This window comes from Castanea sativa, chromosome 1 (assembly GCF_040712315.1).
Source record: "Castanea sativa cultivar Marrone di Chiusa Pesio chromosome 1, ASM4071231v1".
In the NCBI taxonomy this organism is placed as follows: Eukaryota; Viridiplantae; Streptophyta; class Magnoliopsida; order Fagales; family Fagaceae; genus Castanea; species Castanea sativa.
In genome coordinates, this window is record NC_134013.1 from 53,070,412 (window position 1) to 53,125,026 (window position 54,615).

General features: G+C 35.7%; 2 protein-coding genes across 2 annotated transcripts; both read right to left on the reverse strand.

Moving 5' to 3' along the window:
- Positions 1-20,750: 20,750 nt before the first annotated feature.
- On the reverse strand, positions 20,751-22,363 carry LOC142622289 (phenolic glucoside malonyltransferase 1-like). Its single transcript, XM_075795736.1, has one exon. It carries the CDS (start codon positions 22,282-22,284, stop codon positions 20,902-20,904), a length of 1,383 nt encoding a protein of 460 aa, XP_075651851.1. The 5' UTR covers positions 22,285-22,363; the 3' UTR covers positions 20,751-20,901.
- Positions 22,364-29,649: 7,286 nt separating this feature from the next.
- Positions 29,650-32,894, reverse strand: LOC142608317 (nudix hydrolase 17, mitochondrial-like). The gene is made up of 5 exons (XM_075780103.1): positions 32,579-32,894; positions 31,077-31,188; positions 30,886-30,969; positions 30,283-30,411; positions 29,650-30,109 (listed from the first exon to the last, which is right to left on the reverse strand). Exons 1-5 carry the CDS (start codon positions 32,674-32,676, stop codon positions 29,978-29,980), a joined length of 555 nt encoding a protein of 184 aa, XP_075636218.1. The 5' UTR covers positions 32,677-32,894; the 3' UTR covers positions 29,650-29,977.
- Positions 32,895-54,615: the final 21,721 nt, after the last annotated feature.

Sequence of the window (54,615 nt, forward strand, 5' to 3'; positions counted from 1 at the left end):
ATAAATAGAGCCCTAAACCTGGAGGTCCTAAATAATTCTTAAACCTAAGAGTTTCACATCAATTTTTAAGATAAAATAAACATGTTCAAAGCCGAAAATAAAAAGATCATTTTTTCTTTAGTCTTTTCTCCTTTGGTTGTTCATTGATTCCATCTGTGCTAGGTACTTTGTCATCTTGGTCCCTCATTTTAAACTTATAGTTGTCAGCCTCGTGTCTTTCACGGTTGTCTCTGAGGAATTGTTTTCTCATAGCAACCATGTCAGCCTCCTTGTCTAAAATCTTGTTCACCAGCCAGTTAGAATATTATGTAGTCATCCTTTGGAAGTGAACCTTAACAAAGGATTGATCCACTCGGTCAGCCATCTCTAAGCCCAACAACATGTTCCTCATAGAAGTAGGATTTGTCTCCACAGAAGTGAAAGGTTTTCTTCCTTTTCCACCAAGCATTCCTTGCTCATATTAGAATTGCATTAAGAGTCTATCTGCCTTATAGAAAGTTATCCTCCTTAATCCAACTATGAAGATGTGATTCGATCCTAGGGACCGCTGTTAGGATGTGTGCCCTTAAATCCTATTGTATGATGCTATGTATGTTATTATGCATGACATTATGTATGACTTAATGTTGTGTTTAATAAAGTTATTTTGCTATTATCTAAAATAATGGTAACATGAATATTGGGACATTATTATATAGTCCATGAGATGCATAGTATGTGATTTATGTGAAAAGTCACAGAAGATATAAATCACAAGTTCTTTGTAAACTCAGAATTGTAGTTCGTAGTCGGTGATGAAATTGGGCATTTCATCTGCGAAGACTATAACATATCAACTAAGATGATTTGTCTTGATCATGAAAATGGAGATTTCTAGTTGATATGTTGATATGTTTTAAGAGTTAAAACATATTGAACTGGACCGGTGTGAGATTTATTATTCTCCTAACGACTGTCAAATGAATAATAAACTCACAACTTATATTTACATGAACTCTTAATCCTGAGAGAATAATGGACCTGATCATGAGGTGTAGGTTGCTTTGATATATCAGGAGTGAGGTCTAAAGATACAATCAAAACCTCAGTATGTTGGGCAACCACATTTAGTGTTGATGGAACATATATTCTCAAGATGGAATTCATAGTCTCTTAACGGAGATACAAAATATTCCCTTGAGATAAGTTTAATGGATTTGTTATTCAGAATGTTAGGCCTAACTACTTTAGTAAATAGTTACTAGAGTATATATTTATGAAATTGGATTTCATAAATATATGATGAATAACTTAAAGGATTAAACCGGGTACTTAAGGATAAGATGTAGTAATCTTCAAAGTGGCAGTCTTCATCCATGACTTTGTGTTACTATGAATATTTTATGAAGGGGTTGCATGTACAATAAAGTCTTGGGATATAATTTATAAATAAGGCCTAGAGTGCAACTATATTTTTATAGTGGTATTAAATATAGTTAATGGTAACTTTGGACTTGTCAAAAGTTGACAGAAAAGCCCAAGGCCCATTAGAGCTAATGTCTTATTGGTCCCTTTTGGTCCCACTCCAAGCCACACACTTAAGCCCAATTGGAAAGGCCCAATAGGCCAGCCCAATTAGATAATCGATTAGACACAAAGGGAGAAACATACATAATTTTCTGTAGAGAATTGTAAGAACACTATTGTGAAGTGGTGTATGTAAGTGTTAGATACTTTGACATTCTCTCTTTGGAACTAATTGAGAGACCACACATCTTGGGCACTAGTGGAATTGGAGTGAATATTGAAAGTGTTCCCAAGTGCTTCTGACCTTCGATTTTGAAATTCACCGCTCTAAGGTACACTCTCTTGTTCTCAAATTCTGAAACTTACATAATACATGTTAACATTTATGAATGAAGTAGATCCGTTATTTTTCCGCTACGCACATGAATTTTTCTTTCAATTGGTATCAAAGCAGTTTTCATTTCGTATCTGTTTAACATGTTTTGAGTTTTGGAATAAGTGACAATAGTTTCATGTTGTTAGAAATTAGTTTTCTGCATAGATGTTGAAATTATTGTTTTTGATAAAAACTGATTTTAATGTTATGATGTTGTTTAATTTTTTAGTTTAAATATGTTAAACTGAACTTTAAGGCTATAGCATCAATGAAATTTAGTTTTGATATCAATTTATGTTCATTATGATCATATAATGGTTGTTTTGTTCATGAAAACGTTGAAAAACCATTTTTTGGAAATTCTGGAAAATTCGAAATTCGCGACGTTCAATCGATCAAGCATCTGTCAAGCATCGATCGAGCTTCATGCAATTAATTCTCGATTGATCGAGAATCTATCGAGGAGCGATCGAGCTGACAGAAGATTTCTCGATCAATTGAGGATCTATCGAGAATCGATCGAGCTTCGTAGAACTTTTTCTCGATCAATCGAGAATCCGTCGAGGATCGATTGAGCAACCAGAACATTTCTCGATCGATCGAGGTACATCCTCGATCAATAAAGGACGTGGATTCAAAAATTTTCCAAAGTGTTTTTACATATATAAAGAGCAAGGCAATGTGTAATTAGTTTATGCATGTTTTAAATTTAAAAACTTTTATCTTAAAACATCTAATTGGAGAGAGATACAGGGGTTGGATCTCACGGCCTCCATTGTTGGTTCATAGTAGTGTGAAATATATATTTTGTCTTTGCCTCGAGCTTAGCATTCCATGCGGAGAGTATTTATTTCATGGTCCTACAAGATTGGATTTCTTGGTTTATAGTGGTTTGATCAAACGCCTTATCTTAGCTTCGAGCTTTGCATTCCATGCGGAGGGTGTTTTATCGTGGTACTACAAAATAAGCCTGTTAAAGGGATGAAATGTGGCTACACATGATTCTAGACAATGGTATACACTAGACTAAGTATTATAGTATCCTCTATGCTGAATTCTTACTATTATTACTTAAAAACGGCATATTATTAGTGTTTGATAAGAGTTATCATGATAGCACTAATAGTGAGAATAGTTCTAAATCAATCATAATATTTAATGTTCACTCTATGCTGAGGAATATTGAATATGGGATTGGGTTATCGTTGCATATATTATGTTATGGTTTTATTAAGGTTCCATACTATAAGTTTATATGCTAAATTGATAATGTCCAGTTTACTTATTATATTCATGTTTATTTTTTTCAGATTTGAAAATAGCATCATTTAGCCCACTTGTTTCTATTCTTAATCAAAACAAACTGACTGGATCCAACTATGTTGACTAAAAAAGAAATTTGGACATAGTTTTAACAGCTGAAGAGCACAAATATGTGCTTACTCAACCATGTCCTAACTTTCCTTCATTAGATGCTCTTCTTGAGGAAAAACAGCGATATGATCGTTGGCAGAAATCTAATGAAATGGCCAAGTGCTATATCCTAGCATCCATCTCAAATATTCTACAGCATCAAATGCAGGATGTAGAACTAGCTTCGGATATTATGCATAGTCTGAAGGAGATGTTTGGTGAGCAAGGCCGTTCAGCAAGGCAAGAAACCATGAGGCAAATTTATAATACCAAAATGACTGAAGGTACTTCAGTGAGAGAGCATTGTCTTACAATGATCTCTAATCTGAATACATTAGAGGTTTTAGGTGCCGACATTGATAGAGAATCCCAAGTGGATATGATACTCCAGTCACTATTCTAATCATTCAAGGAATTCATACTGAATTATAATATGAAATAAAAGGTTTATTCTTTGTCTGAATTAATGAATGAATTGGTAGCGGCGGAAGGCATCCTTGGTACTTCTAGTGTTGAAGCCAATGTTAGTGAAGCTTCTACTTCTCAACCTAAGTCAAAAGGCAAGGGTAAGAAAAAGAAGGTCTTCACTAAGCAAGAAAGTAAAAAAATTGCCTTGGGAGTTGCCGACAAAGGAAAGAAGCTCAAAGGAGAGTGTTTCCATTGTGGTGAGAAAGGACATTAGAAGAGAAATTGTCCAAAGTTTAAGGCTGCCAAGAACAAGGGTATGAAAACTTCCTTTCTATTGAAATATGTTTGGTACAGAATCCCACGGATTCCTGGTGTGTGGATTCAAGTTGTACTAATCATATCTACAATTCTTTGCAGGGGTTTCAGGAGACCAGAAAGCTGAATGAAGGAGAATTGTTTCTTACCATAGCAGATGGGAGTAGAGTTCCAGTTGTAGCTGTTGGTGTTGTTAATTTGTGCTTTGAGTCTAGAGTTTTAATATTGAAAGACTGTCTTTATGTACCTAATGTTCGTAGGAATTTAATTTCTGCAACTTCTTTAGGTAAAGATGCATATTGTGTTATCCTTAAAGACAATGTTGTAATAAAGAAGGGTAAAGTGTTTATCTGTTCTGGCAATATTGTGAATGGTCTTTATATTTTAACTCCTGATAAGCATGAATTATACAATTCTGAATTAGATAATAATTCACATGTGAAATCATTAAAGAGAAAGTTTCCTTCTACTAGTGAAGCATATCTTTGGCACTTGCGTTTGGGTCATATCAATTCAAACAAAATTCAAAGACTTATCAAAGATGGACTCTTGGGTCCCATGGACTTTGATGAATTTTCAGTTTGTGAATCTTATTTGGAAGGTAAGATGACCAAACGACCTTTTAATGCAACAGGTAGAAGAGCTCAAGATTTGCTAGAACTAGTACATTCAGATGTATGTGGTCCTATGTCAATCCAAGCAAGAGGTGATTATGAGTATTTCATTACTTTCACTGATGATTACTCTAGATTTGGTTAGGTGTACCTAATGAAATGGAAGTCCGAAGCTTTTGACAAGTTCAAAGAGTTTAGGGTTGAAGTTGAGAATCAATTGGGTAAACACATAAAAGCCATTCGATCTGATCAAGGTGGCGAATATCTTCTTGGAAACTTCAAGGATTACTTGACTAGAAATGGGATTATATCCCAATTGACTGCACCTGGAACTCCACAACAAAATGGTGTAGCAAAAAGAAGGAATAAGACTCTTTTAGATATGGTTAGATCCATGATGAGTTATTCAACTCTACCAATTTCCTTTTGGGGATATGCTTTAAGTACTACAATGTATCTTCTAAATTTAGTACCTTCGAAGTCTGTTCCTAAAACACCTGTGGAGTTGTGGAATTGGCGTAAGCCTAGTATGAGACATCTCCATATTTAGGGTTGTCCAGCACATGTGTTAAAAGGAAAGTCGGACAAGTTACAGTCTAAAACAGAAGTGGTTTCACTTGTAGGGTATCCAAAAGGAACAGTTGGAGGTTTATTCTATAGTCATAAGGATAATAAAGTGTTTGTTAGCACAAATGCCAAATTCTTAGAAAATGACTATATGAATAATTTTACTCCTAGAAGTAGAGTTGTCTTAGTTGAAATGAATGAACCTATAGTTAAACAACCAATAAATGAAAATAGGGATGATGTAGTTGTATTAGATACACCACAAGATATTACTCATGAGATGTCTAGTACACAGGTGCCTCATCGTAATGGGAGAATTGTTCGGCCTCCTGTGAGATTTATAGGTTTGGGAGAAACTATCTCAGAAGAAACTGAATCGGATCCCTACACTTATGATGAAGCAATAAATGATATAGATGCACATCATTGGGTCTAAGCTATGAAGTCTAAATTAGATTCGATGTATTCCATTCAAGTTTGGGATCTTGTAGAGGCGCCTAATGGCATTAAACCTGTTGGTTGCAAATGGGTTTACAAGAGGAAGAGAGGGATAGATGGAAAGGTTGAAACCTTTAAAGCAAGACTAGTGACGAAAGGGTATACACAAAAAGAAGGCATTGACTATGATGAAACTTTTTCGCCAGTAGCCATGCTTAAATCTATCAGAATACTCTTATCCATTGCTGCTCATTACGATTATGAGATTTGACAAATGGATGTCAAGACTGCATTTCTTTCTTAATGGCAATCTTGAAGAAAAAATCTATATGTTGCAACCGGAAGGTTTCATAGCAAAGAACCAAGAGCATATGGTATGCAAGTTGAAAAAGGTCCATTTATGGACTTAAGCAAGCATCTAGGTCATGGAACATCAGATTTGATCAAGCAATCAAATCATTTGGTTTTGAACAAAATCTTGATGAACCATGTGTGTATAAAAGACATCAAAATAAAGTAGTAATATTCCTAGTGCTTTATGTCGATGACATTCTACTCATTGGAAATGATATAGGAGTAATGTCATCTGTAATAGTTTGGTTGTCAAGCCAATTTGATATGAAGGACTTGGGCAAAGCTAACTATATTCTAGGGATCAAGCTTTGTTGAGATCGAAAGAATAGAATGTTAGGTTTGTCACAAGCTGGATATATAGATAAGGTTCTAGAATGGTTTAGCATGCAAAACTCCAAGAAATGATTACTTCCTTTTAGACATGGAGTTCCTCTATTTGATGGCTAAAGGCCTAAGACTCAAGAGGAAGAAAATATGCTGAGACAAGTTCCCTATGCTTCTGCTGTGGGAAGTCTCATATATGCCATGCTTTGTACTAGACCGGATATTTGTTATTCAGTTGACATGGTCAGCCGATATCAATCAAATCCAGAACCTAAACATTGGCAAGCTGTAAAGCATATTCTCAAATATCTATGGAGAACGAGAGATTATATGCTTGTTTACCGTTGTAAGGATTTGATTCCTATTGGCTACAGAGATTCAGATTTTTAGTCGGATCTAGATTTCAGAATATCCACGTCGGGATGTGTTTTCACCTTGGGGGGTGGAGCCATAAGTTGGAGGAGTGTTAAGCAATCTTGTATTGCCGACTCCACCATGGAAGCCGAATATGTTGCTGCTTGTGAGGCAGCAAAAGGAGGCTGTTTGGCTCAAGAAATTCCTTTCTGATCTTGGTGTTATGAGAATTGAGCAAGTTTCTATTACATTGTTCTGCGATAATAGTAGAGCGGTTGCACAATCCAAAGATCCAAGGAATCACAAAAAAAGGAAAGCACATTGAGAGAAAGTATCAGATCATTCGAGACATTATTGCTCGTGGAGATGTGATAGTAGCAAAGATTGATGGTGCAAAGAATCTAACGGATCCCTTTACCAAAGCCTTGCCCCAAAGGACATTCGAGTCACATTTGGATGAGATGGGAGTTAGATTAGTGCACAATAATCTTTAGTGCAAGTGGGAGATTGTTAGGATGTGTGCCCTTAAATCCTATTGTATGATGATATGTATGTTATTATGTATGACTTAATGTTGTGTTTAATAAAGTTGTTTTGCTATTATCTAAAATAATGGTAACATGAATATTGGGACATTATTATATAGTCCATGAGATGCATAGTATGTGATTTATGTGAAAAGTCACAAAAGATATAAATCACAAGTTCTTTATAAACTCAAAATTGTAGTTCATAGTCAGTGATGAAATTGGGCATTTCATCTACAAAGACTATATCATATCAACTAAGATGGTTTGTCTTGATCATAGAAATGGAGATTTCTAGTTGATATGTTTTAAGAGTTAAAATATATTGAACTGGACCAGTGTGAGATTTATTATTCTCCTAACGACTGTCAAATAAATAATAAACTCACAACTTATATTTACATGAACTCTTAATCCTGAGAGAATAATGGACCTAATTATGAGGTGTAGGTTACTTTGATATATCAAGATTGAGGTATAAAAATACAATCAAAACCTCAGTATGTTGGGCAACCACATTTAGTGTTAATGGAACATATATTCTCAAGATGGAATTCATAATCTCTTAACGGAGATACAAAATATTCCCTTGAGATAAGTTTAATGGGTTTGTTATTCAAAATGTAAGGCTTAACTACTTTAGTAAATAGTTACTAGAGTATATATTTATGAAATTGGATTTCATAATTATATGATGAATAACTTAAAGGATTAAACCGGATACTCAATGATAAAATGTAGTAATCTACAAAGTAGCAATCTACATCCATGACTTTGTGTTACTACGAATATTTTATAAAGGAGTTGTATGTACAATAAAATTTTGGGATATAATTTATAAATAAGGCCTAGAGTGCAACTATATTTATATAGTGGTATTAAATATAGTTAATGGTAGCTTGGGACTTGTCAAAAGTTGACAGAAAAGCCTAAGACCCATTGGAGCTAGTGTCTTATAGGTCCCTTTTGGTCCCACTCCAAGCTACACACTTAAGCCCAATTGGAAAGGCCCAAAAGGCCAGCCCAATTAAATAATCAATTAATTGGGCTTGTCAATAAAGTCTTGGGATATAATTTATAAAGAATGCCTAGAGTGCAACTATATTTATATAGCGGTATTAAATATAGTTAATAGTAACTTTGGACTTGTCAAAAGTTGACAGAAAAGCCCAAGGCCCATTGGAGCTAGTGTCTTATTGGTCCCTTTTGGTCCCACTCCAAGCCACACACTTAAGCCCAATTGGAAATGCCCAAAAGGCCAGCCCAATTAGATAATCGATTAAACACAAAGAGAGAAACATACAGAATTTTCTGTAGAGAATTGTAAGAACACTATTGTGAAGTGGTGTATGTAAGTGTTAAATACTTTGACATTCTCTCTTTGGAACTGATTGAGAGACCACACATCTTGGACGTCAGTGGAATTGGAGAGAAGATTGAAAGTGTTCCCAAGTGCTTCTGATCTTCGGTTTTGAAATTCACCGCTCCAAGGTACACTCTCTTGTTCTCAAATTCTGAAACTTACATAGTACATGTTAACATTTATGAATGAAGTAGATCCGTTATTTTTCCGCTGTGCACATGCATTTTTCCTTCAACCGCAACAAAGGAGGTGAGTATTTCTACCAATAACAATTCCATTGAATTGAGACATTGGATTTCTTGTTCAGGAATTTCACCCAGTCGCTCTCATTTTGACACTTGGTTTTAAGGACAGTCCTACTGAGGAAATTTCCAGGACCATAATTAGTAATAGTAGGCGTGGCGATCATGTTCAGTCTTTCCATCAACCATATCTGCAAAGTCAAGGGACTCCCAAGAAAGTTTTGTGACTCTCCACCATGAAATACAGAGTCCAATCTTAAAAGGGTTTTTGCTAAGATCAAAGAAACAGGGTTATCACCATCTTTAACTTGACTCACAATGCCTATGGCTCGAGCATCCACAAAACCGAGCCTTCCATAACAAAGCAAAAATTTTCCCATGAAGCAAAGAGCTAAGCCAAAATTCTTCTGCATGTTGTCAATCACTCCATAAATACGTTTATTAATCAAACTTAAAAGAACTGCACGAATATTCACCATATGCCCTTCAATCATACTACTAGTAATTGAAGTAGGAAGTCCTAGAGCATCAAATAAAATCTCCCTATGTCTAGGATCACAAGAAACTACTATGGATTTCTTGATGGAAATATGCATGAACGCAGGGGAAAAATAACAGATCTACTTCATTCGCAATTGATAACTTGTGCTATGTAAATTTCAGAATTCTAGAACAAGAGAGCATACCTTGGTGCGGTGAAATTCAAAACCAAAGATTGAAGTACTCGGGAACACTTTTAATCTTCACTCCAATTCCACTTTACACGCAAGATGTGTGGTCTCTCAATCAATTCCAAAAGGAGAATGTCAAAGTGTCTAACACTTCTTACACACCTTTTCACAATAGTGTTCTATTGTTCTCTCTACAGAAAATTTTGTATGTTTCTCCCTTTGTATCTAACTGATTATCTAATTATGCTGACCTTTTGGGCCTTTCCAATTGGGTTTTAGTGTGTGGCTTGGAGTTGGACCAAAATGGACTAATAAGACACTAGCTCTAATGGGCCTTGGGCTTTTCTGTCAACTCTTGACAAGTCCATAGTTACTATTAATTATATTTAACACCACTATATAAATATAATTGCACTCTAGGCCTTATTTATAAATTATATCCCAAGACTTTATTATACATGTAACTCCTTCATAAAATATTTGTAGTAATACAAAGTCATGAAAGAAGACTGCCACTTTGTAGATTACTACATCTTAATTTCTTGAATACCCGGTTTAATCCTTTAAAGTTATTCAACATATAACGAAATCTAATTTCATAAATATATACTTTAGTAACTTCTTACCAAAGTGGTTAGGCCTAACTCTCTGAATAACTTATCCATTAAACTTATCTCAGGGGAATATTTTATATCTCCGTTAAGAGACTACAAATTCCATCTTGAGAATATATGTTCCATCAACATTAAATGTGGCTGCCCAACATACTGAAATTTTGACCGTTACATTAGATCTCACTCCTGATATATCAAAGCAACCTACACTTCATGATCAGGTCCATTATCCTCTCAGGATTAAGAGTTCATGTAAATAGAAATCGTGAGATTTATTATTCATTTGACAATCGTTAGGAGAAAAATAAATCTCACAACTATCCTGTTCAATATGTTTTAACTCTTAAAACATATCAACATACAAACTAGAAATCCCCATTTCCATGATCAAGACAAATCATCTTAGTTGACATGTTATAGTCTTCGCAGATGAAACGCACAATTTCATCACCGACTACGAACTAAAATTTTGAGTTTACAAAGAACTTGTGACTTATATCTTCTGTGACTAAATCACATACTATGCATCTCATGGACTATATGATAATGTCCCATATTCATGTTACCATTATTTTAGATAATAATAAAACAACTTTATTAAACATAATATTAAGTCATACATAATGTCATACTTAATATCATACATAGCATCATACAATAGGATTTAAAGGCACAAATTCTAACATTTCTTGCCAAGATCATAACCTATAATAGTTGAAAATTCTTCAATTGTGGGACAAAGTTCAGCAGTTTTAAACCGGAATACATGATCTTCAATATCCCAGAACTTCATAGCAGTACGGAGGAAATCCCACTTGATCTTGACATTCCTTAAAGCCTTGATTCCCTCTAGTTTGTAGGTTGTAAAATTGGTCTTGGTACTAAAATCAAAGCTATGAATCCATTTGTTGATATCATGAATGGTTGAACAAGGAAAATTTTGATTGTTAGCCATGGATAACTCTTGCTTGTGATTATTGTTTCTTGATAACTTTGATGCAGAGATTTGTTTGCAGGATAGATTCTAAAATAAGCTACCTCAGTATTTAATCAGGTTTAAATAAGTTTCAAGAGTTTGTAGCAGACTACAAAAGTGTTTCATGGTCTTAAACGGAGAAAATATTTTAAAAAAAAAACTCAAAAACACAAAAACAAAAACGCGTTGGAAAAGCACAAGGAATTGGCCCAAAATTGGGTGTGCCCATCGGCACCTTAAAGTGCTAGTCAGCACTCATCGGCACTCCAAGAGTGCCGATTGGCACCCAGCTCAACCAAGTCCCAACTCACCCTTTTTAGTGTTTTCGGGCGCTTCTTGGGTCTGTTTTGACCCCATTTTCAAAAAAATTGATTGTACAATAAAATCTCTCAAAAATTTGCATGGATTGTCAAATTGGGGCATTTAGACATGCATTGTCCATTTGTTTTTTTAAAAAAAATCACCTTCATCACCGCTTTCAAAAAAAAAGGTGGAAGAAAATTAATCAAATCAAGATTTTTCAAGTCATGCATTCATCTCTCAAACTAGGGGCATTCGGCTATGCCTTATCCCCTCTTTCTGGAACAAGTAAAAATCACTCATTCCTTTTCAAAAAAAAAAAAAAAGAGAGGAAAATTTATTTTCAAAAATGAAGGGTTATCATGCATAAAGTTTTCAAACTATGGGCATTCGGTTGTGCCTCATTCAAGTAAGTGCAAATCCCATCAAAAGTGGTCAGATAGGTTCAAATTTTTTGCTACAAGACTTTATCAGGTGAACTCTAAACTTGTCTCATCTAAGTTTCAACGAGATCAAAAGTAATCCAAAGATAAAGAGCTAAAAGCTGAAATTAATACACATTGTTTAAGGAGTACTTTCTTGTCTTTGCAAGAAAATTAAAACACAAGTCAAGCATCATTTGGACTCCAGGTCCGCCTGTAGGAAGATCTCCTAGACCCACCTCTAGAGGAGCCACCCTTAGTGTCTCCTTCCTGACTTGCTTAAAACCGAGATTCTTGTTGTTGATTCTGAAGTTCAAGATTTCTGATCCTCTCTTCTAAAGATCTTGTGTTGGCATCATCCAATGCCATCCAAGTATTCTGAAAAATTAAAAAGACAAGTGTTAGATCCATTATCATGGAAGTTCAAGCAAAAACACTCGGAAAGCATCATCTTATACCCAGTTCACTTCATTGAGCACATATTGAGAAGATTGAGTGTGTGCTACCAATTGCAAATCTCCAATCATCCGCATGCTTTCTTCCACAAGATCAATGCCGACCTGAAGCACAAATTCACCAATTCACAAATAACTCAACAATTCAAAAATGCCCTAAGGCCAAGATTACAACATGATCACAAGAATTTCCAACCTAACCATGCAATATACAAAATCTCAACAAGGGAAAACAACAACAAAATGACAATGTCTCAACACCAAGCTCTCAACAAAACATGAAATCAACAAATTTCCCAACAAAGAAATCAAAAAATGAGCTCACCTTGAAGTCCATTTTGGAGTGTGGAGCGTGGGTCATGGGGTCTTGGAGGAGCCCTTCTTCCTCATTCCATTCATGGGATGGGTGATTTTTTTCCCATTAAAAGTAAGAAAGGATGGCCCATTGGAAGATGCCATTGTCAATGCAAAAAATGGAGGTTTGGAGATGGGTTTCAAAAAATGGGTTTGCAGCAAAGATGGCCAAGAGCACAAAGATCTGAAAAGATATTGTGGGAGATGAAAGAAAGCAAGTTTAGAAGTTTAGGGAAGTGATTTTCTAGAGAAGAAATGGTGTGATGAGGGAGAAAATGCAAGTGGAGGAAGTAAGTGTGACAATGGAGGAAGAGAGCAAAGTGAGGAGGGAAGAAAAAAGATGAAGACAAAGAAAAAGGGAGGGCCAAAAATTCCCCCCCCCCCCCCTTACTAATCTGAGTCGTTGAGTCAACTCAAGTTTGACTGAGTTGACTCAGTCAACTCTCCAAAAAAAAATTTGAGAAAATTTTTTGTTTTGTTTTTTTCTTTAAGAAAAGAGATAAATAAAAAAATAAAAATAAAAACTGGTCAAAGATTTTCAAAAACAAATGACATCAATTTCAAACAAAAAAGTTCAATTTTGAAGGAAAAATAAATTTTCAAAGATGATCAAGAACAAATGGTATCGTTTTTCAAAACGAAAGTTTCAAATTCTAAATTCCAAATTTTAAATTTCAAATTACAAGTTTCAAATTTCAAAAGAAAAAAAAATATTTTTCAAAGGACCACAAAAATCAATCAAGGTTTTCCTTTTAAAGGGGAAATTCAAATCAAGAAAAAACAAAGGAAGATCATACATCTCAAAACAATGGAACGACAAAGTACTCATCATCTAAAGTCTAATCCTAAATTTTGGTCTTTTGCAGGTGAAACTCCAGGTTCTGAGGTAGAGAAGCCCCTTGGCTACCATCCATTCAAATTGAGGTAGAGAAGCCCCTTGGTCGCCCACAATTCAAAATTGAGATAGAAAAGTCTCTCAATCGCCCCAGGTCCGAGGTAGAGAAGCCCCTTGGTTACCTTCCATTCAGATCGAGGTAAAGAAACCCCTCGGTTGCCCCACATATGGATTAAGATAGAGAAGCCTCTCAATCCACTCCAAATTCAAATTAAGATAGAGAAGCCTCTCAGTCACCTTAGATTCAAGATTCATTTTAGGTTTATCAGTTATCAAGTAGATCAAGGATTCACAATTTTCATTTTTCAAAACAGCAAAACACTAACTAGTTCTATGTCCCAAGGTTTTAGGTTCTAGGGGCTAGGTAATCTTTGAAAAGTCAACTTCAATTAAATCATGGCTGCTAAAATCAGTGTCTTTGTTTTACATTGACATTTGCTTTGCAAGCTCTGTCATTGAAGGGCATTCTGTAGACACTTAATTTTGCACCCATAATTTAATCGTGGAAGATGACTAGATTGACCATTCATATACCCAAAATTTAGAGTTGCATTACATGCTTTAATTCATTCATTGCATATTATAAAAATGATCTTAGAGATCTAACAATCATGATGGTATGTCCGATTTCGAAATCGGACCGTCGAATTGAAAGATATCACATGATTAAGTTTGCATGGTCTACATGCATTTTTTTTTGGGCGGAACCGATCACGCATGATTAATTTAAAGGTGAAAATACACTTTTGGTCCCTACATTTTAGGTCAATTCTCATTTTTGTCCTAAACTTGATTTTGCTACTAATGTAGTCCCTAAAAAAAAATCGATTCTATTTTGGTCCCTATCGTCAACTCACTAATGGAAAATGTTGATGTGGCAGACGGAGGCACAGTTGGCACAGGAAATGCTGACATGGCTATTAAAATAATATTTAAAAAATACCACATCAGCATCCACGTTAAAATACACGTCAACATCTTATTTTTAAAAATTAATCTATCAATTTAAAAAAAATTAAAAACGTAAAAACACATAAATTCAATTTATGTTGAAGAACATGAATAAACAAGAACTTAAACCCAAATTACAAGAACACAAACCCAGCTCATAAGAACGAAGAACATAGTACTCAAAAAATTTTCTTTTCCAACATTTCTCATAATACAAATTCAACTAAATATATAGAATTTCATCCCAAATATATCTCCAAAACTAGTAAATCAAAACCCAGCCAAATCAACAACAAAACATCTAAATCATCTAACATCAACAACAAAACAACATAGCACCAATCAAACCATAGATCATCAACAAACCCTAGAGAAAACCCAATCATCAACCCAAAATCCATAAATTACATCACCAAACCACAGATCCATAACAAACCCCAAAGAAAGCCCGGATCCTCTATGCTTCTCTCTCTTTCATATTTGAACCAATAGACCACCCAATCACTACCGATTGGCCATGGGATTAAAGAGAGAGACATAGATGATGAGTTAGAGAGAGAACGAACTAGACATCAAGAGATTGAACTGTAAAGATCAAAGATCTGGGTTTTCAGCCGTTGGTGGCATCATCGTGTTCAGCCCGTGATCTTGGGCTTCGGCCATCAAAGTCGGTGGCGGTGGCTTGAACCAAGAAGATGAGAAAGTTTGAACCAAGGGAGAGAGCTTGTTTGAGCGAGAGGCATTGATAACGAAGTTGTTGCTGCGTCACGAGTGAGAACAAGAAGTGAAAGAAATGGACCAAAAGGGTTGGGATTTGAGAGGTTTGTAGAGGCCATTGAAGGACTTGGGAATGGTTAGGGTTTGAGAGATGGGGTTGGTAGAAGAGAGCATTTGGTGTTGACTGTTGAGGAGAAAAGAATGGTGGAGGTGGTTGAAAACTCTTCTGGAAAAAAAATGTTTACAACTAAAAATTTTAAAATTAGTTTGTTTGTTTAAAAAAAAAGGTTTAAAACTAAAGACTAAACTCTTCTGGAAAAGAATGGTGGAGCCATTGTTTTTTTTGTTTTTTTAAATAGAAATTAAAATTGAGGAGTTAAAATTTTATTGTTTTAATTTTTTATTAATTTAAATCTGACGTGGCATTTAAAAAATGCCAAATAATTTGTTTAATAATGTTTTAATGGCCACATCAGTGTCACGTCAGCGCCACGTTAACAAGCAGGGTATTCCGTCTACCACATAGGAGGTTTCCGTTACTAGGTTAACGGCAGGGACCAAAATAGAATCAATTTTCTTTTTTTAGAGACTACATTAGTAGCAAAATCAATTTTAGGACCAAAATGAGAATTGACCTAAAATGTAAGGACCAAAAGTGCTTTTTTGATTAATTAAAATTAATTCTAATTGGTTAAACAATTAAAATTAATTAAATAATTTTGTCATTGGTTGTTAGTTAGTGTCAAAAATAGTCATGCTTGCATAAGAATAAAGTGGATAATCAGATAACCAAGAAGTTGTGGATAATCAAGCATTTTTGGAATATTTCTCCACAAGATAATTATCACTTTAAAGACCTGAATATCCGAAAAAAGTGATTAATTTTTAGAATACTGATTAAAAATGCGTCTAAGTACAATTCTCAACTCAAAAATCCTCAAAAAATGAGTCCAAATTGGACCAAAACTCAAACGTGGGATTGGCGCCCAAGACGGCCATTCGACACTCTTGGAGTGCCGATCGACACGTGGCAAGTGCCAATCAGCACTCCCTAAGTGCCAATTGGCCCAAATTTTTGGCCCAGCCCGAGGACTCCCTGATTGAGATAAAGCCTATCTTTTTCTACTTTTTAGAGATAAGAACGCGTTCCAATTCGTATCTGATCTCATTGAAGCATCCCAACCTCTATAAATACAGGAAACAAATCAGAATTAGGGGCTCTTCTCTTCTGACTTTTTAATTCCTCTTACGTTAAAGATGTTCTGGAGACTTTTGCTTTAGGAACTTCTTTTTTGTAAGGAAAGCATTTTAGGCTTCAAAGAGGTGAACAAACTTCTTTGAATTCTTAAATATTCTTTCATTAGAAGAGCACGCTCGTGCAACAGGTATTCTGTTTTTCTTCTTCCATTAATTTTTTTTTTTTGTTTGATGCATGAATATTTTTAGCATGTTTTATTAAGTCTTATTCTTGATATATAATTACCATGCTCTACTAGAATTTTCTTTAACATGTTCTTAGATGATTATTCATTGTAATTCTTTTTCTTAAGTTTCAAAATCTGCTAATGACTATTAAAGATTATTTAAAATTCAAAAATTGATCTGTATTTTTAGATCTGATTTTTTTAGAGACTCAAAAACTAATCTGTATATACAAATCTGATTTTTTTTTTTTTTTTTTTTTTACAAAATTGAACTATATTTTCAAATCTGATTTTTTTTTTTTTTATAAGACTCAAAACAGATTTGTATTTTCATATCTAATTTTTTTAAAAGACTCAAAACAGATCTGTATTTTCTGATCTAATTTTTTTTAAAGACTCAAAACTGATCTGTATTTTCATTAAATACAGATCTGATTTTTTTTTTTTAGAAAAAAGTTTTCCTTGTCACAAAATTGCATATTTTGAAATTTAAAAGAAAGGATTGAAAGTTAGGTTAAAGTTTTTTTTAATATGTGATGCATGCATAATAAATTTTTCTCATAAATGTGAATCCTCTTTCAAAAAGTCCTTTTTTTAATTTTTTGTTCCTAAAAACATATCTTATTTTTCTTTTACAAACCTAAAATTATTATTTTTTACTTTCCAAAACATATCTGGTTCTTTTTAACAAAATCTTTTTTCTTTTTTTTTTTTACAAAAACGGGTCTAATTTTTTTACAAACCAAGTCTTAGTTTTTAAATTTTCAAAACAGATCTAGTTTTCTTTTAAAAAGGACATATTCATAAGGCAGATTTATTCAGATTAATTTTTGTCAAGTGTTTGTCATGTGCATTATAACATATCATTCAACATCATTCAAAAAGGGTATATTGGTCATTAGAGTCTAGAAGACCAAATTTTGTATAGGTAAAATGGGTGCCTAGCACCTTCCCATTCCATAACCTAGCCCCCGAGCATAGATTTTTGGATAGGTAGATTAGTGCTTTATCTTTTAATTTTGGTAGATTGTAACTAAGACCAAAACTTTGTATTTTTTTTGCATAGATTGTGACTAGGACCCAAAGCCTTGTAAGGTTAATTTACCAAAAAAAAATTTATATTTTTTTATTCAATCAATGACATTCAAAGAATTCTAAATATGTATTTTATATTTAATTTTTTTCTTATTTTTTTGTATAAAATAAGTGGTGACTCCACACAACTACCCCAAAAGAGAGGTGCCCTTGCAAGCACCCGAATCTCTTTTTTGAGAGGGCCCAAATTCTGCGGCCTCTCACACTAACCTAAACAAACATATATAAGTATAAGCAAAGCAAAAAAACAACATTAAAAGTGAAAAGAAAGATAGAAAAAGAAAAGGAATGAAAAGAAAGAGTTAGACTCAATACCTCAAATGAAAAGCTTTATAAGCTGATTTTGACTCTTCCCCTTTGGCAAATCTATCTCAATTCAATAAAAATGTGATTAGCAACGTTAAACTAAAAGGATTAGGGCCAAAAAAGGTCTCAATCAAACTAAATTGACTTGAGGGTGTTTTATGAAAAACTCCCTTTTGATTCACTATTTTCTAGTGAATCTTGTATTTATCCTGTGGAATTTTTGGGTGTTCTGAAAACATACTATGTAAGGCTTTACATAGTGGAAAAAACGGGGTATGGAATGGCTCCCAAACGATGTGTGATTCATTTCAAATCTCAGCCATTATTGCAAAAAACTTGTCTTTTTTATGTCTCTGAAACCCTAGCTACATACATAGGAGTATGCATGCCTACGCATACTTTAGCCCACGTACGTAGACTACTGTCCACGTACGTGGGCTGAAGGCCATTTTGGTCATTTTATTTCCAAAAATAAATTTTTACTCATTTAGATGTTAAATTTTCTATTTTAACACTCCTCAAGTCAATTTGACATCTAATTAGGCTCTAAAATGGCCTTAGGCCTTAGAGTTTGGGCATCATTGGGAAACGGTAGCCCGAGTCGTAAGGGGTACAAAATGCGATGTCTACATTGTCATCTAAACCTTTTTCATCTTCTTTGTCAAAACCCTTTCACGCTTTGGCCAAAACATGTGTTTTGGAAGAGAAGCATATGAAGATATTTAGAAAATGGTTTCAATTTCCTCCTGAGACGAAGACGTATGTATAAAAGAGTTCATTAATTAAAAATTTTGGAAATAGGAAAAGATCTTAAAAGCATTAAAGGCTAAAAAATTTCCTTAAAATATTTTCCTTAAATTTCAATTTGATACAAATTATTTAATGGAAATATATTGAGTGCCTAATAAATAATAAATATTTTCCAAGATTAAAGCCAATCAAGTCATAATTGCCTAATCAAATATATAATCCTCTACAATTATTATCAATCAAGCCTTAGTGATCTAATCTATCACATTTAAATTCAATCTTAAATGCCAATTAAGCAAAGGGTAAACCATCAATGATAATTAATGGTAAAATCTTTCCTTTAAGGACTTTAAGGGCTAATCTTAGAATAAGATTATATAATAAGACATTAATGGATAATTGAAGGGATATTCTTTAAGGGTTTGGCTTACCTCCAGTATTTTTTTAACTGGACATGTCCTTTTATTTTAAATATACAATAACAAGTGGTAGTGGATTTTAATCTCTACCTTTTATTTAGTTAGTGGAAGATGTGGTAGTTTCTAATTAAAAGAAAATGAGATTCTACTTTAAAAAGTACTGGAGGTAAGCCAAACTCGTTCTTTAAAAGGCATGAGCAAATTTAAATAGAAACAATGGTGCTAATTTTGGAAGACATTTAAAATTCAATGAGGACATTCATTCAATTATTTGATTAAATCATGAAATTGTTGAATTAATGCTTTTATATCATTTATACAGGCATTCACACTTTACCCTACAAAAGAAAGCCAAACAATGGAGAAATTATTAGGTCCATTGGAGAATTACTAGAGTGGCCCTCCCTAGTCCTCCCAACCAATAAAACATTGCTACTTATGAAAATGTGACATCACCTGATATTTTTTATTTTTTATTTCTTGTATTGATTAGAAAGTTGAATCATACATTTGCATAGGTCGCATTGTTTCATTGATTGGGAGGACCACTTCAGCAATCCTCACAATGAACTTAAATAATTTCTCCAAACAATGAGGCAAGAAAGATATAGAACATAAAATACACGATCCAAATATTATATCTAAAAGCATGTGAGCAATCAAGTATATGATCATCAAAAAATTTGAGAATACAAACATGTGTACATCTATGCATGTGGGCATACAAACATGTTGTCTTCTAAAGATAATTAAAATAGGTTACTAACTTTGCAACTCGAGCTCTTTTCTCCTTAGAGTGTCAATTCAGCTACAATACCTTTAGCAAACATACAAAAAATATGAACATGCAAAATTAGCGTGTACTATCAAAGGTGATACTTTTAAATTTTAAAATGTATTCATTCATTCATTCAATTAAAATTAGGGTCAAAGTCCTTACAGTGGTTGCATTGTAACCCCCAAATTTCATACACTTACGATTGACACCGTTTGTAGGAACTAGGAACCATAGGTCAAAAAATATTCAACTAAAAGACCATGCCGTGATGACCCAACTATATCATACTTGGCCCTTATCAGCGTCAGCTCAGCCCAGCCATACTAGGTAGTGCCATATCAATCAGTTCGACTTTTACTATAGCCAGTTTATCTCTCATCAACCAAATGGGTCTCACAAGTCAATTCGGCATGCACCAACCAGCCAGATGGGCTTCACCAGCTTTATTTCACCCTTCATCAGTCGGGTATCATCCTCAGTCCTTACCAGCTTCAATTCGTCCCCACAAATCAATTCGCCCCTGACTACCTTATGGACTTGGACCAATCCTCCATATTGTTAATTAAGAATATTTGTTTTCACTTTCCATCTAACCAAATAACAAATTAAGAACAATTGAAAAAGAGAGACAAAGAGAAAGTGTACAATATGCATTTCATTCACATATCTGGAAGTTATAGAGTAGAATCATAAATCAAATATTAGAATTAGGACTGATACCAATTCTAAAGCTAAGATCTCTTTATTCTTAACTGACACTAATATATTCAATTCAATAAGAACAACCCTGCTATGACTGGTTTATCAACATCCTTATTGCTTTTCATGAACCTGACAAAAGATTTAAATATATTTGATCACAAACTATGTTGACATTACACAAAACAAAAATATCAAATTAATCAACCAAAATGGCCTCACAGTTCACACATCGTCTCTCTTACATGCATAACCTTGCAAGTTACATGTAACTTTACAGTATTTCAAGTCCTTTGGCAAATACTGAAGCAAACTCTTCCATTACATGTTTATTTAAAACCATCCCTATTTCAATACCTCCAGCACCATCTCTAGTTTCCGAAACACGTATAGCTCCTGTTTTATCTATAGAAATCATCTCTACCTTCGTTGGCTTTCCCCATCCAAAATCTGTATTGTAAAGCTCGAATCGAGATGACCCAGCAATTCCAGGTACTCCATCAAATAGTTTGTCTTTCTTTAAAGTAAGCAGTAGTGACAGCCATTTTTCAGCACCTTTTAGGACACCATCATCCAAATTTCTTATGGCTTCACTTATAGCCTTCGCAGCCACAGCCACCCCCTTTTCACCCAATAGCTCATTTCTCTCTGCAATTGCAATACAAGCAGTAAGGCAGTTTCCAAAATAATTCCCAGGCACAGAAGGTTCTAAGCGAGACCTAGCGTCTACATTAATCCCAAGATGTAATTTGTTGTCCCTTACTGCTTCTACCTTAGCTAGACAAACCCATGTGTAGGCAAATGTCAGCGTTAACCTTGATAAGTGAACTGGTTGTTCTTGTTCATTGTTCTCTTCCAGAATACTGGTTATCAACTGCCCCAGCTTCTCTAATTTTGTTCGAGTCAACTCAAACGCACCACGTACCACACCTGGTGGTGTTTTTAGTTCCCACACCTTTAAGCTCTTGTTGTGTGGCCCATCTTGGTTCAACCACCCGTTCGAGTAGATTGAATCAAGCCCAGCCGGGTCCTTGATAACCATCCTATCAAAGCTTGGTGTTAGCTCAGGTACCAAGGACAAAGCATTTCCTCCGAGTTTGCACAAGTGAGCCCATGCTTTCATAAACATGGTTGAGCTTTTTCCATCAAGAAAAGCATGGTGTGTAGTAATTCCAATGCACAACCCACAGTTTGAGAACGCCGTGACTTGCAGCGACAATACTGGGGCTTGTTCATGGGATGTTGGCAAGTCAGGTACAAGAGGATGGTATTCCACAGCTTCAACAAAGTTGTTGCCTGAGAGATGATAGAAGTTGGCATTGGACTCGGCTACAGTGAGTGAAACTGAATCATTCTCAGTGTAATTGATGATAGGTTTGAGGGAGTCCTGAGGCCAAGTGAAGGTACCAGTAAGAGGGAGAAAGTGATGAAGTGTTAGGGAGAGTGAGTGCTTGAGTTTTGGAAGAATGGAATCCATGAAGCTTGTGTTAGTAGAAGAGGTTTCATAAAAGAAAACTCGCTCCACTGGCGGAAATCTAAGCCAGAGTATGTCAAAGAAGGTGAGAGGGAGAGAACTTGGTATGGCTGAAACTAGTGAGCTTGGTAATGGAGTCACTCGGCAAACGTCAAGTATTTTCACTGAATTATTTGACGCCATTAGAGAGAGAAGCCCAAATAATGCTCTTTTCGTGCTAACTTGCAATCGTTATTTTTGCTTTTCGCAAATATTTTTAAATAATAATGTGGTGTGCCTCAGGATTGAGATCGGGTGGGTATTGCACATGCAATTTACCCACTTTCCCTCACAAATTTTTTTACATTTTTTACTTTTAAACTTTAAATTTTTAACTTTCTTTCAATATATTTTATTTAATAGTTGAAATTGAAAGTTATTTTATCAACTTTCAATCTTAGTCATTGATTACAATTGTATCAAGTGTCGTATTTATCTGAATCTGTGTGTCTAATATGCTATTCTTTCTATTGATTGCCGTGGTTTCCTAGTGGATATTTTATTTTTAAGAAAAAGAACAATTTTATCACTATTAGGTGAGCGTTTGGGAAGCGCAACTTTCTGTATTTGCTTCTTTTTTTTTTCTTTAACCTACGCCTACTGCACTGTTTATGAGACATGAACAGTATATTTAGGCTAATGAACAATAATTATAAAATAAATTATAACTTTTTTATCATTTTTTTATTATTTTTAATTTTTAACTAAATAAACGATATTTAAACTTACTCATTGAGTGTTATCTCCGTTACTTTTCTTGATTTCAATACTCCCCATCCATATTTCTTTGTTTGCATTTTCCAGCCTTTCTTTTCTTTTGTTTTTTCGATGTGTCCTTTCCGCTATTAATTCTTTTTTTTTTTTTTGTGAGAAAGGACACAAGTTGGGAAAAAAAGTGAAAAGACTGGCATTTAACGTGTATTTATTTTCCCAAAACCAAACCTTTTTCGGTCATAAAAATCTTGGGAGAGCCGCCTCTATTTCTTTTGTTTTTTAAGATTTTTTTTTTCTTTTGTTTGAGGGAGCTGTTTTTTAAGAATCAATTGCAAATTGCATATTTTGTTAGAATATCTGAATATGTTTTCGTATGATATTAGAGTTTAAATTCAATCAAGTTATGGTATAAAATATTGGTCTACATTCTTCATGTAGGACATGATCTATCATTTAATTTTTGTAATTTAATAATTTTAATATTTTTATATAATGATGTAGGGTATAATCTACAATTTAATTTTTGTAATTTAATAATTTTAATATTTTTATGTAATTTTCATTATTTTAGGTTTAGGGTATTATTTTCTTATTTTTAAGTGTTTTTAATATTGTTTAATCAAATTACGGTTTTATACATTTTTTTAATAGTTTTACATTTTCTTTTTATTATTTAAATGCATTCTAGCCTCCAAAAGTAATTTAGTTTCGAAATTAATAAAAATTCAGATTTTTGTCAATTTATTATAGTGCTTTTCAAGTTGGTTCTTATTATATCATTATCTAGAAAGTCACAATTTTAAATTTCGACCACTCCCTACAACAAACTAATGTGATCAGATGAAGCAACTAGCTTGTAAGGGAACGGGATGCGGACCGTTAGGCTCATAATAGTAATAAGGTGAATTGTGATTTTTTATTTTTTTAACGAGTTTCAATAATTCATTTTATAACGTCTTAACTTACTAATATATATATATATATCCGTTAGCTTTCTTTAGTTCAATCATTTCGCAATACTCCCCATCCATATTTCTTTGTTTTCACTTTCCAGCCTTTCTTCATTGGTACCTTCCCGACCTGTGACCACGGCGTTTAAAATTTGTATTTATTTCCAAAACCTTATCTTTTTCTGTCATAAATATCTTGAGAGACGAGCCGCCTTTATTTCTTTTTTTTAAAAAGAATCAATTGCATATTTTGTTTTTCTTGATAGGAGGATAAATATTATGATATTTTCGTAAATACCTACGTCATGATTTCTTATGATATTAGAGTTTAAATTCAATCAGGCCACGTCAAAAGAGAACCAGAAATGCAGATAGAAGAAGCGGTGGACATGTGCTTCCCATAACTTGTGCATTATGTCTGACTCTGATAAACGTCAAGAGTAGCCACTTGCCAATGCTCCTGCCATTGTAACCTTCAAGTTGTGAGAATTAGCCTCATGTTCTGGATCAAGCTTCAAGTTCAAGAGAAACACCAATTAGTATGCCCACTAATTTCAATTGGTCCATATCTGAAATGTCCAGCCCACCTAAGGAACAATCTTATGATACTGTTAGCCTAGCATTCCCCGTAATTGTGGCCCAACCAAAACACTTTTCATCGGAAACCTTTTCTTTTTTTTTAAAGTTGAAAGCCCATTTTTTAAGACTTGAAGAACCCACTATCTCTGTATATATAGAGCTCGAATGCGAGTAGCTACAGTGTCTTTTGGGTTGTTCAATTGACGAACACTGTAGCTACACTAGTTATACTTTTTCCTTCTTCTTTTTCTTTTTTTTTTTTTCAGTCATCAGTTTGTGCTTTTTTTTACTTTTAAATATTTATATGAGTTCGCATATAATTGTTATACTGATACAACAAATTTTACAATACTTTCACAATTATACAATATTTTTTGGTTTGTTCAATTAAGACTGTAGCTACAGTAAATATAGTTTTTTTTTTTCATTTCAATGGTCAGTTTGTGCCTTTTTTTTTCTTTTAAGTATTTAAATGAGTTGGTATATATATTATTATACTAACATAACAAATTTCACAATATCTACTAATTATATAAAAAGATCCAATAGCTCTAACTACAGTGCATTTGGTTTATTAAACATTTGCCTTTTGTAACAAGCCAAAAAGGTGAGTTTGGTGAGAAAAAAAAACTTTTAACATTAAAAAAATATTATACCCACAACATTTTTACAATAAATTTTAAGTAACAAGTTATTATTTACTATTATTGGTGGGAAAAATAATTTTAGTGGTGAGTTCAAATCTGAATCATTAATAACTTATAATCGAAAATTTATTGTAAAAGTATTGCAAAAAAATTGTAGACATAACACTTTGTATTTAATACTATTACCACAACTAAAAATAAAGGTTATTGTAAAATAAAATAAAAAAGTACTACATTTACAACATTTTTTAATAACAAATCTTAAGTGGTAAATTGTTATTTTAATTTAAACTTATCAATGAAATTACTTTTTTGTCCACTAATAACATTCTGTAACAACCCACTACTTATAACTTGTAATGAAAATGTTGTAAACATAACATTTCTCTTGTGAAAATGTTGAAACATTTTGTTGTCATCACAATTTTTTTACAACTACTGAGGTGTCAATTCTTTATAAGTCAAAGTAAAATATAACAAAATTCTAAAGGTATTATAAAAATGTTGGGTCATTCTTTGTGTTTCTAGAAAAAAAAAATTTATTAGTTCATTTTTGTTAAGCCAAAATTCATTGTTTCATGTACTGTTTTCTTAGATTGACTTTTCTTTCTTTTTTTTTTCACATACACAAAAAAAAAAAAAACAAAAAACAAAAACTTAGAATTAAAATACTTTTCATCTTTTATGTCTGAGGTAATTCACAATGTCTCCTTAAACTTTAAAATCATGCAATTTTCCCCTTAATATTTTGGAAAATAACAAATATTTCATATTGTTATTCTCTCAATTAAAATCTAATAAAAGCTTATACTTCTTAAAATATTCCATCGTGTAATGTTTAAAATACTCCCACTAAATTTTAACATCTCAAAAATTTTCTTCATGTATTTGAATTTTAGATGATAGAAATGTTTAGAAAGTTGGAATGGTAATATAAGGTATTTTATTTCCTTGCCTTTTGTTATCTTTTTTTTTTTTCCCCTTTTCTTGCATAATATGGGTATTCATTAAAAACTAACAAAACTATAAATTTCACCTCATGTAGAATGATAAAGAAGAAAGTATGAATGACAAAATTTTCATTGCGTATGGTTGAAGGTATTTGATGAAGAATTTCAATTGAAGCATATGACATCATTCATTGTGAAAATTTAAATATTGTGATAAGAATTTAGCAAAACTCAGTTGCTTATCGTTAGAAGATAATGATATTTGTTATTATTTTTAGAAGTTTTTAATGAGTGGATATTGCAATTAGCAAATAAGTATCAAAATTCTTATACGAATAAGATTAACTTTATATGACATGCATTTTTAATTTTTTTTTTTTTTTTTTGAGGAGAACATTTTTTATGTATATAATTTCATACTTCTTCAAATAAAAATTCTATCTTAATTTTTTTTTCACATAAATGGTAGCAAGCACGTGACACCCACACTAGTGTTCTTGAAATAAGCCCAAATCTCAACTCCGTCAGCTTAGATAAACTACAAAACTCACATGCCACAGGTGGCCCAAATTGACCCAGTTCTATCTACTACTACTAGTGCTAGCACCGCTCACATGTCAATAATTATCTTTCACCTTATGTCATCCTTTACCATCCTATATTCAATCCTTAATACTAATAGGTATCAATTTAGCTAAGAAGTTGTGTTTCAATCATCTTCTCAATGTACGGTAAGGAGGCTTGAGTTGAGTGTGTCTACAAAAATACACCATGACTTTATGCATTATGGATGGCTACACAATTGCTACCCCCTCTCTATCTCTCTCTAATATTAGACATACTCTTGAAAATTTACCCTGTTTTTCTTCTTCATCATTTGTAAATAACCAAGTGATCTAAACTCCTATACAAAAATCTCATATAACGCCTCACAAAGAAATCTTTTGAAATTAAAACTTGAAATCCTAACATATATTAAACTTCTTTTTGAATAACTAAGTGCTTGAAATCTCAATAGTAGTCCACTTGCAAGAAAGAACAAAAGACACTAAGTTCTATAAAACAAAAGGCCAGCAGAATAACAAAGGTGCCAAAAAAAAGAAATAAGTCAATATACTCAATAGATTTCAACCTAAAAATTTATAGAAAATGATTACTCAATTTATATGAATAACATTGCTCAATTTATATGAATAACATTGCTCAATTTATATGAATAACAAGAATATGCACAATGCGACATGTTGATATTCCTCCACGTCCTGTGTATTTCCTCGGCAAGAAGGATCTCACCTAGGTACTACTCCAATGGGTAGGGTCACTAAAAAATAATAACCACCAATCAAAATCACAGTATGCATCAACTTCCATAACATCCCCAATTTCTACAATTCCAATTACATAATTTGGATCAATGCCAACATATTTCCCCATGGTGGTGTCACTTTATTTCATGGCAAAGATTTCAATAAACGTTGCATATAAAAAGCGATCAAATGAGTTTCACAAATGCAATAAATCAAAAGATATAAGAATGAAGTACAAGATAACATGTCAAATGTAGAAACGGTACCATATGTAAAGACAATGCCAGTGAGTTTAGGGCACTCATGAAATGTGGATATTCATCAAGAAATGACATCCACGTGGTTTCATCAATGAATATGGGGAATGCGAGGGTAGTAGTATATAAAGTTCACTTACCTCAATGCACAATCCAAATAAGAAAAATTTACTTTGCACTAGTTTTGTAATTAAGATCCTCAAAGCTTAAGTCAAAGAAAAATAATTTTCATAATGAAGACATAAAATAATTCCGCGATAACACTATCACTTAACAAAACATACAATATTAATCCTAAAATTTCAAATATTCATTTAATCCATTACTAACTAGAAAAACTCTTATATTAACCTAAGATAAATTTACATTATGTTGATGCTCATTTTTGAAAGCCTAACAGCAGGAAGAAGCCCAACAATATGGGCAAGAAAAGGGATAGTGGGTTGATAAAAAAGAACCATTAATGGCAGGAATAATGGATCATAGGCCCATAAAATAAATAAATAGGTCTTGAGAAAAGTAAATAGGCCTAAAGGAGCTCAAAGGAGGAAGTAGTAAACTCATGAGCATTATGTAATGAAGAAATGTAGAATGGGCCACAACAGGCCTAAAGTAATGAAGTAAGAAAGAAATGGGTTGAAGGAAAGCCCATGAGCCCCAAGGATGAAGGATAAAGTAATTGGGTTAAAAAAGCCCAAAAGAGTTAGTAAAGTGCCCATGGGAATACAGAATTAGGAAATTGGCCGAGGATGCCCAAGGAAAACAAATGGGCAAAGGAGTCCCAAAGAGAAAGAAATGGGACAAAAGAGCCCACAAGCAATGTAACGAGCTGAGAAAGTCCAAAAGTAGAATGAATGACCATACAAAATCATCGAAAGAAAGATGAGCAACAAGCCCAAAAAGGCCCAGCAAACACGAGTCAAATAACACCGTAGCAAGAATAGCAGAGTGGTATGGCAGGAATGGTAACAAGATTACGGGTAGAACAAAGAATGGACTAAAAGGAAGAAAATTCAAGCAAGGCCCAGCCCTTGAAAAGAAGCAGACCAATAAAAAATGAAAGACTAGAAGACAGTTCACGCCATAAGAGGTCAAGGATGAGCGGCAAAGTGCACAGACGAGCCCCAAACCATGGTAAACACATGAACAACGGATAGGTTTTGGACGTACACAAGAAATGGAGCACACACAAGACCCAGACACTACCAGCCTGTACCCAACCAATACAGGAGTGATGGGTCATGAGCCAAAGGAAATTTCTTTCTTTATACTGTTTTGGTTTTTCAAGAAACTTTTCCAACTACAATATTAGTCGTTTTTCAACGGTGCCCTTGAGGAGGAGGAAGAGGGGCTATAGGGTTTTCAACTAATATTAGATTTTACGAATATTTCAAAGCTGGTCAAAGTTAGGCGATCCTAGAGTTCGGCCAAAAAGACACAAATTAGCAACTCTTCCATCTGATTGGGGGAAATTATTTTCATTACTTAAGAATTAGGGCCCCGTGTACTAATTTAGTAAATGAAATTATTTTGGGTTGTCTAGGTTATATGGAATAGAAGTATGGAACTTGAAAATTTTCGAAAAGTCAAATGGGTTTATGATAATTGGTCTCCCATTCTTTGTCTAATGCTTCATGTTAGCCCCATAAATGGGCTAGGCAAATACAACACTTAACATTAATAATTATGTTTATGCTTTGCTCATTTCAATTGCCAAATGAAATCAGGAAGTGGGGTTGGTCTTGATGACGATGTGGGCAACACATCCTTGTGATGAAACTATCAACAAGCCATGTCGAAATTGCATAACATGGAGGAAGAAAGTTGGGTCTATCTAGCCAAATGTCCTTGGAAAGATATACATGAGACATTAAAACGCAAGAGCAGTAGTGGCAATCAAAAGATGGAAGCTTGAACCAGAACTCTAACCCCATCCCATCCCATTACATTTCTTGTAATGTTCCTGCCAATCAAAAAGCCTTTAAAAATGTTGAAGACAGATGCGTAACAAAGAGGGTTGAGTGACCACTGAAGTTGACAAAAAAGAGTGGCCACTGAAGTCATCTTACTGTCACCATGTTCACATAATGAGATGCACCCAAAGATGAATTCCGAAACAAAAACTTTCTTATTATTAGAAACCATGTACAAATTTCGTGAACAAGTTTCTAATCCTCAGCTAGCTACATTCGTAGCTTTAGCACAGCTTACCTCCTGATTCTTTCCCTCTTTTTTTCTTTTTTTCTGTTTTTCTTGGAGGAGAATTCCAAGAAAGCTAAACAAGAAACAGAAAAGCCAACTTTCTGCTATCCCTTTTTCTAAGTCACTCTTTCTTGCTTTTTGGATCCTATTTTTCCTTAGTTCATCTGGTATTACAGCAAGATTGATGTGTGTGCTTCAACAATTTCCTATTTACAAATCAGATTTGTCGTCCTAGCTTATTGCACATGTAGTCCTCACTTGTTCCTCAGCAGATTGTTGAGAAGTCAGCCGACTTACAAATCTATCTAAGGCCTCCTTCATCCACAAATGTTGACAAACTTCTCTAGCTTCTGGCACGCTCATCTATACCAAATAACCAACATATATAACAAATAAACATCGGCAGCTGTACTTAAAAAAAAAAAAAAAAAAAAAAAAAAGACGGAAAACAACAGCAATTTTTCGAAGAAAACTACTCTAATATTGCAAAATTTTGGCAAAACACTCGCATAGGAAAGCACTAAATTTGTGCCTACCCATATTCTTTGGCGGGCATTCTTCTCAGGCCAGAAATCTAACTGCTCTTGAACAAGCAAAGGGAACATGAATCCTTCATAATATGTATCATGGCTTTTGCTCTTGAAACTCCATTGACCCAGTTCAGACTGCAAGAAGAAATTTCATGTCAAAAACATTACAAAACTAAATAGTCAAGAATAAATTTTAAGTCAAATGAGTTTCACCCCCTAATACTTCCGGTGGGGGAAAAAGACACGAATTCTCTGAGGTAAATTTCAGAAGAAAAACAAAATAATAATAATACGAGTACTAATTTGTATGATCGCCTAGGTAACACAGCATAAAAAATAATTTATTAATCTCTTCAAGAAAAAAATCAAGTGAGAAATAAATTCCTTGTTAAAAAATTCTTCTTATGTAAGGTGGAAGATGTAAATTAGTGCAGCATCAATGTCATATAAAACCACCATTAAGATTACTTTTATTATATACCAATCAAAATTTACTACTTCAATAACTGTGAAATTTGCTATATCTTTAATTTTTCGGTTATAAAATAAGTGTGTATCAATATTGATGTTAACTTGAGGAAAACTGGGAACTCCAAGAGAACCACTAACCTCGATAATGCCTCGAACCCCTGCTTCCTCTAGGGTCTCCCGTGAAGCCGCCTCTATTTTGGATTCATCTGTTTCCCAACCTCCCTGGGAATTACATGCATGTTAGTTTGAAAGTAATTTTATTTAAAATTAGTTAAGACAACAAGCACACCATAATAACATTCACTAAATAGTTACCACAATATGAGTACCTTTGGGAACAACATCCCTTTGCCTTTTTGAGAACTGATGACAAGAACTTCTAAATCTCCTGCATCTTCAATGGAAGTCTGGTTTGTAAACTTGTATCTGTATGGTATGCATCTATACAACAAAAAAAGAGTGTGGTACATTTTAGCTACTAAGAACATACATTCGTTGACTCATGAACAAAGCTTCAATATTTACTAGATTGGATTCACTTCACAATTAACTCCTCTTTTAACATTAGACTTAATTAATCATAAATCATTGAAAGTAAGAGTATAATTTTGTAGAGTAAAATTTTATTTCTAGGAATTTTAATTCTTTGACGCTACCAAGATATTCAAGAACTTTTTTGTTTCACTTAAAACAAAATATAAGGCCCATCATTTATAATTGTGGATATATTTCAGAATGCATAATCTTACGAGACAGTCTTATAGAACACCTCTTTCACACATGAGTTCTATAAAAGCCTGAACTCTATCAAATATGAAACCAAAGTCTCACAATACAGTTTCGTGAGATTATTTGTTTTTATTTAATGTCAATTATAAAATTGAGTCTTGACCTCATGGATCGGAAGTTACAAATTTAAGTCATAAATTTAAATTCAAAAACTATAAATTATGTACTATATAATATGGATTCTGGTGTGGGTTAAAAAAAATAAAGAAATAAAATTTTGGGGAAGGAAAAAGAAGTTTCCACATCGCTAAAGGTCAATAGATTAATAAGCATTATTCAACATTTTCTGACGGTGATAAGAGTAGAGTAGAAAAACAGAAGCAAAGAGAGGTAAAAACTAAAATGTCGGCTAGTGGCCCCCAACAAAATGTAAACCTTTCCCATCACGCCATCCAATCGGTGGTGTCGGACCGTTTTAGCTATGAAAAATGTCAAATTTGAACAAACTTAAAAAGGCATCCACTGAAAATGTCAAAAAAAAAAAAAAAAAGCCTTCGTTATCCAAAACTTCAAGGGTATAGTACTTTTTCAAAAGAAAACGACACTATTTAATGATACACTAATGATTAATTGTGAGTTTTCTTGAATTTATATACAATTTAATTTTTTGAAGAAAAAAAAAAACCCCAATTAACAAAAATTAAGTGACCTTTAACTTGTATTTAATCAAGAGACACAAAACAAGATTTAAAGAGGAAAAACATCAAAAGGGTACCAAAATGTTCAGGTAATTACATCAAATTCCAGCAGATGTTAATCCATTGACTTAACTGATCAATGGATCAATGGGGTAACTTTTTTTTGAGAAGGAGGAGGTATCAATGGGGTAACTCAATAAACATTTAGCCAAATATATATATATATATATATATATATATATATTATATATATATATTGACGGACAGACATATTGCCATTCCCGTATTTCTCCATTTCACGATGAAACATTATGAACCAAATGAAGAAACTAAAAAAAAGAACAAAATTTATGAAAACCAAATTCATTATTAATTAGAGAGAGAGAGAGAGAAAGAGAACCAACCCTACAACTTGGCGCCGACCCTTGTTGTATCGTTGCAAATGCCTTCCAGTGCGAGATACCAAAGCAACCATGTTTTCTTGAGACATCAAAGTGACCATATTGTATTGGTTTTGTGAAGAATTCTTGAAAACGAAAACAAACAAAATTGCTTCCAAAAATCTTCTCAATACAAGAAAATAGACAAAATTAAGCTGCAGCACTAGCTGCTAGCTCTCGATCTTATTATAGATAATGAAGGATGAGAAGAGAGAAAGTTGTGAAGATCCTGTAATGAAATGAAATGTTTCTGTTTCTTCTGTTATTAGTGGATATCAGGAGACAAAAGGGACAGCCGAACTACCCCCTTTAATAATGGCAAGTGTGCGAGAGAGAGAAGAAACAAGAAGAGAAAGAGAACGACCTTGTTTGGTCCACAAATAATATTAATTTATTTATTTTTGGGTTTTGTGGGAAATGCCGTTTGCATGGATCCAGGCTACGTGTTGCTGATGTGTTTTGCTCCTTTTTTTTATGTGGTTGTCAATATCCAACTGCTGGGACTGGCGGTCGTATTAGGCTAGTTTTAGATTTTAGTTTTAGTTCTAATTTTAAAACACACTCACTTTTTTGTTTTTACATAACTTGCTGTTACCATCTTTAACCCTAAAATGAATCTTTCCCATTTCACTTCCATTCACGTACAACTTTACTGTTGTTGTAGTTCAAACTTTCTATTTATTTTTCTATTCTTAGTAAGTATTATTCTTTTCTTTTTTTTCTCTCCCAAAAATAAATAATGGAGTTCCTTTTTATCTTTTCCACTATTTTCCCATTTTCGAAACATCTTCTCTTTCACATAAATAATTCATATTTTGCACACAAATTAACAATTCACAAATTCACCACCAAAAATTAGTTTCATTCAAAAAACTTGCACTACATGTGCTCAATATTTATCTGTTTTAATTTGAGGTATGATCTAAGGGTTTCATCTGGTGCAAGTGAGGCCTAGCGATGCCGCTCAGGTCTATTAAAAATGGCTGCGACGAGTAACCTTTTGAAGTAGTATCATAAGAAATAAAAGAATATTGGGCTATTTAGGTAGTCTTTGCTTCCTTCATCATGGGTCCACAGAATGACCATAGACCCCTCTTCGTGTGCTCCTAATTAAGGCATGGGACTAGGAAGGCCGGCCTAATAAGCCATCTAGGCATAAGATAAGACCCTAGATGAGACATTCACAACAGCCTGACCAGAGACATGGCTCCGGGCATCTACTTCTTATGATTAGACATGGCTTGTTAAGAGAATGACATGAAAATGGTGGTCTGAACTTTGAAGGGATTATGGAAACGAAGTATATGTGCACAAGGAAAGCTATTGGTGGATATGGGACTTAACGGCGACCTATATCGTCATAGGAATCCTTGGCATTAGCATCAACTAAGCCAATGAAAGTATGATTTATATGTCATATGAGTAGGATGGCAATGAGGCAATACAGGATCAGATTGTAGATGACTTATCCCTACCTTATTTCTTTTATGAGGCTAAAGAAAGGCATGTCTAGTTTGGAACAAGTTAAAAATGTTTTACTGATACGACAGTAATAAGATTATAATAAAACAAAAATGAAAAGGTTAATCGTGAGAGTACTATGAGAGAAGGAAAAAGAAAAACAAGTTCTTTGAAGATTATAATTAATTATGTAAAAAAAATTAATATAACTACAATATGTATTATATGCATAAATAATTTAAATATATTTTAAATAAAATATTATATATACATCAAGCCAAGGAAAAAAACGTCACCCTGTTTAGGACAAAAATGTATTTTACCTAATAATTATTATCTTAGTCAAATCTCCTTAAAAATATTTATCAAAAATATAATATACTACTTATTTCATGTGTGAACAAGATTCTAGTTAAAACAATTTGACATTTGTATTTTCTTCTTTTTTTAAAAACGTTATCAAAGTCAAAACGCAATACCAATTCATTGTTTTAAAAAGATCTTAATACTTTATTTTTCAGTTTACATTCATTTTCTTAATTGCGTGCCTGAGTTACAGTTTGGACGAGTTTAAAATGTTTTCCCACATGGGTTTAATGATGTTCATTATCAGTCATTTCGAGACTCTGGGATAGTGGATTCATTAAACTTGAAAGACATGCCCTGTGAACTTAAAGGTATCAAGTTCAATTCATCAAATTCAAAATATCCAAATTTGGCTTCTAATTTTTGCATAATTAGTTAATTACTCTCCGTCACTTGAGCCGGGAGAGAGCGTTGACAATGTAGCTCCTATATATATTTAGACAAAAAACAGCAAATTGTCGACTCTAAAACACAAAGTAGACTGCCAGTTTCTCAATGCCAAGCACTCGCATAAACATGAATTGAATTGTCAATGAAATTAGTAAAAAACCTTTTCCCATATTTAGACCATAGATAGCAACTTGGCCCAAATTCAAAGTACTGGTGGTTTCTTTTTTTTATCAAGTACTCACAAGAAAACGAATTGTCAATGGAGATATAATTATTTTCGAAACTTTCGTGTGATAATCATAATCCTTTCGGTGTATAGCGATGATCTGCCGCTTTTTTCGGTGAGTGAATGCGGCTATACATGTTCTTTTTGAGATCTAATGATTTTGACACCTTTATTATTACGAAAATTTGTGGAGTAGTTCACCAAAAAAAAAAAATTGTGGAGTACGGTATCAAAAAAAGGTATGAGAATCAAATAGCTATAGATTAGTTTTAAGCAATGGGATTTTTTGAATGGGACAAACTATATATTCTGCTGATACTAAAATGACTCATCCAAATAAACAAAAACAAAAACAAAAAAAAAAAGTCTATCTCAATGACAAACTAATATTAATCACGAGATTCCTATTATATGTATATATAAAGCAAGAAATGAGAAAAATAAAATAAAAAGGCTTGAAAATTGAGCCAGTGAAAGTCAACCGTTGAGGGCACGTAGATCAAGCACATGGTTTGAATCTGAAGTGTATCCTAGAGACTTATATAATTATTTAATGGCCCAATAAAACATTGATAGGCAAATCCACAAGAACACCACTGCGAGGTAATGATAAGAGTTTTTGAATTGCTTTATTTAGTGTGATGTTCGAGTAGTAGTCGTAATAAGACCCCAGTGATACACATAGTATTATTCATTGTCATCACATGGTATCAAATCGATGAGTCCACACCAAAAACTCCCCTCTTTTTTTTCTTTTTTTTAAGAAATTAGAAAGATAAATTCCCACGAACATTGTAGATGACAGTAGCTTAGTAGTATATTGACAGAGGAGGAGACTAGAGAGGGGAGGAGAAAATTAACAGGAATTGAGGGATTTAGATCCTCTAGATTTTGTAGGGTACTCTACCAAATAGATTTCCTTAAATCTTAACTATTCTTTAATGATTTAATGGTTTAAATTTTGTCATATCAGCATTCTACTAACAATAATCTTAATTGTTTTGTTTGCAACATTACTATGTTATTTTAAGAGTATTGTTAGTAGAATGTTGACATAGCAAAATCTAAACTCTTAAATCATAAAAAAAATGGTTAGGATTTAAGGAAATCTATTAGTAGAGTACCCTAAGAAATCTAAAGGATCTGAATCCGGAATTGAGATATAAATTATAAAATTAATAATAGTGACAAAATAAAGATACTTCTAATTAACACCACGCACTACCCATTGAATATTACTTATTAAACTAATTTACAGCATATAATTAATCTTCCAACTAATAAACATAGCAGGTAGAGATGACAATTTTGTCTCGTCTCGCTTGACCCGCCCCCTACTTCGTCCCATGCGGGTTTTTCCCGCCCCGCGAAAGTCATGGGGCAGAGATGGGGCAAGATTTTAGACTTGCCCCACAAGGCAAGACGGGAATAGATTTAGACTTTTTATCCCCGACCTGCCCCATCCTCACCCCGCATTGATAAAGGTTAAATTATAAATTTTTCATACTCTAAAATCTTACTATTTAAACAGACATATCATCTGCTTATTTTATTCTACCTAATAAAGCTTTCTGCCTCTTTTTTTTCTTTAGCAATGTTGGAAATAAGGTACCAATTTTAACATTTCATTTTGTCTTTATTATAAACAAATTTATATACTATTGAATCAATGATTTTGTATTATGAGATTTTTTATTTTGTTGTGATATTGTCTTATTAAACACTTTAATAATATTATTCAAATTTTTCTATAAATTAGTTTGATTTGATGGGATAAATTTATTTGTAATTTCAAGTATATTTTTATTAACGAAATAGGTTTTATTAAAAGCAATTGTAATAGTTATTGGCAAATTAACAAGAAGTAGAGTTTTCAAGGTGAGGTGAGGCTTCGTGGGGCCTCAAGGGTGGGGATGAGGCAAGAAAATTTTTCCCAGGGGCAGGAATGGGGTAAGACAAAATCTCATGCAGGGCTGGAGAGAAGACCCCATCCTTCAAACTCGTCCCGCTCTATTGCCATCCCTAATAACAGGTTAAAATCCTAATCAAAATTAAGTTTACAACCTATCATAATTCACGTAACTCACCTAGTTTTTGTACACTTTTTTTTTTTTTTTTTGATAGAGGGGAAAACAAGATTCAAACTATAGAAATAAGCCGACATAAATAATGTCATTATCACAGTACACTTGCATTAAGAATTTAAGAGTGACAATAAAAGTAAAGTCGCACTAGCTAGAAAGAACCTTATTTTCAATGAGTTGTTAATGCAAGCATTCAAACTAGTGTGAACTTCCAATGAAAAATGGAGGACTTTGTTTTTTGTCCTTCGCAGTTGAATGAGTGGAGTCATGCCCTCTATTGTAAGGCATGTATTTTCATCCCGCCCACCTTAGTAGAAATTTGAGTAAGTCTTGCATGTTTTTTTTTTTTTTAATTTTTGTGATTTTCAACTCATGAAAAAAAATATATAAATATATATAAGTATATATATTGCCTACAAATTAATTAGTCTATAGAGTTGAAAATCACAAAAGGAAACCATATATTGCGTGTTACATAAATCCTCATTTTTTACCCTTCTTTTAAACCACCCCTCTCCAATTGTCGCACGTAGTAGGTATTTTATTGTTTGCAACATTTATTGTAGCATTAAAAAAGTTTGTCGTGATACACGACAAGTCGGTCACATGTCGGTGGGATCTGCTTTTCTATATTAATTATATTATTATATGCTTTCCAAGTTAGCACTTAATTATTATTATAAATAAATGTGAATCACTATAGATATATAGTTTATGTCATCGTTGACAAATTGATATGTGAATCCTGCCACACAATTAAGTTCCCCAATTTTTATTTTTTATCACTCGTGTAATGTGATGATGATCATCATATATATTATATAGATGATCATCATATATATTATAAAGGAAGTTCTGGAAAATTTGTTCACGAAAGTATGCGCCATAAATTAAACAAGCAGGTGACTGCACAATCATGTGGCATAAGCGCAAATTTCCATGCATAATTCCTATTTTAAATACATGTAAGATAGGATAAAGGTTCCGAATTATAACTTTTACGTAGTAAGAGCATTCATAGCAGTGGAGTTAAAAATTTAGCAATTTAGCTCCACTAAAAGTTATTTTATCTATTTTACCTATACACATGTTGTAGCAGTGGATCTATTTTAGCTTCCAACACAATAAAATAATATAAACATCACAATAAAATAATATATCTACCACAATAAAATAATACATCTCACTACAATAAAAACACCACAATAAAAAGGTAATGTGAACACAAAATAAAAAATTAATTTTTTTTAGCTCTCATGAACAGTGCACATCTATAAATGAGCTAAAAAAATATAGATTTAGCTCCACTGCTACATGCTTCTTTTTGGTATTTTGGTGGAGCTAAAATAGTTATATAGTTATTTAGCTCCACTGCTGCAAGTGCTCTAACTATCAATTTTTCTTTTAAAAAAACAAAAATAACAACAAACTCGATCGTAAGTGCTAATTATTGAAATATAACTAAACTTCATTCTATCTAATCAGCCCCCACCTTGCAGATGATCCAATTTTTTTATCTTAAGGTTGTCTTAACATTTCAGCAAATGGCATATATACGGTTAATGGTTGGGTAAGACGCACAATGGGCATATATATATACACAAAAACAATAATGACAATAACAAGCTTTACTTTGTTAGTGAATGTATATCAAAACAATTTTTTTTTCTTTTCTTATAAAAAGTTTCTTAAAATAGTTCATAAATCAATATCTTTAAAGTATTCGTTAACATTTCTCATATATACTTATATACTGTCTAGCCCGATGGGCTAAAGGCCCGTCTATTTATTTGTAGTTTATTTATACAGCAAATTACTTGTTGTGCACACATATTGCCTATATTGAACTAACACATGCCTATATGACAAGCTCTTGTACAATTTCATACATAATGTAATATTATAAAGATTATTCTTTTATTCTCTCTGTCTTTTATTTTATCAACAACACCATATTTTGGGGTTAATTATGGATCCTCAACAAATTAGTTAAGGTTGATCACATTTATTCTTTTCCACCATCTATTTGTATATGAAATCATACTCAATGTTCTTGTTACCACTTCTATTATCATTATTTTTGTCCTCTAAATTTTTTCCCTTCTTCAACTTGAATCAACTCACTCTTTGTACTAATGGATTTATCACTCTCCTCTAAACATGACTGAACAATTTCAAGTGCCTCTTTCTCATCTTTTCATTAATAGGGGGTCACCCCTATCTTTAAGCAAATTTTTTTGTTTCAAATTTTATCTTTACTTGCATTTTCACTGCTTATCAATCTTTAAATTCTTATTTTAGTTGTTCTCATTTTATTAATATGTTACTTCTTAAGAACCCAACATTTAATACCACAAAGCATAGTTTTTTTTTTTAGTGTGACCATAAAGCATAGTTGGTCATATGACAGTCTCATAAAATTTTCCAAGTGACAATGTACCAACTATTGGGATATAGGCCTTAAAATCCAGTTTGTATGACATTTTCAATTAATAAAAGTGTTTTATTTTCTATCATCTCTCAAAAAAAATATGGACATTGGATATTATGCATTCATTTCATAAATTTTCCATAATTACATTGTACGCGATCCAAGTATATTGATGAGATTAACATACGCGAGATCCAAATTACAATTCCTTATGACCTATAAAATTTAATCCGTAGTTGATGATGAAATTTAACATTTCATCTTATAATAAAACATATTGACACTGCAGCACAAAGGAAAATACTCTACAATTAACTGCTCCGATAATTGCTGGATGTCGTCATAGATAAAGGAAGTTTTAATTGTTTGTGAGAGAAATAATTAACAAAAAGGAATGGTGCGCTCGGCGGTCATTTCTTTCATATAAAAATTTTGCATATCTTTTCCAACTTCTGTACTGCTCTTAGAAAATCTGAAACTAGAGATGAGAATCGTACATTTGAGTGGTGACCAGACCAGACCACTAAGAAATTTGCTGCCAAGTGTGAGCAAAAAAAGGCCTGATGGTCATGGCTCATGATTTTGGCGCATGCACTTTGATCGATCTTTACATTACATCCACTACTAGTTGGCAAGAAAAATGGTGGGTTTTGATGACTCTCACCACTTGTAGATATTAATTATAATGATGTTGTCCTCTTCACTTTTTCAGCTTTTGATCTTGCATGCCTTTGCAGTTTGCGTGGACGGAGGTGGGGCAAGCTCCCTATAGTGACCTAACTACTATCCAAACTTAATTGGTGACTGATAAGGGTAATTTTGGAAAGATATCAAACTCATCAGTCCTACTATACATTTAATAAAGGAGACGACGTCTACACAGCCAAAGCCGACGACTCTTATCTTGACCAGTCAACTCTTCTTCCAAGCAGACGGCATTTTGGACCTGACGACTTGAACGTCCAAACTAGATAAAAGTTGAGGGGATTAAGCTGACGAGAACGAAAAAGCTCCTAACGGACCCAACATGTCTTTGCTTGGACTCCACGAATTGGTATAGATGGAAACATCTTGTGCTCCACGAATAACCCTAATCGAGAAGATCTCTACAAGGAAATAGTCCCATAAGATATGCACATTAATAAGAATCTTCTCTACAAAGAAAGATCTTCTCTGCCAAGGAATAAATGTCAACTCTACGCTACTATAAAAACTCCACAGCCCTCACAAACCAAGGTACGCATAATTCACCCTAACTTTGGTACTCTAGAGTTGTGAAAATTCTCTAACTTGACCGTCAGAGGGTATTTGGTCAGTACCATTCCAATACACTTCGTAGGGTCTTTATTTTTTGTGTTGTGCAGGTTTTTGTCCAGAGCATGTGAGGACCGTGTAGCTAAGTCCACAAAGTGGACAAGTTTACTATTACATCCACAAAGTGGACGAGTTCGTCCCATGAGGACACCTTGAAAATTACTAAGTCCACAAAGTGGACGAGCCCACAAAGAGGACAAGTTTATCGCATGATGAGGATACCTTGAAATTGTTTAAGTCCACAAGTGGACGAGTCCATTATTAAATCCACAAAGTGGACGAGTTCATTATTAAGTCCACAAAATGGACAAGTTCAACCCACCCAATCCAAGTAGACGAGTTCATTAATCAGCCTATTGGGCGGACGAGTGCATTAAAGTAGACGGGTTCATCACCAAGTCCTTTAAGAGACAAGTGCATCCCAACATGTAGGCGCAAGGATGAATGGACATACATATCGAAAGATAAAAAATAAACACATGCTAAAAGCGACGGATGTAAAATAATGCACCATAAAGATTATTTCAACATATATACACTGATAGCGATAGACATACATCAACTTAACACAGTGCAAGAATCTTCTTAAAATATATATATATATATATATATATATATATATATATATATATATATATATATTTAAAGACAAGGCTATGACATTTGTAAGGACACAATTCAAATTCCCAAACTCTGACTGGTGGGAGATGGGCTTGAAAGGCCTTTCTTTACAATAAATTTGTAGAGGATGGGTTTGTAATCTAGATTTCAAGGATGGTTTAGACAATCAGGGAAAGGATGGGCTTTAGGCCCAATGGGACAATATTAAAGAGTTGTTTGCAAAAGTAAGACAGCGAATTCCTCCTCGGAAGAAATCCGAGGATAGTTTATAATAGTATTTCTTTGAGTTTGGATACAAATGTTGATTATCCTCCACTATTGGCTCTCTCTCTTCTACTCAAAAAGTCCTCCTCTTTCTCATATGTCTTCCCTTCTATTTATACTCCTTTCCTTCTCTTCATCATCTTCCACTTTTTGGTTGCAATCCTCATTCCGAATACTTGTCCCATCCGTTCTTCCCTAAAGCCCGCTGGGATTAGGGACCAAGTTCCAAGCTCCATGCTCAGGTCTCATCCTTCCATCTATACAGTCAGCGTATCAATTACAGAGCTTTTAATGTATGGGCGGTGGTAGCAGCTTTTACTTTAGACATTCCACCGCTCTTTCTATTGTCTTCCACGTGTACTATGTATTCCCATAATCGTAGGATTCTTTATAATATAACCCAGGGGCCCTAAACTTCTCTTCCTATGTCCTCGGCCTAATAATCCAAGGACAAATCTACTCCTCGGACGTATTTGGACATTTAGATACTCCACGATCATTTTGATGTCTTCGGATTTGGGTTTCCAGCCCAAAAGACTTCGTTGGGCCATCCTTCATAAATTACTGGGCCCAATACCCCTACAATAGCCCCTCGAGATTCTTTATTTTTTCACCTCGGGAGAAAAATAGAATCTCGACTTAAAAGACCTTTTTACCCTGTAGAATCTTGGCAATATTGCTGACGGAAATAACTTCTGAATTACCCATCGCGTGTTCCAGATGCTTCGGTATGCGAAACGCCCCCGAATTAATTGTTGGCGCCTCTATGTCTCCCACGTTTCAATGATGTGACACATATCCAACGGTCGAGAGCGATTCCTGTGTTGAGGCGGGAATTCGCCCGCTTCAAAACACCTTTTGATATATAAATACTAACTTTCTTCAAAATTCTTCACACTACAGTAACCTCATAACGTACCTGCCCCACTTTCCATCTTCCCATACTTACTCTTTCTATCAAGTACCCTGTCCGAGGTGACCGTGCTTTCTTCTTTTTCAAAAGTAAGTTCTTCAATACTCTTTTCCCTCCTTATCAGCTTTTTGTTTCTTTTGTTTCTTTTCCTTCCCATCTTTTCTTTTTCTCTGTATCTTTCATCCTCGGCGTAGTTCTTTGTTAGTTTACTTCACACCCCTTTTTTTCAAAGATGGGTAGATTTGCGTCCCTGGTGGATTCAAACGAAAAGATAGAGCAGTTTAAGGTTAAGTACAAAATCCCCTCGGATGTATCTATTAGGTACTGTAACGAGGAAGAATATTATACAAAAAGAAAAACGGGGGAAGTTGTAATCCCGATGATTACGTTCATCGAAGGGGGAATGAAAATCCCCATGGGAACCGTGACTAGGGATTATTTTAGGGCTTTTAGATTAGCTCCCACCCAGTGCGCCCCAAATGTCTTTAGGATCTTAGGTTCTATAGATGCCTTAAATGAGAAGATGAACCTCGGGCTCACTCACCACGACGTGAACTGGGTTTATAACCTCCATTACCTAAGCAAAAAAGACGAATATTACCTAAAATCTAGATACCCAGAAGTTAGGCTAATTCAATGCCTGCCTGAATCAAATAAAGGCCTAAAAAACGACTTCCTGATCGTATCAGGAAATTGGCACGACAGCCTCCCCTGCCCGACAAGGGAAGGGACTCCAGGTGAAGTTTCTTTTACATAATATTATCCTTTGTCTTTTTACTTATTCTTACCCTCTTTTACTTGGATAACTCTACAGATCCACACGCCGCGAATCGTCATCCTAATCTTGTTGATTTCGGACGGTTGGATAGGATCCTACAAGCTGAGGTTTTTGTGCATACTGACGGCCAACTCCGAGCGGCTCATCTGATCCTCGGCTACACTCCGATATCCAAAGCCTTTCAAGCGCCGAAGTGCGTGATCAAAGCCCACGATCCTCGTCTTCCTCGGATTAGCGTTGCCGTTGAAGGTTTCTTGCTACCGGAGGGGACTACCATTCCTCAAGGCACTTTGGTCACCCAACCAATCCAACCACCACAATTCGTTCCAGTTGGGATTCCCACAGTCCCTTTCTCCACACAATCAACCTCTGGTGAAGCTGCGTCTTCCTACCCTACCGTAAAGGAAGAAGAAGAAGAAATACTTGAGGTATCAGATTCCGAGGACGAGTTTGAGGTTTTTAATCAACCCTACTCTCCTGAAGATTCAACTCCCATCCTCGGCACCTCTACACAAATCTCAAAGGCTACTACTCAAGAACCTGACAACATGGGCATTCAGCGTAAGATTAAGCCCAGCCTAAAAGATGTCCTCGAGGGCGCTGACAAGGGCCCTAGAGTCCAAGAACCTCCTAAAGAGGTGCGCCCTCGGACTCAAGAAAAGGGTGCTGACAAAGGCCCTGAAACTAGGCTTCCTCCTCCTCCCCCATCCTCCCAAACTCAACGCACCAACATAGCTGATCTCAAAAGAAAAAGGGATCAGCCGAAAGGGAAGGAAGTGGTGGAGGCAGGAAAGGGCTCTCTTTCCAAGGAGCCCGAGGTGGAAAAGGGTGGAAAGCAGGCCCGCACCATGCAGACTAGGTCGGAAAGAAGAACCGAACAACAGGTGGCCGTGCGCGCCCCTATATGGCTTCCTGACATGTCCATGGACGACGAGGCCATCACCCAGGACGCGTCCATTAGAAATTTCGATGAAGGGACAGCTGCATGCGTCGCAGATGCATTGGAGTAGGCACTGTTACTCCCCGAGGATATGGTTGAGCTTAGAAAGAAAAGGGACCATACCGTTTTCATGACTTTGAAGAAGGAGCTTGCAATGGTAAGTTTCTTCCTCTAAAACCTTGGCTATTATTTTTATTACATATATATATATATATATATATATATATATGTCTAAGTTTTATATGTTTCGTTCGTAGGCCGTTCAATCTGCCCATAGGGCAGAAGAGATTGCCATCAACTCCTACAAATCTCTGAGGGCCGAGGAATCCAGGCGTGAAACCGCCCAAAAGATCTCGGACCTTCACAAGAAGAAACTGCAGGAGGTCACAGCAAAGCTGGCTAAGGCAGAAAGTGATAAGGCAGGCTTAGAGGCTGATCTGAAAACAACGACTAAACAGGCCGAGGATCAGCGCCTAATGCTCCGTCAAGCCGATGATAACCTCTTAGCAGCACGAAGGCTCGTAAAGGATCTCAAGAAAGATCTGAACGAGTCTGAGATGGCCAAAGAGGAGGCCATCAAGGGCAAAGAGGAAGCCCTTGAGGAAAAGAAAAAGGCTGAGAAAGCAAAAGAAGAGGCCGAGATCTCAAGGGACCAAGCCGAACAAGACGGTTATGATATAGGAGTGAAGGAGGTCACCGAAACTTTCAAGGCTCAGGTTCCCGAGGTATGTAGGCATTACTGCCTCCAAGTGTGGAATGAGGCACTTTCCCAAGCTGGGGTTGATGCCTCTTCCACTCTTTGGAAAGCAGAGAGTGTCTACTATCCTCCTGCAATTCGAGCTTCTACCATTCCTGAAGCTGTCCAAGAAGCTGCCCAGGGATCATCTGAGGATAAGGGGGGTGATTTGGCTGAAGACTCAACTCTTCCTGAAGATGCTCCTAAACAAGTTGATTCAGCACAAGAAAAGGCACTTGAAGACGTACAGCCCTCAAGTGACCTTCAGGAATCTTCAAAGGATGAGTTGGGTGATCAAGCTAATCCAATAACTTTGATAGATGATCCTAAAGGCAAAGGAATTGTCGTTGAGTCCTCGGTTCAACTTCCATCTCCTCAAGACCCCAAAGGCCCTCTGAAGATTAAGCTGAAACAGTGATTGCTTGTTGTCTTTCCTTTCTTTTATTTTTATTTTATTTTATCTCTAAGTGTAATATCTAAGTGTAATTGCAAAAGTACTATTGGAATCTAATATAAGCATGAATGTTGTTTTCCTTGTTTAGATGATTCTTACTTTTTTGCTTTATTTTGATTATTTTGTTCAAAAAGTACCATCTTTTTGCTCTTTACCAAAGTTAATAGCAATAACCTGAATTGAAATTGATACTCCAGGAAGGTTTAATTATGCCGGGAACTGCATTAAGTGATGCATTTAAGTAATTGATTCTTCATTTCAGATCTCTAGTTGAACTATGTAAAAATAAGGCATATGGTCTTTTAACTTAGGTATGCAAAGATTTGATGTTTTGACAAAAAAGAAAAGAAATGTTAATTCTTCCCAAGTAAATGATCCGAGGACCAAGCCTAACTTAGGTTTTGTTTAACACTTGGTAAAGAATATCAATTTAGACGAGGTATGTGGTCCGAGGATCCAGGCATACCAAGCTTCAGCTTGATACTTAGACGAATAAATTGAAATGTTAATTTTCCCAAAGTAGATGATCTGAGGACCAGACGTAACTTAGGTTCTGTTTAACACTTAGTACAGAATATCAATTTAGGCGAGGTATGTGGTCCGAGGATCCAGGCATACCAAGTTTCAGCTTGATACTTGGACGAATAAATTGAAATGTTAATTTTTCCAAAGTAGATGATCCGAGGACCAGACGTAACTTAGGTTCTGTTTAACACTTAGTAAAGAATATCAATTTAAACGAGGTATGTGGTCCGAGGATCCAGGCATACCAAGTTTCAGCTTGATACTTAGACGAATAAATTGAAATGTTAATTTTCCCAAAGTAGATGATCCGAGGACCAGACGTAACTTAGGTTCTGTTTAACACTTAGTAAAGAATATCAATTTAGACGAGGTATCTGGTCCGAGGATCCAGGCATACCAAGTTTCAGCTTGATACTTAGACGAATAAATTGAAATGTTAATTTTCCCAAAGTAGATGATCCGAGGATCAGACATAACTTAGGTTCTGTTTAACACTTAGTGAAGAATATCAATTTAGACGAGGTATGTGATCCGAGGATCCAGGCATACCAAGTTTCAGCTTGATACTTAGACGAACACATTGAAAGGTTAATTTTCCCAAAGTAGATGATCCGAGGACCAGACGTAACTTAGGTTCTGTTTAACACTTAAGTAAAGAATATCAATTTAGACGAACGAAGATAATGAACGTAATGCAGTTTACAACAAAAAACGGCCGAAGTGCCTTTTATTTAGTAATAGTACCTTCGTAGATTATTTACATTCCAGGGACGTTGTACAACACGTTCGTCCAAATCTTCCAGATTGTAGGCCCCTATTCCTGCGACCGAAGTAATACGATAAGGTCCTTCCCAGTTGGGCCCCAATTTTCCCCACGCAGGATTCTTCGTCGTGCCCAAAACTTTCCTTAATACTAAGTCACCAGGTCCAAGAGGTCGAAGTTTCACATGAGAATCATACCCCTGCTTGAGCTTATGTTGATAATAAGCTAATTGAACCATGGCGTTTTCTCGTCGTTCCTCAACTAACTCTAAGTTCCTCATTAATAGGTCATCATTGCTATCTGGAATGAAGGAGCTTTTCTTCAGGGTTGGGAATTCAGTTTCTAAGGGTATTACTGCCTCGGCTCCATAAGTCATGGCGAAGGGTGTTTCACTTGTGGATCTTCGTGGTGTAGTTCGATACGTCCACAAGACATGTGGCAGTTCTTCCACCCACCTCCCCTTGGCGTCACCCAACCTCTTTTTGAGTCCGCTCACTATCACTTTGTTGACAGCCTCGGCTTGCCCATTTCCTTGGGGATAAGCCGGAGTGGAATATCTATTCGTGATGCCCAGATCACAGCAGTATTTCCGAAAGGCTTTGCTATCAAACTGTAAACCATTATCTGAAATGAGAGTATGAGGGATGCCGAACCTGGTAACGATATTCTTCCATACAAACTTTTTTGCTTCCATGTCTCTGATATTTGATAATGGCTCGGCTTCAACCCATTTGGTGAAGTAATCTGTTCCCACGAGGAGCCACCTTCTGTTTCCTGTTACTTTGGGGAAGGGTCCAACAATGTCCAAGCCCCATTGAGCAAAAGGCCATGGGCTAGATAGAGGATTCAGGACTCCCCCTGGTTGATGTATATTTGGAGCGAACCTTTGACATTGGTCACACTTCTTTGTATAATCTTGCGCCTCTCTCTGCATATTTGGCCACCAATAGCCCTGAGTAAGGGCTCTGTGAGCTAAAGACCTTCCTCCTGTGTGACTTCCGCAAATCCCTTCGTGTAACTCTTCCAAAAGTAGCTTCGTTGCCTCGGGGTGCATGCATAACAAATATGATCCCGAAAAGGAACGTTTGTACAATTTCTGGTCCTCGGATAACTAGAAACAAGTGGCTTTCCTGCGAACTTTATCTGCTTCAGCTTTTTCTCCAGGCAGGATGTCATTTCTGAGAAATGTTACTATTTGATCCATCCAACTAGGCCCTGTCCTAATTTGAAGAATTTGAGTGGAGTTACTATCCGTCCCAGTGGGTTTCAACAGATCTTCAACGAGGATAACTCGTGGTAGACTTTGTGCCGAGGACGTTGCGAGCGTGGCTAATGAGTCGGCATGGGTATTGCCACATCTGGATACATGCAATAGTAAAAAAGACTCAAATTTAGATTGCATATACCTGACCTGGGTTAGGTATTCTCGCATTCTGGAATCCCTTGCTTCTAGCTTCCCTTCTACTTGGCCTACCACCAATAGTGAATCCGAGAACATTTGCACCGTCTTTCCTCCCATTTTATGAACCATGTTCATCCCTGCGAGGACGGCCTCATACTCTGCTTCGTTGTTGGTGGCCGAGAATCCTAATCTCAAAGATTTCTCAAAAGTAATTCCCTCTGGGGATATCAAAACTAGTCCTATACCCGATCCCCTCTGATTTACTGCTCCATCAACATGCACTTTCCATAATGGAGGCCCTTCACCCGAAATCATGCCTACTGACTTTTTACCCATGCCTTCTTGATAGTCTTCTAACGAAGGCTCAGCAAATTCCGCCACAAGGTCCACGATGACCTGTCCCTTTATAGAGGTGCGAGGCATATACTTGATATCGAAAGCTCCTAGGACAGTTCCCCATTTGGCAATTCTTCCCATATAATCTGCACTTCGCAGAATTGATTTAAGAGGGAGTTGTGTAAGAACAACAACCGTATGAAACTGGAAGTAATGGGGAAGTCTTCGTGTAGCATGTACCACCACCAAGATAGCTTTCTCCAGTGGCAAATAACTCAGCTCGGCCTCATGCAGAGATTTTCTTACGTAATAAACCGGTCTCTGGATGTTATTGTCATCTCGGATAAGAACCAAACTAACTGCATGGTTAGCCACTGCAATATATGCAAACAGAATTTCATCAATTTCTGGTCGAGACATAACTGGCGGTCGCGAGAGATATTCTTTTAGCTGTTGGAAAGCCACCGCGCATTCCTCGGTCCATTCAAAACCCTTCCATTTATTCAATAATTGAAAGAAAGGTCTGCATTTGTCCGCGGACCGAGATATAAATCGGTTGAGAGCAGCAGTCATACCTGTTAGCCTTTGCACTTCTTTAGGATTCCGAGGTGGGTGTAAGCTGTTTATTGCCTTAACCTGAGCAAGATTCACTTCAATCCCCCGGTGAGTCACCATATATCCTAGAAATTTGCCCGATCTCACACCAAAAGAGCATTTAGAGGCGTTGAGCCGCAATTTATACTCTCTTAGCTTCTGAAGAGTGTTGCTCAGATCTTCCAGATGTGCAGAAACTTCTTTACTCTTTACCACCATATAATCCACGTATACCTCAATAGTTTTTCCTAGCTGTGCCTCAAACATTCTCGTCATCATCCTTTGGTAGGTAGCCCCTGCGTTTTTCAAACCAAAGGGCATTACCTTATAATGATAATTTCATGTAGGAGTGACGAATGCAGTCTTCTCTTGGTCCTCAACGGCTAAAGGTATCTGGTGATAACCTTGAAAAGTATCAAGAAAACTCATCCGAGGATGTCCAACAGTAGCGTCAACCAATTGATCAATCCGAGGCATTGGGAATGAGTCCTTCGGGCAAGCTTTGTTTAAATCTGTGAAGTCTACACAAACTCTCCACTTCCCATTCTTCTTCTTCACCACCACCGTATGGGCTAACCATTCAGGATAAAACACTTCTTTGATAGCACCTGCCTTCTTGAATTTGAGCACTTCCTCTTTTACGGCTTCAGAATGTTCTTTGGAGGACCTCCGAGGTGGTTGCCTCCTCGGTACTACAGTTGGACTGACGTTTAAATGATGACATATGAAGCTTGGATCAACCCCAGGGGCCTCATACGCGTTCCAAGCAAATACATCCATATTTTTCCTTAAAAATAAAATCAGCTCCGTCTTCTCTTCCTGTGGCAATTGAACTCCAACCTGGAAGAACTTCTCAGGGTCATTGTCTATGAGAATTTTCTCATTCTTCGCATACCGCTTCATCTACCTCGGCTGCGGCAAGAGACTTTGATTGCTATGCTTCTCCGTTAGCCGAGGTCGAGGAGTCTGGTTCTGGTCGACGCAGAATTGCAGCCGTGACACACTGTCGAGCCACAGATTGACTCCCAAGTAACTCCACCACCTGGTCCCCAGAATGAAATTTGACTTTGACATGCAAGGTTGAGGAAACAGCCCCTAACGCATGCAGCCAAGGCCTTGCTACAATAGCCGTATAGGGAGAATAAGCATCGACCAGGATGAAATCTACGTCTACCACCTCTGGACCTGATTGCACAGGCAGTCTAATTTGTCCCTTCAGAACGACAGCTCTCCCTTCGAAGCTTATCAAGGGTGAGTCATATGCCATCAGATCTTCAACCCTTAAATTCAAGCCTCTAAATAGGTCAGGGTATATGATATCTGCGCCACTGCCTTAATCAACCATTACCCTCTTTACATCATAGTTCCCTATTCTGAGGGTTACCACTAAGGCATCATCATGAGGCTAGATGGTCCCCATCTTGTCCTCTTCAGAGAAACTTAGGACTGGCAGGGTATTTGCCTTAATCCTCTTCGGCTGATCCCGTGACTCTTCGGCTAATGTTCGAGCTACTGACATTACCCTGAAAGGAGCTGAGCCAGTCCTTCCAGGTGCTGCAAAAATGACATTGATAGTACCTAAAGGAGGTCTCGACGAAAGGCCGTCGTGGTTTGCCACTCCTGATTGGTTTCCCCGCCCATTGGGTTGGTACAGGAACTGCTTCAGCTTTCCTTCCTTAACCAATTGTTCCAAATGATTCCACAAAGTGCGACAATCCTCGGTGGTATGACCCCTCTCCTGGTGATAATGGCAATGGAGATTTTGGTTGCATCTCAAAGGGTCCCCTGCCATTTTATTTGGCCATTTGAAAAAAGGCTCATGCCTTATTTGGCCATTTGAAAAAAGGCTCATGCCTTATTTAAAGACAAGGCTATGACATTTGTAAGGACACAATTCAAATTCCCAAACTCTGACTGGTGGGAGATGGGCTTGAAAGGCCTTTCTTTACAATAAATTTGTAGAGGATGGGTTTGTAATCTAGATTTCAAGGATGGTTTAGACAATCAGGGAAAGGATGGGCTTTAGGCCCAATGGGACAATATTAAAGAGTTGTTTGCAAAAGTAAGACAGCGAATTCCTCCTCGGAAGAAATCCGAGGATAGTTTATAATAGTATTTCTTTGAGTTTGGATACAAATGTTGATTATCCTCCACTATTGGCTCTCTCTCTTCTACTCAAAAAGTCCTCCTCTTTCTCATATGTCTTCCCTTCTATTTATACTCATTTCCTTCTCTTCATCATCTTCCACTTTTTGGTTGCAATCCTCATTCCGGATACTTGTCCCATCCGTTCTTCCCTAAAGCCCGCTGGGATTATGGACCAAGTTCCAAGCTCCATGCTCAGGTCCCATCCTTCCATCTATACAGTCAGCGTATCAATTACAGAGCTTTTAATGTATGGGCGGTGGTAGCAGCTTTTACTTTAGACATTCCACCGCTCTTTCTATTGTCTTCCACGTGTACTGTGTATTCCCATAATCGTAGGATTCTTTATAATATAACCCGGGGGCCCTAAACTTCTCTTCCTATGTCCTCGGCCTAATAATCCGAGGACAAATCTACTCCTCAGACGTATTTGGACATTTAGATACTCCACAATCATTTTGATGTCTTCGGATTTGGGTTTCCAGCCCAAAAGACTTCGTTGGGCCATCCTTCATAAATTACTGGGCCCAATACCCCTACAACATTATTTGTATTTTTAAAAGTAAATGATTAAGCAAGATTTCCATATCTTAAAAAAAAATTAAACACATACAAAGGCTAATAAAATCTAGTCATTTTATTCATCAAAATGAGAACCTTTTTCTAAATAAAAAGCCGTTAAAATTACATAGCACACAGAATAGCCTATAAAGGAGCTTCCTCTACAATTTCTAGCATACATTGATCAAACTTAGGACAACTTTGAGAGTAAAGAACTTCAATTTCATTTAATAAAATAAATAATATATTCCAAATGCAAAAATCCTTTTTTTAAAGAGCTTAATAGTTGATACGGTTTTTTTCCCAGCAACCAAACAAGGCGTTAACTATTTCACTTGGGCATTAGATATTTAAATTTATTAGATAATATTATTCACTACACGAAATTGGGAATAGTTTCAATTCAAAATTTTGATCTTAGAAATCGAAAATGTTGGATTAAATATACAGTGAAATGATAGAGTTAATTTTCAGATATTACATACCAAGAAAACTTTGGAGATGAATTAGAGAAGAGCCGAAAAACTTAGGGTTTACTCGGAACTCTGCGAGAGAGAGAGAGAGAGAGAGAGAGAGAGTAGAGCCAAGACCAAAGTTCGAACGGTGAGACTTGAGAGTTGAGACTGAGCAACTGGAACTAGAAACCTGTAAAATTTTCACTTCACAGGCCAACGATGCCGTTTCAACTCATTATATGATGGGCTCTTTTTGGGCCAAGAAAAACCACTGCCCTTAAAATCAAAACCCAGGCCAAAATTGCCATATGACACCATTTTTCAAACATATTCATTAGTTAGCATTCCTCACTAAAACCTCAACCCACACAAATCTGTGGGTTTCCACACTGCGAGGTCCAAGCCTCTTCTTTGTCACTGAAACCTCAACCCACACTGCGAGCTTCGGCAAAGAAGACAAGGAAGCACCACGCCGGTGTAGATGAATGTCTATCGCGACGGTGCATGCCTACTATGCTATTCTCTCTTTTTTGTTTTTCCTTTTCTCCCCAATTCTTTCTTTCTTTTCCTTTCATTTTTTATCTCTTCATTTTTACTTAGTTGTTGTGGTTCTCACTTTAGAGATTACTGTTACCATCCTCCCCTCTGTGCACAGTAGGGGTTCCTTATATAATGCCTGCCGCTGCTGGTTTTTACCATTTTAGCCCTTAACCGTCTTTGTCTGGTGTGAGCGTCCTTGCTGACCATTACTGATTGGTTAGTTGCCTAGCCAGCACTACTTACTTGTGCTGGCCGCACCACTCCACATCACCAAACAAAGAAGATTATTTTGTTTATTTTCTTGTCGTGGCATTCTTACCTGCCACGATGTGAGTGCTCTCTTTCTCTCCGTCCCTCATGGCATGCACCTGATGGTTCCAACTCAGCTTTGCTTCTTTTAGGTGGCATGTCATCCCAGCAGGACACTTCCTCCAAAAGAGCCTAAGCGGGAAACACAAAAATAGGTTTTCCCCCCTTCCTTTTGCCAGACCATGCCCTCTTACCTCTGACCCATGACCCACCACTTCCTGTATTAGCTGGGTACAGGCTGGTGGTGTCTGGGCCTTACGCGTGCTTTACTTCCATGTTCGTCCAAAATCTGTCTGCTGCTCATGCGTTTGCCACAGTCTGAAGGTCCGTCTGCCCATTCTACCGTTCGTCCTTGACTTCTTACGGCGTAGGCTGCTTTCCTGATTTCTCATTCTTTATGGCTTGCTGGGCTTTGCCCAATTATGGGCTTCCCCTCCTTCGTGCCATTCTCCGTACTTTATTCTTAGAGTCTTGCTGTTACTTCCTACCACATCATTTTGTTATGCTTGCCGTGATGTTATTTGACCCAGAACTGCTGGGCCTCTTTGGGCTTGCTATTTATTTCTTTTCTGATGGCCCAATAAACTCATTGGGCCTTTTACTGCATTACTTGCGGGCTCCCGTGTCTTGTTTACTTCCGTTTGGGCATCCTTGGCCCATTTATTTTCTTGGGGCATCCTTGGCCCTTTCTAATTCTGTATTTCCTATGGGCTTTTACTACCTCCTTGGGCTTCCCTGACCCAATTACTTTATACTTCATTCTTGGGGCTTATGAACTCTCCATTACCCCTTACTTTCTTTACTTACATTACTTTGGGTCTGTTGTGGCAGCTGTGGCTCATTCTCACTTTTCTACATATATACTACCCATGGGTTTGCTACTTCTCTCTTTCCAGGCCTTTTTTGGCTCATTTGCTTCCTCAAGGTCCATTTGTTTACTTTATAGACCTATAATCCATTATTCCTTCCGCTTGGGCTTAATGGCTTTTCTATCCAACTTTCTTTTGCCCACGTTGTTAGGCTTCTTCTTCTTGTTGGGCTTCCCAAAAAATGAGCATCTACAAACGTTAACTCACGCCTACAAGAATAACTGTTCAGTCTATGAGCTGCCAGCGTCGGCTCTGGACCACCACAATAGGCGTGTAGGATATCAAGAGTGATAAGGTCCCCACACTTCCATTCCTCGAATGGAATTTCCAGAACCCAACGTATAAAAACCTCCTACTCGTCAGTTATACGCGAACGAACACTGGCTAAAAAAGAAAAACGATGACGTTAAATACTTAGCAGATAAACAGAGAAAGAAATAAAAGGAAAACTGACAGCACTAAACCTAAATCTTTGACAATACCCCAAGTATTGTCGAAGCCATGAGGCATTGTAACCCACTCCT

Coding starts and splice junctions, on each gene's coding strand:
- LOC142608317 (XM_075780103.1), bottom strand. CDS start 32,676: ATGGTCACTTTGATGTCTCAAGAAAACATGGTTGCTTTGGTATCTCGC. Junction 31,189..32,578: donor GGTCGGCGCCAAGTTGTAGG/GTTGGTTCTCTT, acceptor TTTGTTGTATAG/ATGCATACCATACAGATACA. Junction 30,110..30,282: donor ATGCCCGCCAAAGAATATGG/GTAGGCACAAAT, acceptor TATTTGGTATAG/ATGAGCGTGCCAGAAGCTAG.
- LOC142622289 (XM_075795736.1), bottom strand. CDS start 22,284: ATGGCGTCAAATAATTCAGTGAAAATACTTGACGTTTGCCGAGTGACT.